The sequence below is a fragment of the Sarcophilus harrisii genome, chromosome 5 (assembly GCF_902635505.1).
Source record: "Sarcophilus harrisii chromosome 5, mSarHar1.11, whole genome shotgun sequence".
Classification (NCBI taxonomy): domain Eukaryota; kingdom Metazoa; phylum Chordata; class Mammalia; order Dasyuromorphia; family Dasyuridae; genus Sarcophilus; species Sarcophilus harrisii.
In genome coordinates this window covers 69,182,053-69,254,141 of record NC_045430.1, presented here as the reverse complement: position 1 = coordinate 69,254,141, position 72,089 = coordinate 69,182,053, and the positions used below count along the sequence as shown (strand labels likewise).

General features: G+C 35.6%; 1 protein-coding gene across 1 annotated transcript; it reads right to left on the bottom strand.

Moving 5' to 3' along the window:
- Window positions 1-18,768: 18,768 nt before the first annotated feature.
- Window positions 18,769-68,371, bottom strand: BEST3 (bestrophin 3). Its single transcript, XM_031940677.1, has 9 exons — window positions 68,202-68,371; window positions 64,283-64,377; window positions 63,606-63,839; window positions 54,546-54,700; window positions 52,544-52,621; window positions 52,307-52,459; window positions 47,449-47,529; window positions 46,260-46,411; window positions 18,769-20,522 (listed from the first exon to the last, which is right to left on the bottom strand). Exons 1-9 carry the CDS (start codon window positions 68,351-68,353, stop codon window positions 19,589-19,591), a joined length of 2,034 nt encoding a protein of 677 aa, XP_031796537.1. The 5' UTR covers window positions 68,354-68,371; the 3' UTR covers window positions 18,769-19,588.
- Window positions 68,372-72,089: the final 3,718 nt, after the last annotated feature.

The following is a 72,089-nucleotide window of genomic DNA, read 5'->3' as shown; positions in this document are numbered from 1 at the left end:
AGAGAGAGAGAGAGAGAGAGAGAGAGAGAGAGAGAGAGAAGAGAAGAGAAGAGAAGAGAAGAGAAGAGAAGAGAAGAGAAGAGAAGAGAAGAGAAGAGAAGAGGGAAAAGGAGAGGAAGAGAGGAAAGAAGAGGGAGAAGAAGAGAGGGAGGGAGAGAAAATTGTAAAGTTTTTTTAAATATGGTATAATAGAAAAACAACTGGATTTGAAGCCAGTAAACCTAGAGTCTAATTCTATCTATCACTAATTAGGGTGAACAAGTCCTTAACCTCTCAGGGCTTCCATTTTCTTACCTATGAAATAAAAGAATTGTATTAAATAAAGTCTAAAGTTCTTAATCTGGGATCCATGAACTTAAAAAAATATTTTGATAGTTGTATTTCAATATAATTGCCTTTCTTTACAATCTGATGCATTTTATTTTATCCACACTTTGATGGCATGCATAAAACACTTATTTATAAACATCCTTCTAGAGACATGCATGCACACACACTGGTCTTAATTCATCTGGTTTCTTTTAAAAGCAACAACAATCTTTGTTTACCAGATTTCCCCACTGCTGATGCAAGAATCTTCTGCTTGGTCTATTCTACCATCTGGAGTTGCTATTTGGTATTGCTCTCCCAAGAGACAATTTCTTTTCTACTCTTTTCCTTTCCCCTCTTTCCCCCCTTCTCTATATTCTGTAATTATTGTAGTTATTCAGAATTAATTGTGATCAACTCTTAGTGTTCCAAAGAACATCAGGCCATTTTATTCTCCACTATCTTTTGAAGTCTAAGTTCAAATTCATTGTTTCCATCTCCCTATCTCTTCTTCTTGGCCTTTGCTGTTCCTTTTGCCTTCATTCTTTTCCAATATCAGGGTCTTTTCCAATAAATCCCGTCCTCTCATTATGTGGCCAAAGTATTTAAGCTTCAGCTTTAGTATTCGAATAACCTCAATTAACTTAAGTATTGACTGATATAATCTCCTTGCAGTCCAAAGGATTCTCAAAAGTCTTCTCCAACACCACAATTCAAAATTCAGCTTTCCTTATAGTCCAATTCTTACAACCATACATTACTAATGGAAAAACCATAGCTTAGACTATATGATCTTTGGTGGCAAGGTGATGTCTCTGCTTTTTAAGATGCTGTCCAGATTTGCCCTAATTTTCCTTCCAAGGAACAAGCATCTTTTAATTTCATAGTTACAGTTACCATCTGCAGTGATCTTGGAGCCAAAGAACAATAAATCTGACATGGCTTCCATTTCTTCTCCCTCTATTTGCCAGGAAGTAATGAAACCAGTTGCCAAAATATTGGGGTTGTTTTTTTATGTTAACCTTCATGCCAGCTTTTTCATTCTTCTCTTTCACTTTCATCAAGAGGCTTCTTAATTCTTCTTCCCTTTCTATAATATGTTAACTATCATAATAGGTTATGATAGTTAACATATAGAAAGGGAAGAAGAATTATAATCTTAATACCTTATAAGTTGCTTGAAGGTAAGGGCCATCTTCTTTGGCTTCCTATCTCCCAATGTAAGAACAATACCTTGCCCAGAAGGCTTATTGAATAGGACCACACAGTCTTAGAATGTCAAGAGTTTAAGAGTCCTTAGCCCTTAGTGATAATTCAATCCAACTTGCATGCTATATTTTAAATTTTTATTTAGATATTTTGTTTTTAGATTGTTTCCAAAACTAACTTTTCTTCAGCTATCTAAAGACCCATGTGTTATAACAAAAAAAAAAAAAAAAAAAAAAAAGAGGAAAAAAGGCAGTTCACTAAAGCTAAACACTAAATTAGAATGGTTTTAAAACCAATCAATATGTTTATTTGAATCTGACAGCACAGGGAGTGTTCCACACCCAGGGTCTTCCACCTCTGCAAAGATGCATTCTCCTATCTAATCCTATAGTCAATTATAATTCATTATAATTACACAAGGAATAGTTCTAATTATTTTTATTCTTTCCACTTACATTATTGCAGTAATTATTTCCTGAGGCTGCTTTCTTTGGATCAGTTTATATAATTCTTCCCAAATCTTCTCTGTGTTCATCATTTCTTACAGGACAGTAATATTCCATTACCTTTACAAACCATAATCTATTTAGTCATTCCCCATCTATTTTATTTCTTTATTTTCTTAATTTCTTTATTGCTTTATTTGGGACAGTTATTTCTGCCTTTTATTTGGCCATCTTCCTTGTGCTAACAATGAAGAAGTTGAGACCCAGAAAAGTTTTTTCAAAGAGGATATTATTTACAATATTTAAATTAGAATTGGATATATATTAAGCATGAAAATGGATTTCCAGAAAACTATGTAACATCTTTTACAGCATTATAGAATCATAGATTTTTGAAAGAGATAGGAAGAGTTTGACTAGGATCTCTGGGTTTTTGTTGTTGTTGTTTTGTTTTTGCTGAGGCAATTGAGGTTAAGTGACTTGCCCAGGGTCACAGCTAGGAAATATTAAGTGTCTGAGACCAGATTTGAGTTCAGGTCCTCCTGACTTCAGGACTGGTGCTCTGATCTCTGGTTTTATAGATAGTTTTTGGTGCATTCCTTTTGTCATACATGTCCTCCGTGAAGGACGGAAGTGATTTAATTATTGCTGGACCTCTCATTAGCGTCTAGTATCATGCTCTTAATAAATGTTTGTTGAATGGATGAATGGATAAATAGATGAACAGACGTTTGTGAGGCATCTGTGGTATGGTGGAAATGAAGTTAGAGGACATGACTTTGCCCCTTGCTTCCTGGTTGAACTTGGTCTCTGAACCACTGTGTTCTTATCTATACAACGAGGGAATTAAAATAAAGGATGAATAAAATTTCTTCTAACTTTATGTGACTCTTTATGGTTACACAGCACTTTCATCTCCCCTAGTACTTTAGGAATTATGTCCATTTTACAGATGGGGAAACTGAGGCTCAGAGAGGCTTAAGTGATTCATTCACAGTGTCTCTACTACTTAATATCAGAGCCAGGATTCTCCAAGATCTGCCTTTTTTCCTAGGCCACCACACTTCCTTTGATGCTGCATAATTACTTCCCTAGAGGTCCAGCCATAATGATAACAGATCCATATGGGACATTGCCTAGAAGTGTCTGAGAATGTGGGGAAGAGTCAAAAGTGCCAGCTAATCACAAATCAGACTTTTAAAGGGTTGTTAGAATCCTTGAGCATCCATCCTAGCGGAATTCCATAAATAGATCAGGCAGTCTGGTAGAACAGTGATTCTACTCTTTAAAGCTGTGGGTACTTGAGAATGAGAGGGTAACATTAAATTTCAGCTCAAGAACACAAAGGACTCTTAACAAGTCAGTTATTCTGTGTAAAATGTTTCTTTTTCTGGGAAGTCAAATATTGTAAAGTTGGCCTGGATTTTTGCCATGCTTTTTAGTGTATGGCACAGCAACACAATACAGTGTTCTCCAACCCTGTGGTCAATGTTTTGTATGTATGTATGTATGTATGTATCCTTGTTGCAGACGTGTGTGGGTGTGCATTCACACAGAGGCACTAAAGCACTCTAGTAATGCTGAGTTAGGTATACTAATCATAACAATATGATGAAAATTTTTGTGAAATGTGGTGAAATTTTTTGTGAAAATACAGATAAAGCTTTACCCTGAGGAAAGGGACCTCAGAAGCCATCTAGTCTAATCTCCTAGTAAATGAGAGAATATTTGTAATTTTACACTGTGCTTGGCATATAGGTAATGCTTAATAAATGTTTGTTTCCTTCTTCTGTTTATCCCCTATCCCATTTTACAGATGAGGAAACTGAGGTCCAAAGAATTTACTTTCTCACATCACATCTGTTTGGCATCCAAAGCCCTTTTTAAGAAGGTTTCCCCTATCTTTCCAGTCTTCTTACACCCTACCCCTCGCCCCATCTTCATATCCATATAGTCTTTGATCTAGTGATACTGTTGTTTTTGTTTCTCAGACAATACTCCATCTTCCAACTCCCTGGTTGTCCCTCATGTTTGGGATGCTTTTTCTCCTCATCTCTGCCTCCTGGCTTTTCAAATCCCATCTTCTACTGAAAGTCTTGCTTAAACATTTCTTAAGGCAGTTGCCTTGGTTCCCAATTATTTCGTTTATAATTTTGCTTGTTTTCTCCTCCATTAGACTGTGAGCTTCTTGAGAGTAGACTGATATTTGCCTTTCTTTGTAACCTCAGCACAGCACTCGATACATAGCAGATACTTAGTAAATTTTTATTAAAAGACTAACAGATAGATACTATGACTCCAGATTCAGTTCTTTTCCCACTCCGTCACATTACCAATCTATACCAGATTCCTTTTACAGATTAGGGAACAAAAATGAAATCAAAAAATGTGCCCACGGTCACACAAAAATTAATTACCAGAGCTGGGTTTTGATTAAACATCTTCTGAGATGCCAGATTTAGAGTTCTTTTTTTTACTATACTATGCTGCTCACTTCCCCCCTTTTTCATTATTTAATATTTTATTTTTTCCCAGTTACATGTAAAACAATTTTTAACATTTGTTTTTAAAATGTTGAGTTCTAGATTCTCTTCTTTCCTCCCTTACCACCCCACCTCTATTGAGAAAGCACAAATGAAACATTTCCATAAAAGTTATGTTGTGAGAGAAAACATAAATTTCTTCTACCCCACAAAAAACCCCTCAAGAAAAAAAAAATGAAGGGAAAAAAGTATACTTCAATCTGTATTTAAACACAAGCAGTTAATCTCTGGATATGGATAGCATTTTTCATCATAAGTTCTTCAAAGTTATCTTGGATCATTGTATTGCTGGGAATATCAAGTCATTCACAGCTGTGAACATCTTATTGCTAAAAATAATATTGCTATTACTTTGTACACTTCCTTTCCCTTTGCATGAGTTCATGAAAGTATTTCCAGGTTTTCCTGACAGCACTCTGCTTATCATTTTTTATAACACAAGAGTATTCCATCATAATCACATATCACTACTTTAACATGTTTAACATGTATGAGACTGTTTGATTCACTCCCCTCTATTTCCCCTCTTCCCTTTCACTGTAAAAGCTTTTTCTTACTCTTTTATGGCAAATAATTTATGCCATTCCACCTCTCCCTTTGTCTTTCTCCCAGAACAGTCTTCTCTCACCCCTTAATTTTATCTTTTTTTAGATATCTTCCCTTCATATTCAATTAACACCTGTGCTCTCTGTTTATATATACTCCTTTTAACTGCCCTAATAATGAGAAAATTCTTATGAATTACAAGTATCATCTTACTATATAGGAATATAAACAGATTAACCTTATTAAGTTCCTTATTTCCCTTTCCTGATTATGCCATTTTGCTTCTCTTTATGAAAGTCAAATTTTCTATTTAGCTCTGATCTTTTAGTCAGGATTACTTGAAAATCCTGTATTTCATTGAATATCCACCTCTCTTCCAAAAAGATTATACTGTTTTGCTGAGTAGGTGATTCTTGGTTGTAATCCTAACTTCTTTGCTCTCTGGAACATCATATTCCAAACCCTTCAGTCTTTTAATGTAGAAGCTGCCAAAACTTGTATTATCCTTAATGCAACTCCATGAAATTTGAATTGTCTCTATTTGGCTACTTCCAATATTTTCTCCTAGGCCTGGTACTTCTGGAATTTTGCTATAATATTCCTGGGTGTTTTCATCTTGGGATCTCATTCAGGAGGAGATCAGTGGATTCTTTTAATTTCTATTTTGCCCTCTGATTCTAGAACATCAAAACAGTTTTCCTTGATAATTTCTTGAAAAATGATGTCTAGACTCTTTTTTTTTTTATCATGGTTTTGAGGTTGACCAATAATTTTAACATTATTTCTCCTAGATTTATTGACCAGGTCAGTTGTCTTTCCAATGAACTATTTCACATCGGTTTCTAATTTTTTTCATTTTTTGGTTTTGTTCATTGGTTTTTAATTTCTCATAAAGTCATTAACTTCCATTTGCTCAATTCTAATTTTTAAGGAATTATTTTCCTCAGAGAGCTTTTCTACCTTTTTTTCCATTTGGCCAATTTTACTTTTTAAAGGCATTCTTCTCATTGGTTTTTTGTACTTCCTTTTGCATCACTCTTATTTCTCTTTCCAACTTTTCCTCTATCTCTCTTACTTGATTTTCAAAATTCCCTTTGAGTTTTTCCATGGCCCAAGAATAATTCTTATATTTTTGGAAGCTTTGGATGTCAGAACTTTGATTTATCTTCTTCTGAGTGTGTATTTTGACCTTTCTTATTACCATAGTAACTTTCTATGGTCAGAATTGTTTTTTGTTGTTTGCTCATTTTGTTTGCTCATTTTCCCCCTCAATCCCCTTTGACTGTTTTAATCCTTTGTTAAAGTAGGGGTCTGCTTTTAAGATGGAAGATGCATTGTCTCAAGCTTCAGAGATTTTGTGCAGCTGTTTTCAGAGATCCTTCTAAGGATCTGTATATTTTCAGTTCTTCCAAGGTGTTTACTCCTCTCCTGTCCTATACTCTGGTTTGGGAGTGACCAAAAGCACTCTTTTCTGCCCTGAAACTGTGAGGAGGGTCCCCACTCCACTATGGCTGTAAGTTCTAGTGTATCAGTGCTCCTCCTTGATCTGGGACTGTGAGCCAGCACTACAAGTCAGATCTGAGCAAAGCAACAGAGTTAACCCTCAATGCTAGCAAAGAGACCTTATAATTTGTTTCTGACCAGCTATTCGACCCCCTTACTGTCTGTGGGCTGAAGCCTCCAGAAACCGCTGCTGCTGGTGCTGTTCCTGCCACTGCCAACGCCAATGCTGATTATTCAGTGGTTGCCAAAGTCCAATCCTGGTTTGTTGGGGCTGGTTCTATGCTGGCCTGGCCTGACCCCACTATACTCCACTCTTATCCTGGTGCAACAGACCTTTCCTGCTACCCTTCTAGTTGTCTTTGGCTGGGAAAATATTTCACCCTGTCCTTTTGTGGGTTCTGTTGCTTCAGAAATTGTTTTATTGCATTTTTTAAAGTATTTGGAGGAGTTTGGGGAGAGAGCTCAGGTGAATCTTTTACTCTGCCTTCTTGGCTCTGTAGCTTCCATGCTTCTCAGTTTTGTCTTATTGTTTAACACATAGTACTATTCCATGCATATAACTATCACAGTAATTCTATGAAGTAGCAGGAGCACAATATAGTTAGAAGTAAAGTACTCAAAGGACCTGAATTTGAATTCTGGATCTACCATATACTACCTGTATAATCTTAGGGAAGTCACTTGACCTTGGAAGCTCCAGTTTCTCTATCTGTAAAATGAAGGGGTTGTATTATATGACTTCTGAGGCTCCATGTAGCTCAAAATCAATGGTCCTAGTATATATCTTATCATTCTTATTTTACAGCTGAGGCATTTGAGAGCTTAGAGACTTTCCAAATATCATATAACTTGTTAGTGGCAGACCTGGGACTCAAATAGAGAATTATTAATCAATTTCAGGTCTCTTTTTTTCCCTCTCTTACATTGTCTTTAATTATTGGAAGGTTTGAAACCAAGAAAGCCTAATGTTACACATAAACTCTCCAAGTCCCTTTCAAAATTCACTTACCTGACCACCTTACACCATCAGAAATGACAAGTGCTGGAGAAGATAAGGGAAAAATAGATACATTAATGAATTGCTAGTGGAATACTGAACTGGTCTGATTATTCTGAGAGATATTTTGGAACGGTGCCCAAAGGGCTATAGTGTACATACACTTTGACCCAGAAATACCACTTGTAAGTTTGTATCCCAGAGAGTATAGAAAAAGAAAAAGAACCACACAAAATATATGCACAAAAATATTTATAGAAGATCTTTTGTGGTAGCAAAGAATTGGAAATCAAGAGAATGCTCATCAGTTAAAGAATAGTTAAATGTTGTGGCAAATGGTTGAGATAGAGTACTACTGTGGATAAAAAAATGACAAGGAGATTGGTTTCTAAAAAACATAGTAAGACCCATATGAACTGATGCAAAGTGAAGTGAAAAGAACGAGATCATTTTAACAGCCATGTTGTAATGATGATCAGCTATGAATGACTTAGCTACTTTGAGTAATACAATGATTCAAGATAATTTCAAAAAAACCCATGATGAAAAAATAATCTTTACCTCCAGGAGAGAACTAATGAATTATTGAATGCATATAATTTTCTCACTTTATTTTTCTTGCTTTTAAAAAATATGACTAATATGGTCATATGCTTTACATGATTGCATGTATATAGTTGATATAATGCTTACCTTCTCAGTGGGTGAGGGAAGGGTGGGAGGGAAAGAAAAAGTTTGGAACTCAAAATTTAAAAAGAAAAGAATTTTTACTATATTGTATACTATATATAGAAGACTACTTGTCTTCTAGGGGAGGGTGTAGGGGAAGGAAGGGGAAATTGGAACACAAGGTTTTACAAGAGCTAATGTTGAAGAATTGTCCACACATATGTTTTGAAAAATAAAAATCTTTAATTAAAAAAAGAAAAAAATCTTTAAAATAAATAACAAATTAAAATATAAAAAATAATCACTAACCTGGAAATGATGCTGAGCTTCTTGTTTATGATTAGCCTTGCTAAAACCAAAGCTAACTCTCAGAATTTATGTGTTTCTTCTCTCCTTGATTTTTTTCTCTTGATTTTTATTTGATTTAATATTATTTCCCTATAACTAAATGTCTTTCTTGACATTGGAAAGACTTGATTCAAATCCTGGCTTTGATAGGACAATGGATTGAGATCAGGAAGGGGCTTCAGGACCATCTAGAATAGGGAACCACCTTTTTTTTGGTGTGTGTGACATGGATCTCTTTGGCAATCTTGAGAAGCTTATGGACCCTTTCTCAGAATAATACTTTTAAATGAATAAAATAAAATAGGAAAAAATTATAAAGAAAATCAACTATATTGAAATACGCTTATCAAAATACTTTTTTAAAGAAATATAAATTCATAGATCTCTGAAATTTAATGGTTCATCGACCCCAAGTCAATAACTCCTGATTTATATAATTCAATATCCTCATTTTATAAATGAAAAACTGAGGAATGTCAAAGGAATTTGCCTAAAGTTCCAAAGGTCACAAACATTATAGGTAGAACTGGAACTGACCTCTCCTGACTACAGAAGCCATATTCTTTTCACTGGATTCTATTGCTTCTAATATCCCTAATATATTATTTGTATGACCAAGGGCTAGTCACTCAATTTCTCTGTGAGTTGCCAATCTGGGTAAGTAAATTTTATGTCATTTTATGTCAAGATTCTCTACAACAGTGAAATTGATAGTCTGGGCTACCCCCTCACCAAATAACCCAAACAAACAAATAAATAGAAGAATGAATAAATAAATAAAGTATTGAGTAGGATTTGTATTATAGGGTTTGTTTGGGTTTTTTTTTTTTTTTTTGACATTTCTTTCCTTTTGGTCTTTCCATATTTCTACTTTACTACATAGATAAGTCTAAAGGCAAAACAGTCATTTTTGATATTTTTTTAAATAAAATTATGAATTCCAAATCTTCTCTCTACCTCTCTTCCCTCCTCTCTCCCTAATATGGTAAGAAATTTGATTATATATTTTCAATCATGTAAAACATATCCATATTAGTCAAAACCTAGTCATTTTTGGACAAAAATCCTTTAAAAATATTGTTTTATTTTATTTTTAATGGTATAAAAATCTTCTTGCTCTTTAGGTGTTAGTGGTCTTTTTTTTTCTCCTTTCAGTGATTTGCCCTTTTCCTAAATATATGAAAATATCTCTTTTAATTACACATTGCTTCTTCTCCCGACTCTATCTTTTAACGTTTTACTAATAAGCCTTTCTGTCCGCAGATGCCAACTTGAGTGATTGATGCCTTTCAAGGCTGATGGATGGGGACAGCAGGAGGATTTCAGTCTGTCCATGCCAGGGGCAACAATTTAGACAAGACTGAAATCATTCATGGCAGCTGCAGCTAATTCAAGAGACTTGCCAAGCCAGAAGGGCTCTGTGGTTACTCCATTAGAGTGACACAGCAATATCACCCTGTATTCCCAATGTCCTGGAAGCTGAGTAGCATCTCTGTTCACTGCAAGGTTTTGCAGAAGGTTGTCTCGTCAAAACTCCTTAGTTCTCGAACAGATAACTGTGATGGTTTAATAGTGAAGCACCATGGATTGTATGGACCTTTGGTGAGCCTAAAATGCAGCCTAAGAGGATGATTGGGAGATCAGTAGTTCTCACAGGTGCCTGTGCAGGACTTCCCAAGATCCAAAATGGTAGAAAAGTTCTTTTTTTTTTTTATTTTTTTAAATTAAAATTAAAATTTTTTCATTTTTTTGGTAGCTAAGTTTTTACAGGAGCTAAGGGCACAATGACCTCTTTGCTTTACCTCTTCTTCATTTAAAAGGCATTTTTCTCTTTAATCATGACTCCATGACTTAACTTGTTCCTTCTACCTTGACCTCAACAGAACCTCTCTTTCAGCCTCAAGATACCTGTGAAGGTGCTAATTAAAGGGATTAGACTATTTCACAGTTAAGAGGCAATGTGGCACTCTGCATAGAGAGCTGGACTCAGGAGTCCAGAGGACTTGGGGTCAAATGATTCCTCTGACACATGCTAATTGTGTGAACCAGAGCATGTTTCCTGCCCTCTCTAACCTTAATTCTTTTTTTTTTTTTTAATTTTTTAAATAGCTTTTTATGCATGGGTAATTTTACAGCATTGACAATTGTCAAACCTTTTGAATTTTTCCCCTCCTTCCCCTCCACTGTCTCCCCTAGATGGCAAGATGGCCAATACGTTTCTAACCTTAATTCTTTTGGCCAGTTAAATTACATGCCCGGACCAAAGTAGATGACAGTAAGCTCTTTTGACATAACTCGTTTTATGGAATAGATAAGACTTTGCAATTGAATAGATGAAATAACATTTAGTCCAGTTGCACTGAAAATTCTTGTTTGATTACTTTTTCATTTATGTCTATGAACTCTTTTGGGGTTTTCTTGGCAAAGATACTGGAGTAGCTTGCCATTTACTTCTCTATTTTATAGATGAGGAAACTGAGGCAAACAGGATTAATTAGTTCCTCCAGTGTCAAATAACTAGTGTTTTGCCAAACTTGAATTCAGGAAATGATACCACCCAGCAGCTCATAAAAATATAGCATAAATTAAAATTTTGTCTATATGTGGGTGTAAACAACTTTTTCTGTGTCATTTCCTGGCCTTCGTTTCTCCCATACTCTCCCAAAATTTCCATTTAATTTTTTCTGCTGACCTGTGATATATTGAAACCCGAAGGGAAAAATCATAATGTGGAAGGTATAACTGTGTGTGTATACATATAATTATTATTATTATTAAGTTCATAGATCCCATGCTAAGAAGCCTTTTCTAACTAGTTAACATTTCTTTCAGTTATGAATTGAGGACATGATTCTGAGAGGAGCCACAGACTTCACCAGGCTTTCAGAGGGTTCTAAACTGCTAAAAAAAAAAAAAAAAAAAAAAAAAAAAAGGTTAAAAATCTATACTCAAAACTAAGGCCATTTTAGTGACTATCATCTTGCCCAGTGTTTGTAGATACTAGGAAAATAGCTTCTAACCATGAGACCAGGACTAGGAAATCATTGGGAATTTTTTTTTTTATTTAAATACTTTCCTAGTTGGGAGCTTAAGCTCATCTTTTCCTCAATTTGGACAATTCTCAAATATAATACAGTTCGGAGAGTTATGAACTCCTGCTTTTCACTTTTACTTAGCATTGTGCTTGACATTGGGATATTTCGTTCCCCATCTATCCTCCCAAACACTAATCATTCTCTTCAACCATAGTCCTGGATATTTAGTTTGCCTCAGTTTCTACCATCCTTAATCACTGGGTGCAGACTTAGTCAAACTGAGACCTGTTGAAGACCTTAACTTAAAAAGGTCAAGGTCTCCCCCTGCCTCCAGGGACATCTTCAGTCATATTGATCCATATCTGGCCATTGGATCCAGACAGCTCTGGAGGGGAAAGTGAGGTAGAAGACCCTGCACAGCCCTCCCTCACTGAAATCCAGCTCACTTGCATGTCACAGCATCACCTCCCTGAAGTCATGGTTCCCTTGGAGAAAGAAGGATGAACAATATCATTTCCTAGGAGAAATCCATATTTATAATCCATAGTTATAATCCATAGTTACCAGTTATTGTACTTTAGGCAAATCATTACTATTCTGAACTTCATACCTGAATGAGTCATTTAACAAGGAGCTTCCACCTTCCAATTTTATATTTATGATCCTTTGATCTTAACCTGTAAAATGGGCATAGTAACAACAGTTGCAGCTGCTTCACAAGATCATTGTCATGATCAAGTGCTTCATTAGCTGAAAAACTAATATGAATGTGGAATATCTTCTCCTCCTCCTCTTCCTCCTCCTTCTTCTTCCTCCTCCTCCTCTTTTTTCTTCATCACCATCATCATTTCTCCACCCCACCCACCCCCACTCCAGCTTCTTGCATTGACTTGCACCAATGTGGCGACTGACTTCCATTGGAAAAATGGAGCCATTTTCCACCCTAAGACATTTTCTTATAGTGACTTGCTTTTTGCACAGAAAACTTGGAATGATTATGTTGATAATACTAATACCTGCTAAAATGGCAGTATAGAATGCGCTAACATCAGAGTCATAATTAGGAAAATTTTCACCTGAGATAGAAATGATGATTGCAAAGGAGAAAAGTCTAATTACAGGCAGAGTCAGGTTAGGACATTATTACTGATCTAACACCTTCTCGGTTTCTTCTTTGGCAAAAGATATCAAATGTTTCACTGCTAAAGTATATGGTCTAAAGTGTACTTTTCTACAAAGAATATTTAGAGTATACATTATTAACCTTTTTGTTATCATGTATCCTTTTGGAAGTCTGATGAAGTCCATGGATCTCTTTTCAGAAATAATGTTTTTAAATGCACAAAATAAAATAGAGGATTACAAAGGAAACCAACTATATTAAAATACACATCAACATATTTTTAAAAAGAAGTGCATGGACTCTGGATCAATAACCTCTGGATTAGAATGTTCAGGATATCTTACTGGTGGGTTGTATTTAGTAACCAAAGGGAAGAATAAGTCTAAAGAAAAGACAGAAAGAGTTAGGGAAATGTTGGACTGAAGTAAGGAGATCAAAAGAATGGCCTTTCTCTCATTGAATGATGGAATGGTCAGGCCTTATGATGTTCCATTATTTTTTTTTCTGGGCTGCTAGCTACCCACTATCTTATATTGCTCTGGAATCTTCTATTGTATTGTATATATTTGTCAGCTCTCAGATAGACAGTTGACTTTAAAGGCAGGATGACCTGGTTTCATAATCCTGTCTCTGACATACACTAAATGTCTCTAAGCAAGTTACTTAATCTTTCATGGATCTATCACTCTTTAAGAGTGCAATGATTCAAGGCAATTTCAATAGACTTGTGATGTAAAGTGCCATCTGAATCCAAAGAAAGAACTATGGAGACTGAATGTGGATCAAAGCATAGTATTTTCATTTTTTGGTCGTTGTTGTTATTTGTTGCTTGGGGTTTTCTCCTTTCTCGTGGTTTTTTTTTTTTTTTTTCTTTTTGATCTTTTTTTTCCTCCACAGCATGGAGAATATATAAATAAGTTTAGAAGAATTGACCATGCTTGATCTATATCAGATTGCTTGATGCCTTGGGAGACGAGAGAGGGAAAAGGGGGAGAAAAAATTGGAACTCAAGTTTTACAAAGATGAATGTTAAAAACTATCTTTGCATGTATTTTGGAAAAATAAAATTCTATTCAAAAAATTTTAAAAGACTATAGGTTGTAAAGAAGATGCTGGCCTGAATTGTTAGAAGGAGTTTCTTCCCCTGGAAGGGTTTCATAAAAATAAAATCACAGATTCAATCTTTTGATTTTTAGGCATTTAATCAGCAACCTGAAGAGTAAGAAATGGTGGGGAAGAGAGGAGAAAACTGACATAACACTACATCTGCTGTACCTTTTTCTGCTTTCTAATCCTGCTCCCTTAGCTATAATACCTAAGAAGTATCTAAGTCTGCTCTTGCAATCTCTGCCAGTGATCTGATTTTATAAATTTTCTTGGCTTGTGGGTAACCTACTATAATGGGCTTTGAGAGGCCCTATTGCAACCTTTATTTAAATCATTATTGTTTTTATATAATTGGGATAAAGACACACTCTAGGGAAGCTTACAATGCAAATTTAATTATGTAAAAAGTAGGGTCATGAAAATAGAGGAGGGGAAAGTTCTGAGATAGGTAGACTACATTTTTACAAATGTCCTAAAGATTCAAGTTTACCAGAAATTCAGCATATGGAGAAATAAAAAACATTGTATGGGGAGGGTATCATTGCTCTTTTGACCTGGAGATTCTCCTCTTCCTATGGGAGAGAGCCTCACCTTCCTATGGGCTGCTGCCGTGAGGCCCTAGGATTTTGGCTCCCATGAGAAAATAAGGGAAGCCACAGAGCCAAATCTGATCACAAACATGTCCAATTTTCATCACATCATCCTGATTACTAATGTTCTTGTGTCTTAGTAAAGCACTTGAACACTATCATACATTTATTCATTATGGATTCTGAATCTGAGGTCCCCCTTGAGATTGATTTATGCACCCATACCAACCACTTTATTCTAAAATGAATTATTTCTATAAAAGTAAGTAATACCAGTTTTGTTTATTTGGTCCAAAACAAGGCATACATTTATCAGATATTCAGCAGCAGTTTGAATGCTGTCATTTCTTGACACAAGTTAATTGTATGTGCTTAAGAGGCATTATTCTATTCCTTCCCATCGAATATTTACTATAATTTCAGACAACTGTATCTCAATGACATTTCAAACATCATCCAGATGACGGTTTCTAGGAGTCCTGTAATTGGTAATCTTCAAGGATCCAGGTTCTCTGGCTCATGATTTTGAGTCTTAAAATGTGTCATGACAGCAACTATAATATGATAAAGAGGAAGAAATTCTCTATCACAGCTTGCATATGTACCATGACTACAAATAGAATTTAGTTATTTGTCTATTTTATTTTTTCCAGTCTTCCCATATTGCTATCCTTAACTCATATAAGGGCTTTAATTATTTTCCTTCAACTTGCCAGGGGACTGTTGGCCATAAAAAAACATAGGATAGATGGGAAAATTCCCACAGAAGTTGCTATCAACCAACCAGTTCCATTCATGCTAAAGGACCTGTTTTTCTGGTCAATAAATTTCAGCTTTCCCTCCTTACTGATTTGTACATCCTCTCCCTAGAATCTAGAGGATCTTGCAATGAGAGAGCAATCTGATATTCATGATTTGATCTGTCATGTCTTCAGTGGCCATACCAGTGGACTAGTAGATGCTTTCCAATATAGCTTCACTTAGAGTTCAGGGAACTAACAAAGATGGGAAAGAAATAGCTGGAAGACTTTTAAATGAATAAAATTTTTTTTTAAATCCTTGCCAGTCTTAAGTGTAATGCATTGGTATCTAACCTTATGTCCTGTATAAGAGATCAACAAAGATTTACTAATAATGTTCAATAAAGATTTACTGTCGATGAGAGTGATTCTGACAAAGGGAGGAATAGTTGGAATCTGATCATTATTTAGCTTTCTTAAAGGCATATTTTATTATTTCTAATTATCTGAGGAGTAAGGTGTTGTGAGATTAGGTGTTCAAATAAACCAATATAAATATCTCTAGACAAATTGATGGTGATAACAACATTAAAATTTTATCATGGTGTATCCCCATTGAGGGGCTGATTCAAGTAATGGGACATAGAAAGAAGTTGAGTTGGATGAGTGGAAGCAGAGTTGTAACTAGGGTGGAACAACTTGGACTAGACTTCAAAGTGCTAAAATTTAGAGGGTGCCAAGGTGTACTTTTTCGCTCAAGCAGTAGCTGCATTGCCTTTCTCTATATGGTATTATTCCTTACCTCCCTTAAAGATGAATTCCCAATCTCCCTCCTTTAGGTACAAAAATCTTTTGTATGAATAGTCCCATGTTATTAAAGATCTGGATTTCTGTGATGAATGATAGAAGTGGTGAAAAACAGTAATAATAAGTCAAATGCAAGAAGCTGAAAAGGAAAAATGAAATGCCAAAAGAAAAAATGAACTTCAGAACTCAGAAGTTTACAAATACTCGTTAAGAAAATTGGAAAAGACTTCTGAATAAAGTGTTTCTAAGACTGAAAAATGAGAAGGTTTAAAGGACAAAGGAGATACCATATCTGGAGTTGCAACTTTTTCCAGAGGGTATCAAAAACAAAATTATATGGTGACCACTGAAGGAATGTATTTTGATGGTGACCAAATTTTAGGGGAAAAATGTGAAGGAGGGGACAATTTGTCTGGAGGATGAAGAAAAGAGAGAAAATAAAAATATTGAAAAGAAAGTATCTTATTCCAAAATTAAAATGCAAAGGTATTTTTCTAATGACTCAGGTTGTGTTTCTATTAATCTATTTTTAATGAAAAATTAAATTCAGGATTCAGGAATAGAATAAATGGTATCACACCTCGTGGAATTCTGGCTTCACAACTTCCAATGCAAGGCTAACTAGCACCAGTCACTGGACTTGAAAGTGTAATAGGATGTGCCAAATAGACCTCACCAAATTCTTTTGTTTGGGCACAAAGTCAACATGGGGAACACAGCTGAGTTTTTAGAGCTGGTCAGATTCCAAGCACTCAAGTGCTTGTATAAGTACTCAAAGGGTTGAAGTTTCCAGAGCTCTGGAAATACATAATAAGATACTGGGGCTAAAAAGAAGACAATGAAAAACCAGCTAAATGTTTGAAATGGAGAAGGACCCCATATCAACTGAGACAGCCATTATTCTCAGGTTTCTCTAGTCTTTGACAAATGAAAAACTAAATTCTGAGATGAAGTTTCCTATGGTTAAATGGACTCAGAATCTGCCTCATCCTGTCTTCAGAAAAAGGAAAAAATGAAAGGCTGATGTGGGAGACCATTTCTGAAAAAAGGCTGACATATTTTCTATCAACTTTGATACAAGAAAATTTGAAATGCATTTTTCTGTGAGTGCAGATGCAGAAGAAAAAGAAGAAAACAGAGGTGAAAATGAAGCAGGTATTAGGCACTAAGAAGGTTATAAGATAAGAGGATAATAGGTCTAGACATGGAAAGAACCTTAGAGGTCATCTAGTTTGATACACAAATTATACAGATAAAAAAACAGAGGTCACAAGATGTTAAGTGCTTTGCTCCAGATCACACAGGTAGCTTCTTCACAAACTGTGATGGTTCCATTTAGGTGTCATCTTGGGGCACCTAGGTAGTGTGATGGATAGAATATTGGGCCTGGAGTCAGGAAAACCTGAGTTCAAATCCAGCTACTTGCTAGCTTTGTGACCCTGAGCAAATCACTTAGTCCTGTCCACCTTAATTTCTTCATCTGTAAAATGAGCTAGAGAAGGAAAAGACACTTTTTATTCTAGTTCTTTGCCAAGAAAACCCCAAACAGGGGTACAAAGAGGAAGATATAACTGAAATGGCTGAGTAAATATCATTTTTGGCCTAAATAACTATATTTTAAAACAGACTATTGGATTTGGAGTCAGAATGCCTGGCTTTGAATCCTAGAGAATTTTAGCTATGCTACTCTCTTGTGTGGTCCTACAGGGAGGCTCTACCTCTCTGTGCTAATATAATCACCAAAAAGTGCTGATAGTGGACGATAGAATCAGGCTCAGTAAAAGCAGTAAGTGGTCCCATGTAACCGGATGACTGGGAATCCTATTCTAAATTCTGGAGAAAAATATGTCCCCAAAATATAGGGTTTTTCCCTCATGGTTCCTGAAAAAGAAGGTTTTAATTGATGCTAGCTTCCTTTTAGCATTTAAGACCAAAGACTAGAACCAATAAGAAATTGTGTAGTATATAAGTAGATAGTAGCTGGCCACTGATTTCTACATCTCTGTCTTGGAATTGGGAGGTGGGGGAAATTAGACTTGCGAAATTAGATTATACAGCAACGAGGCTGTTACTTATTAATACTATTATAAAGCAGCATAGTGTAATGTTTAATTTAATGTAATGCAACTTTTTGATGTTCAAGGCTATAAAGGATGCTCACATGCACTGATAAAGAAGGAGTTTCCTCTGATTTGCTGCATTTGTAGGAGTTTCTTCATTTGGGAGAAAGAATTCTTCATTCTTCATTTCTTCTTATACCACTGGCTGTATTAGGAAAGGAAGTTTTCTCACATCAGAGTTCCTTTTCACACTGATTACATTGTAAGAAGTTCACTACTGAAATCAAAGGTCCAGTCTCTATTACATTTGTTGTAATTAGTACCCTTAACAACACAATAGAAGAGAGACAGTTTTGGCCAGCTATGAAGCCAGGAAGATCTGAATTCCAGTCCCATCTGTGTGATCCTGGGCAAGTGACTTAAGGTCTCAGGGATCTTTAAGAATATAAATTGAAAAGTAGGTGCTAAGTTGCACCAATAGATAAAATTTTCTCATCTGGAAATCACAGGTACAAGCCTTTTTCTCCTAATTCCTAAGAACATTATAAGTAACAGAATGAAATAAATAATACCAAAATGTGAAAGAAAATGGATCAAGCAGAGGGTGGATTTAAAGTTCCTTAGATCCAGAGAGAAGATCATGATTATAAAACAACAAGGCAGAGTGGAATAAAAAGATAAGAGAGTAAAAGTTGAAAAACAAAAAGATCTCAAAACAGAGAAGGAAATTGAAGGGAAAAAAATCGCTAGAAATGCATTTTTCTTTGAGTGCAGATGCAGAAGAAAACAGATGAACAGTGAATCAGATACTAAACAGTAAGAAGATTATAGATAAGAGGATAATAGATTTAGAAATGGAAAGAACCTTAGGGATCATCTAGTTTGACACACAAATTATACAGATAAGGAAACAGAGGCCATAAGATTAAGTGCTTTGCTTCAGGTCACACAGGTAGCTTCTTTACAGACTCTGATGATTCCATTTAGGTGTAATTTATTATTTTGGGACAGCTAGGAGACAATGTGGGTGAGATAAGAGCAAAACTTAATAAAGTACAAGATGGTCTGGTTAGATTGATAGCACCTCCTATACCCAAAGCCATGGTAGGGAGGGATCTTGAGAAGTTAATCTACTTTCCTGTCTTTTTGAGGGGCAGTAGAAAGCCAATGAAAGGACATGACAAAGAAAAGAAGGATGGCAAGTGTTTTGTTTGGACAGATTCTTTGGTTAGAAAGCTTTGATACTGAACCCTGGGTAACTTTTATGGAAACAATTCTGTGATGAATAATATTTGTTTTTGGTTAAAATGCTAGTATTTCCAGCAGTTGGTGCAGTACCTAGTACACAACAGGAACTTAATAGATGGTTCTTGATTGATTTCTCTTATTTTCTTCTTCTTCAGAAAATCTGATTCCCCCCCTCCCCCACTTCCCAAAGTTTTAATAGATCTTAAGACTTCCTGATTTTAACGATTATCTTTTTTTTTTTTTTTTTTTTTTTAACGATCTGTAGGTTGACCTTTTAAATTTAGGGACAACTATTTAAGGATCTTAAACTAGAACCAGATCCCAGAACTTTTGGGCATTTCTTTTGGTGATGCTTCAGGTTGTTCATTATTGAAGTCTGTGATATCTGTTTCTTTGGTGTCCAGATGTTCTAATAAATAATGAACATCTGGTTGAGTCTGAGGGGCGGCCACAAAGTTAATTCCACTGGACTGCGAAGATGTTTCTGTGTCTATTAAAAGAACAGTTTCAGGGGCTTCGGACTGAGGCTCCGGACTTAGTCCTGAGAGGGAGACCTGACTAGACTCCAGAAATCCTGGGAGGCTCCATCTCTTTGGGTACTTGTCATCCGCACTGCTCTCAAAAGCAAATTCAAGAATCTGGGCTTCAGTTTCAGGCGAAATGACCTGTGTTGGTTGGGAAGGGGGCGGGCTGGAATCGCGGGCATCAGGCGGCTGTTCGGTTCTACTCGGCCGTTCTTCTGAAAGCAACGAGTCGGAGATGGATAGCTGCGGGCTCTGCTGGCAGCTGTCCACCGACGTGGGCGTCGGAACATCCGGAGAAGTGATTAAGACTTCTGGGACCTGAAGGGTCGTTTTGGTGGGAGAGGGGCTGACGCTGGATTGTGGGGTCAGGCTTCTTAATGTGCTCGTCCGACTGGTTTCCCTAATCACAGACAGGTCCCCCATGCTGGAGTGCTGCGGGCTGCTGTCACCACGGTTCAGGTTCTTCTTGGTCCGAGTGGCGCGGGGGCGGTTTCTGGGAGGGATGTCCAGCAGGCCGCTGACGTGGCTGAGGTCGCTCGTCGGGAAGAACATGGAGCTGTCGCTGGCCTGCCTCCCATAACTCCGTCTCACTGGGCTCGTGGGGTGTTCGTGGACACTCAGGAAACGTTTGACTCTCCTTATCACTGAGCGCCTCGGCCCGTGTTTCTCCTCATCCCATACCCATTCTTCCCCACCAGGCAAGTAGGACCCAGACAGCCTGAAACATATAATGAGAGAGCATTAGTAAGATTTTTCAATAGGGTAGCTCTGAAGGCAGGATCAATCAATCAATCACAGTTTCAAGTTGCCTTCTACTTACCAGACAATGTGCTAGGAACTAGTAGAAAGATTGCGTTCTGGGCACTGAATCAGAAAGGCTTCAAAAGCCACTTTAGAAATCATTAGCTTTGTTATTGTGGGCAAGTCAATTATTTAATCTCTCAGGGCCTCAGTTTCCCCATCTGTAAAATAACTCAATGACTTTTTTTTTGTTTTACAGTAGCTTTTTCTTTTTCCAAATACATGCAAAAGATAGTTTTCAACATTCATCTTTGCAAAACCTCTGTGTTCCAAATTTTTCTCCTTTTCTCAGCCCTCCTTGCCTCCTCAGCAAATAATCCACTATTGGTTAAACATGTGCAATTCTTATTTCCATAATTCCTTAATTCCAAAATTATAATATTTTCATGTTCATCATGCTGTGAAAGAAAAATCAGATCAAAAAAGGGGGGAAAACAGGAGAAATAAACAAAAAAATAAGCAAACACTACCAAGAAAAGATGAAAAATACTATGCTTTTATCCTCATTCAGTCTCTATAATTCTCTCTTTGCATGTGGATTGCTCTTTCCCTCATAAGTCTATTGGGACTCAATGACTTCAAAGATCTTTTCCAGCTCTAAATCTATCATCCTATGTAATGGTCTCTACTTTCAAAAATTTAGCATCCTGCCAAAGAGAACAAACAACATGTTTACTTACATGTGTATGTGCAAAGTACAGTTACCTTTCCATATGTGCAGCCTGCAAACTGGAAAATCTGCATAAACTTTTTTGGCCTTCCCTTTGTACCAGAGAAAAAGTATGAATTATTATGGTATTAAAAGATAAAATATGTTGATATTATGCAATACCATACATATATCTTCTGCATTTCTGAGTTTCTAAACTTTTTCTGTGTCATCTACTGAACTTTGCATGTTGTCTGTGACTTCCACAAAACTCCCCAAAAATTCCTATTTAATTTCTTATGCCAACACACAATATATCAAAACCAAGAGGAAGAAAGTCACAATGTGGAAGGGATAACTGTATATGTAAAATAAAAGTAATTTTAGGGATAAAACATTAACATTTGAGGGGAACAGAAAAAGCTAAAAGCAGGAAAGATTCTAAGAGGGAGAATGGGGTGGGAGAGGGAAAATATTCTAGGCATGGAGGTATTTATGGAACACCTATTATATGCTAGCATCTGGGCATAAAAGCTAGCACTTACATAGAATTTTAAGACTTACAAAGTGCTTTACAAATATTATCACTAATATTTTATTCTCCGAACAACCCTGGGAGATAGATGCTCTTACTATTAGCCCTATTTTACAGATTTAGTTACAGGTTAGAAATAAATTAATGAATTGGGGTGTTTTTCCTAAAGTGATAATATTAACTTAGGAAATGTTGACTTTAAGTGTTTAGGAAGAAACAGCATTTATTCCACTTCCTCTATTATCTACCAACTGATAATATGTTTCCAACACTTCTCAATCAACCAAAAGGAAAGAGATTCAAAAAAATAAATCTCCTTAAAGATAGCCTTGGATTTGTGCACTACAATTGAATCGAACAAGATATTCATCAAAATAAGGAATTCCCTGTGTGTGTGTTTATGTATATATATATGTACAGGGAATTTTTCTTAGTGAATGATGTAGTGGGATTATATTCCTCAAAATCCCCACAATCCGTTAAATATTTCAAATCCCTGTCTGCTCACTAAGAGAGAACCTAGTATTATAGAAAGAGAATTGAGAGAATTTGGTTCAAATTTCAGCTCTGACATGATCTTTCTGGGTCTTAGTTTCTTTACCTATAAAGAGATAGAATAATATACAAGTATTACTATAACTGCCTGTCTCATGAGGTCATTATGAGGAAGTGTTTAGGAAGAGAATGAGAACAATGAGCTATTTGTAACCACAGATAAAAGCTGAAATAAAACCAGATCAGAATTATAAATGTTTGAGTTAAAAGGGATTGCTGGTGGGCTAAGCTATATCATCGTTTCTATAATATCTTAATACCTCTGTGCCCCAGTTTCTTCATCTGTAAAGTGAGATTGGGCTTAATGGCATCTGAGGTCACTTCCAGCTTTTATTTATTCCATCCCTTCTTCAGATTAAAAAAATTGTTTCATTAGTTTGTGTTTTGTTTTTGTTTTTAAACATAACAATATCTGGTTTTACTTTCACAGTGAAAGTGAAATTTAGCCAAATTATTTCTCTATTGCCTTTTTCTTATAATCTTGATAAGGAATTCATAATTTCTTCTGCTTTATTCAAGGCTCATGTTGAAACCATGTTGGCTCTTCTAGGAAGAACTGGAAATGAAGATTATTAAGTAGTTACATTCTAATAGCTGAACTATCATCAGCTATGATCAGTATTTAGAAGTACACGTAGAAAAAAATTATATTTGTCATGGGAGAAAAAAAGAAAAAAGGTAGGATGGGGGAAATGCCATTTTTCTGTAGTTATGAGTAAAAGACTAGCAATTGGAATGATCAGTTAGCTAAATCCCGAGTGATGTCCTTTTATAGAGATGCTTGGGGTTAAGGTGGAGAGTTGGCTACTGTCCTAGAAATCCAGCCCTGAGCCCCATTGGGCCAGGGAGAGCTGCACACTGGCAGGATCCTGTTACATCAGGCTATAGAAACATGACTCATGATTGAGTGCCTGTCACACTGGTCTAAGTTGTGTGAGGTCAGCTTCTGGGTCATGCTTGACAGGGATTCATTTACCAACAGACGAAACAAGATGAGATAAGGTCAATAGATCAGTAAGATTCTCTACTATTTGCCTTGAGACTCAGGTCAAGTTGGAGATCTCTATCATTTCCTATTTATCCTGGAAATGATAGAATCTGGTGGACTCTATAGAACTAGAATCTACAGTTTCCCCAAAATGCAATCTCCAAGTCTATATAAAAATGTAATTTACATTATATGTTTACATATATTAATTATATCTGAATATATCTCATAATGTAGGGGGAAGAATATTGGAGTCCTAAATTCAAATGTGACTTAATACATTTATTTGTCTCATGACCTAAGCAAAATCAGTTAACCTGCATGTAAAATGAGAGGGTTGGAAGAGGTGACTTCTCAGATCAGTTAAGATCTATGATATAGCTGGATCCTTTGTATTTGAATTCACACCATTTGAAGTTATTGTTACGTAAAATATGGTAATTGGTTCTTTTGTCCAGTTTTTCAGTTGGGCCCAACTCTTCATAACCCCATTTTGGATTTTCTTGGCAAAGATACTGAAATGTTCTGTCATTTCCTTCTCTTTTTCATTTTACAAATGAGGAACTGAGGCAGACAGGGTGACTCGACCAGATTCAAACAGTTAGTAAATGTCATTACTCAGACTTCAGGCCCAGAGCTATACCCACTACACCACCTAGCAGTCTTATAGTTATGTAAAATACAGTAATTAGTTCTTCTGTTATTCTGTTATTTCAGTTGTGATTCACTCTCCAAGACCCCATCTGAAGTTTTCTTAGCAAAGCTATTAGTTTGCCATTTCTTCCTCTTATTCTTTTATAGACAAGGAAACTGAGGCAGACAGGGTTAAGTGACTTGCCCATATTCAAACAGTTAATAAATATCTGAGGTTGATTTGAATTAGGAAGATGAGTCTTCCTAACTTTAGTCTCTATCTACTGTACCACTTACCTGCCCATTCTAGCCCAGTGGAAATATGCAGTATGAATTTGAATAATGTAACCACTTCATTATTTGCACTAATTGAGACCTGATTGTATTACGCAGGATTTACAAAAAAAGTAAAGAATGCCTTTATAGATAATTTTCTTTATTCAAAAAGATACATAATATGTGGTAGTGGAAAGAATCCTGACTGACACATACTGGTTGACTGAGCAAGCATTAAACCTCTCAATGTACAGAACTACTCTCTAAAGATCATATTTGTTACCGCTTTGTATGTGTAAAAAAAGTTTTCACATTCCAGATATTTCCACCATACAATAAAAAATTACATATATGTTTACATATATACATACATGGGTATATTTTGTATGTATATGTATTTATACATATACATGTGTGTGTATTTATATATACATAAAGTTTTATATAGTTATATTACATTGATATATAAACATATAATATGAATGCATATACATATATATGTACATGGGTACATACATAAATGTGTATATACACATTTATTTATGTAGATACTTACAGAGAGAAAGGTAGTTTTCTTGTGAAAAAACTCTCTCTACTAAAGCAAACAACCTATGTCTTAGAGACTTGTTTGAATAAGGATCTTAAGAACTTAAGTGACTTACTCAGAGTCAGGATGCAAGATAAGATTTAGAAGTCTTCCTGATTCCAATGCCATTTCTTTTTTCCCTCCATCCTATAGTTATATGCCTTTCCTGATCCCAAACTGTATCCTTACTGAATTTCCTTTCCCTGTTATGGCTAAGTAAGTATATTTCAGATAGTCTAAGTATGTCTCATTTCATTCCAGTCCCAAACCTGGACCACTGAACTGGGCTGAGTCAAGGCTGGCCCACAACTCAGGATCTCTGACTTCAATTCCAGTGTACTTTCCTTTACACACTGCCCTTTCTCATCTTTCTCAGGACATAGCCAGAAAAAACAAATGTTGGCTTTACTCTGTTATAAACCATGGTCATTACGCCAGGCAGAAGAGATAAACACATGTCCCCTGAGAACAGAAGTTTCTGTTTCTTTAATCTATAACTGGGGCTCCAGGTGGTACTTGCCTGTCACTTTTGGCCTAGGAATAGTTTAGTTTTTAGTAGATTATGCAAATCATTAAAAAAACAGAGCCTGATAAAACAACCCCCCAGAGAGTCTGTTCTGACTATTCCTCCCCTTCTCCCAAATCTCAGAAGGGATAAAGAGGACCAGGAAAGGTCCTAGCAATGCAGAGCAGCCAAGAGACAGGATAGTGATGGTGCCCTATATGTCATCAGAAGAGCATGATTGATGGTGATGATGAGTTGGAGAACCATTGAAAAAAGCACACCCCTGGATATTGGTTCCCCCTTGACACCAAAGTCCAGGTAGCCCTGTCCTAATTATGTTATGTATGATCACAGCAGCCAACTTCACCTCCTAGACTAAATAAGGTATCTTATCATCATCTTTAGCCTTCAGTGCAGTCTTGATGTGTGTCTCTATAACACTTCCACAGTGGCCTTTTGTTGGGGCTACAGAGTCACCAAGTCAATATTTTGTTTACTGATTGAAGTTTATCATCATAAATGGATTTGGAGAAAAGTTCTAAGTAATGGGATACACATTGCCCCTGAACAACATGAAAAAAAATATCTTTCTTTACTATTATCCCAATCTAAACATAATAATACTAGCTAGCATTCACATAGTATTTTAAGGTTTGTAAAAATGCATTATCCCATTTGATATTCCCTGAGGGAATATTGATATGTTCCTGGGGGGCAGGTGGTATTATTTTCCCCATTTTACAGATGAACAAACTGAGGCAGGCAGAAATTAAGTGACTTGCGTAGATTCACATACCTACTATCTGATTTGAATTCGGGTTTTAAATCCTATCTACTGTACCACTTAGATCTGCCTTCACCTTTTTTTTTTTTTTTAATGATCCCTTGTTTAAAAAAATAAAATTTTGCTGTTGAAAGTTCTGACTAGAGATTCAATAAATATTTGTAAAATATTGATGAATGATGTCAAAAACTAATAAATTAATTTTTAAAAATCTTTAAAAGTATTGTTGAATGGTAAACATAGTGCAGATATAGAGACTGAAAGACGAGGAATTATTTTAATTAGACACAGAACAAAAGAAAGAAAAAGAAGGTTTCTGCTGTTAACTTGAGACTCTTCCCACTTTCCAATTTCCCAGGGAGTGTTTCATATCCACTAATGTTGGGTGCTGGGAAGGGGATCCCTCTTGAGCTGTATATTCACAGTTGGACATCCACAGAGAAGAAGAGGAAGGAAGGATGCTCTCAGTTGGATTACATTTTATTCATCTGCTTTCAGAACAAATTGTGGCAACCTTTTCCAGTTGGTGAAGCCAATTGGAATTGGTTTACTCTCACTTTCCCTAGAATATTGCTTACCTAGAGGATTTGGCTCTCTACCACTCTGGGATTAAATCCAAGGTGTTAACTTGAAAATCACAGAAAAATTCAAATGGGGAGAACTTGAAGGACTAAGAAAGGTAGGATGTTCACCCAAATCTCTCTTTTACTCTGTCTAATCGTTGATTCCAATCTTCATCAGTGTTTGTTAACTTCTCATTTCCTAATCTGTAAGACAGATCTCTTTCATATTGAGCAAGCCATTGATCTGATTAGATCTGGTTAGAAGAAAATTTTAGATCTTTTTTTTTTAATTGTCTGGATTTTTAGAGGTCTTGAGAAGGGTGCCCTGAAGAATGATGAAGTTGGGTTGTTATTAAAAGAAATTTAGATTTGAAAGCAACTTTTAAAAAATATATTAGGTTGTAGCTTTTTAGAAAATCAATAGAACTCTAAGTGATTCATAAAGACTAAGCCAAGAAACCAGAATCAGTGGGCAATGGGAATTTGAAAGTAAACCAATAAATTTATGAGTTTACGGGGTGTTTTCCCTAAATGTATTTGTGTATTTGAGGGAAATAGATTTGTAGGGTCTTCTAAGAATACATTTTAAGAATCATTATCTCCTTTCCAACGTGGGACTCATTCTAATGGAAAACTGTCAACAATTTGTTGGCAAGAAAACAGAACTTCTGAGATCTTTTATAGTGATCAATGCTAGTTTTTTAATGAATTGTAACAGATATTGCCAAGATAATGGAGATTTCAACCCACTTTGTTGTTAGGGCAGCGGGAGTCAGGAAGACTCCTCTTCATGAGTTCAAATTTGACCTCAGACACTTAACTGTATGATCTTGGTCAAGATACTTAACCTCATTTGCCTCAATTTCCTCATATGTAAAATGAGTCAGAGAAGGAAATGGCAAGCCATCTGTATCTTTGCCAAGAAAATCCCAAATGGGATAACAAAGAGTCAGATACAACTGAACAACATATCATATATTGCAAGATAATAGCAATTTCAACTGATTTAGAATTTGATAAGTTAAAAATTGATGTCAAATGGGGAAAATTCGTTAAAAATGACTCTCCCTATTTATGAATGAAATCGAAAACTTAATAGTAGAACAAAAATAATCCTGTAAAATTAATTAAAATAAAAACTCACTTCCTCAGAATTAAGAACTGACTAAAATAATATATTTTAAACAAATTTCATTTTAAAACACCAATTTTTAATATAGCCTCTTCCAAAATCTAGCTGTCCTGGTGTCAATGTAGCTTTTGTGACCCAAATCATCTGGATCTTAGTTTCAGAGATAGTAAGTGATTTATTTATCTCTATGGTATTGTTTAAAGAAGGATCCTTATTGTTACAAACGTCTTTTGATCTGGAAGAGAACCATGACATCAGAGACTTGATGCCATGACATGCAAATGAAGTGGATTTAAGTGAGGAAGGACTGGCTGTATGACCATTGGCAAGTCATTTAACTGTGTTTTCATCAGTTTCCTCATCTGTAAAATGAGCCAGAGAAGGAAATGGTGAACCACTCCAATATCCTTGCTGAGAAAACCCCAAGTGGGGATTACTAAGAGTTGGACATGACTAAAACTACTGAAAAATAACAACAATAGAGGAATAGAGTAGAAATAGAGGGAAAGTAATGTAATTATCTTTCAGATTAGTAGAGTATCATTTCATGTATTAAGAAATGCAACATGCATTACTGGAGATCAGATTGGTGATATAGTAGATAGAACATGGGACCTGGAGTTAGAAAGACCTGAATTTAAATCCTACTTTGACATTTGCTACTCTGTGATCCTGGGCTATGGGACCAATGTCTTCCTCAGTTTTCTCAAATGGAAAATGAAGATATAATTGTGTGAGTTGTTGTGAGGATCCAATGAGATGAAATTTGTAAATTACTTTGCAAACCTTCAAATGCTATATAGAATTATTACTGTATGATATATACATATATGATATATGTTCCTAATTTGACTTTAATTAAAATTTTCAGACAAGTATTTTCTGAACATTTAGTTTTGTGTGTGTGTGTGTGTGTGTGTGTGGTGTGTGTGTGTGTGTGTGTGTGTGGGTATGCACAAATACATTTCCTGGGGCTAGAAGCAACAATAGCACTACTAACTCATCACTAAAAGACACTGAGATCAGTCTGAGGTTTGGCTGAACTGACCTTACTCTTACTTGATAGGATGAGAGACTTTGCTAGCAGATCTTTATTATTTCGAGTCCTATGCATGTGGAAACTGCTTCTCTAGCCCTTGCAAGCCCATAAGAGTTCCTATATTTCCTAAAGCAGACGTCATTTTAATCTATTTTTATCATCATGATCAGGCTTAATACTGATTAAAACAGGATTATAGGATTTTAAAGCTAGGGGACCTAGATGTCAGTTGTCTGACCTCATTTTACTGATGAGGAAACTGAGGACTAGTGATGAGAAGTGACTTACTCACAATGGTAATTATGTATAAAATGTGAAAGTACAAAAATTAAACAATTCTTTTAATTGTTTTATTTTTTCCAATTTAAAATGATGTTTAAAAGTGATAAAATCAAATAATCTAGGGCCATCTTAGTAGAGAAAAAGAGTTTTGGCCAACAATAAGGAATACAGTGGTTTCCATATAGTTATGATAGATTTTTTTTTAGATTGCTAATAAATCAATATAATATGAGACAAAGTATCATAGCTTAGGGTACTGAATAGAGTCTTAAAGTTAGGAAATCTTGGATTCAAATGTTATTTCACATACTTATTAGTTTAATAGTTTCTAATCTATAAAATTGGGTGGTGCTGGTGTTGGGCTTGGTAGCCTTTCTGGGGGCTATTTCTGCTAGCTATGAATTTAATAGGCTATGACCTCTTAGTTAAAGAAAAAAATTGTCTGAGAATTTATTAAGGCAGAAAGAGCCAGAGTATAATGTTTCTATGTTGGCAAAGCAACAATTTTCTCCTAAGTGGCTTTAATACAGTAGGATTTGACTGGTCATGTTTATACTTAACATTATTTATGATGTGAAGTTTAAAGCAGAACATGGTAGGATGAGAAATAGATGGTGTGACAAAAAGAGTCATTTATGAAGAGTTAAAAATCTTGAGTTTGGATCTCACTTTTTCTATTGACAGTGAATCACAAACTCTCTCTGGACCTCAGTTTCCCTATCTGTAAAATGAGAGGGCTAGACTAGATGATATATGGGGGATTGTAAATTGTGCGAGTCAATACTCAGTCAATTTTTCCCTCTTCCTGCTCTCTCATCCCACTTCTTCAAGACTAAATATGTCTTCTTAGAATTTTAGTAGTCTGGAATATATTTGCATTTTGAATTTTCATTTTTTTCAAAGTATCAAGCCAAAAATACACAATATATATGTACACACATACACATACACATACACATACACACATATGCCTATGTCTCAATTTTACAGTTTTGTTAACCTAACCCTTTGCTTCTGCCATCCTCCCACTTGGAATGGTTTCCCTCCTTTCTAGTGAGTCAATAAACACTTACTCTGTGCTGATCATTGTGCTAAGTGCCGGTAGCTATATCAGATTTTTCTTCAAAGACTGTCCTAAACTGAGTGGATGCCCATCAGTTGGAGAATGGCTGAATAAATTGTGGTATATGAATATTATGGAATATTATTGTTCTATAAGAAATGACCGACAGGATGATTTCAGAAAGGCCTGGAGACACTTACACGAACTGATGCTGAGAGAAATGAGCAGGACCAGGAGATCATTATATACTTCAACAACAATACTATATGATGACCAGTTCTGATGGACCTGGCCATCCTCAGCAATGAGATCAACCAAATCATTTCCAATGGAGCAGTAATGAACTGAACCAGCCAGAGAAAGAACTCTGGGTGATGACTAAAACCCATTACATTGAATTCCCAATCCCTATATTTTTGCCCACCTGCATTTTTGATTTCCTTCACAAGCTAATTGTACAATATTTCAGAGTCTGATTCTTTTTGTACAGCAAAATAACGTTTTGGTCATGTATACTTATTGTGTATCTAATTTATATTTTAATATATTTAACATCTACTGGTCATCCTGCCATCTGGGGGAGGAGGTGGGGGGGGGGTAAGAGGTGAAAAATTGGAACAAAAGGTTTGGCAATTGTTAATGCTGTAAAGTTACCCATACATATAACTTGTAAATAAAAGGCTATTAAATTAAAAAAAAAAAAAAGACTGTCCTAGTCCTCCTTAACCAGCCCAGCCCTTAGTAAGGCTGCCATCTTTGATACTCCTGTTTAGCATTTATTCAATGCAATTCAATCCAACAAGGATTTATTAAGAAGCTAATGTATATAATGTACTGGGAGGACAGTACCTGACAGCTGTATACTACTTGGAGGAAGCTAAGTGGCACAGTGGAGGGAGTGCCAGGTCCAGAGTCAGGAAGACCAGAATTCAAATCTAACCTCAGACACTTACTTGCTGTGTGATCCTGGGCAAATCATTTAACCCTGCTTACTTTAATCTATGGGAAAAGGAAATGGCAAAAAATTCCAGTATCTTTGCCAAAAAAAACAACAACAACAAAAAAAACAAAAACAAAAAAGAAACAAAAAATAATGCCATGGACAATTCTGGTGTGCTATGGTACATCTATTATTTACTATACTAAAAAATAAAAATCAAGTATCACAAAGAATTAAATATGACTGAACAACAATAAAATATACCACTATGGAGTTTACAAAGGCTTTTATCTCATTAAACCTCCCAACAACCCTGCAAGGTAGTTACGGTAGACATTGTTATCCCCATTTTACAAATAAGAAAGTAGAAGTTCAGAGACATTAAAGAACTGATCCATGGTCACATGACTAATGAGTAACAGAGCAAGGTTCTCAGTTTAGGTAAGTCTTCCTGACCCCAGGTCACTCTGATCATGTTGTCTCTCTAGCATTGTTGGCACCTGTTGCCTTGCATTATTCATTTACCTTTTATATTTCTGTCCTATTCTAGATATCAAATTCTTTGGGTATAGAGACCTACCTACTTTTATAATTTATCTTCAATGCTTAGCATAGTATCTTGCATGTAATATCTATTTATTAAGCGATTAATGACATTGAAATGTGAACTCGCTTGGAAGATTACTGTTAAATGCACAGTTATATTCAAATATATTCGCGAAGATGCACTTACTCATTTACTCAAGACCAACAATGACCTTAGTCAAGTTAGAAAACTTTATTCACATGATTAACTTTACCAAAATGGAGGCAGCTAGATGGCTCAACAGATAGAGTGCTGAACTTGGAATTAGGGAGATTTGAGTTCAAATCTGGATTCACTCCTAAACTATATGACTTCATGTAAATCATGTACATCATAAGTTATGTAAATCACTTAATCTCTGTGTAATTAATCCATTGGAGAAGGAAGTGGTAAATCATTCCAGTATCTTGACCAAGAAAACCCCATATAGGATTTTGAAGAGTTGGATACAACTAAAATAAGTGAATTATCAGTAACAAAGTTTTCTATTACTTTAATTGTTCTTCCAGTAGGTTGTTAACTCCTGACTATTCTATCACAATCACAATGAATGTTATTTCAATCAAAGCTTCCTAAGAAATACTTTATTCCACGATTCCTTGAGCTATAATAACAGTTCTTCAAATTGCCATGTAAATGCATAAAATATGAACTTCTCATCATAGGATGTATTCAAGAAGAGCTGAATGATAAACTCTAGGAATTAGTAGAGGGGATTTCCTCAGATGACTGTTAAGGTCCCTTTCAGTGATAAGAGTTTGTGATTTCATGAAAATTCAGAACATTTAGAAGATAATTTTAATGGAGATGTAAATGTAAATTTTTAAGCATATTTACATCTTAAGTAATGTTTTAATGATTTTTTAAAAAAAACTATATCTATAAAGAGAGAAAATCCTGAGTTGAGAAATGACCTGTGTTTCTCCTTACTGTATACTAGGTATGATCTTACCACCTTAACTTTGTCACCATTGATGGAGGAGTAAATCATGGTCATTTTGCCCTTTAGTTCTTGTTTTTGACATTGCACAAAATTGGAAAATTTTTTACTTAAGTGTCAAGGAGCAAGCTGTTTTTTACATCTCTGGGTTTCAGTTTCCTAATCTGTCAAATGAAGGGTCTGGATTAGATGCTTTTAAAGTCCCTTTCCAACTCTAGCTCTATGATCTTAGAACTCAATGATTAGTTTGTCATTGAGAGCTCCTCCACATTTTGAGCTTTCATCTGAGGAATTATATTACCTTATGCTACAAGAAGTAATAGATGTGAAATCAGAAAGATCTGGATTCAAATCCTGCAACACATGAGCTATATCACAATGACCACATCACAACCTCAGACAGTTCTCCAAGACTTCAGTGAGGTATGTTGTCTCTCCACCTCATGAGACTTATTTACTATACTTAAAAAAAACCGAAAAATCAAAACAAGGGAGAAATTTCATTTTATTGCATCTGACTATAAAGAAGTTGAGACTAGAATTATGAATGATTCTTTCCAAAGATGCTTCTCTTGTCTCTCTTTCAGAAATCATATCCTATTCAACTATAAACAGAATATGGATAGATATATGTAGTATTTGTAATATTAAAAAAGAGGATAAAGACTGAGGAGCAATAGAGACCTTGAGATTGGATTGTAAAAAAGGCTAAAAATACTTATTTATATTCAGTTCCTTAGGATGTTCCTGTAGATAGCTGCTTTGTATTTAGTTGTTTTCATGTTGTCTCTCCCACTGTCAGTCCCAGGGCAGGCACTGTCTTTTGTTTTTTTGTATCCCCAGCTCTTAGCTCAGTGCCTAGCACAGAGTAGGAACTTAATAAAGATTTATTGATATCATATGATCAGAAATAATTTTTTCTATTGAAAACAGAATATTTTGAAAAGATGCTCCAAGTCATTATTAATCAGAGAAATGCAAATTAAGACAACTCTAAGATACCACTACACACCTGTCAGATTGGCTAAGATGACAGGAAAAAACAACGATGATTGTTGGAGGGGATGCGGGAAAACTGGGACATTGATGCATTGTTGGTGGAGTTGTGAACGAATCCAACCATTTTGGAGAGTAGTTTGGAACTATGCTCAAAAAGTTATCAAACTGTGTATACCCTTTGATCCAGCAGTGTTACTACTGGGATTATATCCCAAAGAGATTATAAAGAAGGGAAAGGGACCTGTATGTGCACGAATGTTTGTGGCAGCCCTTTTTGTAGTGGCTAAAAACTGGAAACTGAATGGATGTCCATCAGTTGGAGAATGGCTGAATAAATTGTGGTATATGAATATTATAGAATATTACTGTTCTGTAAGAAATGACCAACAGGATGATTTCAGAAAGGCCTGGAGAGACTTACACGAACTGATGCTGAGTGAAATGAGCAGGACCAGGAGATCATTATATACTTCAACAACAATACTAGATGATGACCAGTTCTGATGGACCAGGCCATCCTCAGCAACGAGATCAACCAAATCATTTCTAATGGAGCAGTAATGAACTGAACTAGCTACGCCCAGAAAAAGAACTCTGGGAGATGACTAAAAACCATTACATTGAATTCCCAATCCCTATATTTATGCACACCTGCATTTTTGATTTCCTTCACAAGCTAATTGTACAATAATTCAGAGTCTGATTCTTTTTGTACAGCAAAATAATGTTTTGGTCATGTATACTTATTGTGTATCTAAGTTATATTTTAATATATTTAACATCTACTGGTCACCCTGCCATCTGGGGGAGGGGGTGGGGGGGTAAGAGGTGAAAAATTGGAACAAGAGGTTTGGCAATTGTTAATGCTGTAAAGTTACCCATGTATATATCCTGTAAATAAAAGGCTATTAAATTTAAAAAAAAATAGAATTACAAAAAAAAAAATAAAAAAAAATTAAAAAAAAGAAAACAATATTTATTTTTCAAATACAAAATACAAGAGAAGCATAGAAAGGTAAACAAGGGGAAAATATATATTATTTAAAAGTTAAAATGTTTCCATCTCTAGATGGGAAAACAATGTTATAACTTTTTTTTTTTATTTAATAGCCTTTTATTTACAGGTTATATGTATGGGTAACTTTACAGCATTAACAATTGCCAAACCTCTTGTTCCAGTTTTTTACTTCTTACCCCCACCCCTTCCCCCAGATGGCAGGATGACCAGTAGATGTTAAATATATTAAAATATAAATTAAATACACAATAAGTATACATGACCAAACCGTTATTTTGCTGTACAAAAAGACTCAGACTCTGAAATATTGTACAATTAGCTTGTGAAGGAAATCAAAAATGCAGGTGTGCATAAATATAGGGATTGGGAATTCAATGTAATGGTTTTTAGTCATCTCCCAGAGTTCTTTCTCTGGGCGTAGCTGATTCAGTTCATTACTGCTCCATTGGAAATGATTTGGTTGATGATCAGAAATAATAATTGATTATTGATTAATTATTCCTCCCTATTAAGGGAAGAAAATGAAGTTTTGTGGTTATTTTTATTATAAAAATAAATTATAAGCATTTCTTCTCTAACTTAAACATTCTTATATAATTATCTTAAAAGAAGTTTTTATTTTGGTAAAAGACTACTTTATAATTATATTACATCACAGTTTAATAAAGTTTCTATTGATTAAAGCTTTATTAACATATGTACATACATATACATGTGTATATATATATATATATTTTTTTTTTTTGTTACACTGGGAATATTGTCACTGAGAATATCTTTGCTTTATTAACCAGTCATCAAAAAAAGTGCATTTATTTTATGTTGTGCTTTAAATATACATAGTATATTTCAATGGAACAAGATTATTTTGCTCCCAATGATTATTTTTAGGAATTCTGGCTAGACATGATATTGCATGTCTATAACAACTACTGGGGAGGGTGTTTACTGGCAAAACTTACACTTGCAAACCATGAACTATAGTAGATGAAGCTAATTTAGTGGGTATCTTCACTAAATTCAACATGAATATGATAAGTCTCTGGTTACTGAGGTGCCACTAAATTACTTGATCAGAGTGTTTAGAACCCAAAGTAGCCCTTGAATTTACAGCCTGGTTGAAATAGATAAAGCCAACTTAAAAGAGGGGGGGAGAAGGAAAGAAAAGAAAAAAAGATGTTTGGAATGAAGCTTAAGTAAAATTAATATTTTACAATTAGCAGTTATAATTTTAAAAAACAAAAGAAACGAGCCACTACAATTCTTCATCTTATTATAAGAGTTCCCATTATTCAATTTTATTATTTCCCTTCCTTGCAAAAATAATCATAGATAATAGAGCTTCTTCCTTTATCAGCCCCCACAAGAAATTTAGACTAATAACTAAATTTTTAGTTATTGGAATCATAAAAGAAAGGGAAAAAATGCCTTTGGAAGGGCAAGATCATTAGGACTTGTAAAAGTTTGGTGACTCATAGCACGGATGCTTTAGCAGCCTCCTCAGGTATCAGTAACATAGGTGACACACTTTTAGATTAGGTAGTACAAAAAAGATCTGTGTATTCAGTTAAAGATTAGAATATCCAACACACACATACATGTTGGAGAACTCATTTCAGGAGCAGTTATAGCATCTTTCTTTCCTAGGATTTTAAATCTTTTTAATGGGAAACAAGGCAATGGGGTGGATGGATGGATTATCTAAATGGATGGAAATGGACTATGACTTCTTTGTCTTTGATTTGCTCTATAGTATAGCATTAACTGTTGCTTTGAGGGACATTAGATTTTCTGGCTCATCTATTTTATTTTTCAAAGTCTGGAAAATGTGGGTGAATGACTAACTCCCATTGCTTCCCAAATAAGCACTTGGGAGTTCTTCAGGTTAGTAGACCTTGAAGAAAAGCATGTTCCTTCAAATCTGTGATTAAACCAGTGGCAGATTTCCTCTGATTCATTCCAATGTCTAGAACTTTTCCTACTTTTTTTCCCCCCAGCAAATTTTAATTGATTTTGTTTTCTGGGCTTTTCCTGGTAAAGGTTAGTGTACCAAATGTGGATATTTATAATTTATACTAAGAAAAACACTATTATTTTTAGAACTTTTCTTGCTAAGCATCTTAGCAGTGACATATGTTTTTGCTGTTTACAGACTTTTTTCTTCATTATGGTTCAAAATGTTTCCAACATTAAGCTAATGAAGAGATACCCCCAATTAACATAGCAGATCATGCATCGCCTAATCAGAAAATGATGCTAAAATGCTGAAGAGCCCAAACTAAATGTGTTTGAAGGAAAGGATTCCTGAGATAATAAAGAGGCAATGTGATCTGTAATAGTCTATAGGAGGCTGGACTTGTAATCAGGGGAGATCTGACTTTTAAATCCCATTTTATATGCTACCTATGTGATCTTTAATCTCTCTTAATCAATCAACAAGCATTTACTTGTATACATACAGAGATACAAGATACATGCAGAGTAAATGGAAAGATCCTTGAGGTAGCCAGGAGTACCAGCTGAGAAAGTCCTATAAAAGAGGCCATTTTTATGAGTCTGGAAGGAAGCCAGGAGTTCTAAGAGGTAGAATTAAGGAGGGAGAATTTTCCAAACATGAGTAAAACCTAATACAAAGGCATGGAGATGGGAGATGGAACATTTCCTGTGAAGAACAGTAAATTGGCCAATATGGTTGAATGGTAGAATGAATGGAGAAGAGTAATGTGTAAGGCAAGGGACCAGGTTGTAAAGAGCTTTAGATATTAAACAGAGGAGTTTATGTTTGATCCTGGAAGCAACAGGAAGGCATTGAAGTTTACTGAGAAGGATGGGTGATATGGTCAGGGTGTCCATTAGGAAAAAATTACAGACTGGAGTAGGGAGAGATGAGTTAGGGAAAACAATTAGAAGGGTAGCATAATAATCCAGTTGAGAAATGGTGATGTCCTGAATTAGGTGGTGGTTATATGAATAGAGAAAAGAGAGCTCAGATTAAAAAAAAAAGTTGTGAATAAAAAAATAGCAATATTTGGGACAAACAATTTGATTTTTTTCTTTCCTTTTTCTAATCAAATTAACTAAAGGTTTATCTATTTTGTTGGGTTTTTTTTTTTTTCATAAAACCAACTCTTAGTTTTATTTATTAATTCAATAGTTCATTTTCAATAGTTAATTCTTACTTTCAATTTTATTAATTTCAAATTTTTCAAAATTTTTATTTTCAAAATTTCAAATTTGGTATTTAATTGAGGGTTTTTAATTTGTTCTTTTTCTAGCTTTTTAAATTGTAAACCCAATTCACTGATCTTCTCTTTCTCTATTTTATGCAAGAAATATCTAGCGATATAAAATTTCCCCTTATAACTGCTTTGGCTACATCCCACAAATTCTGGTATGTTATCTCATTATTGTCATTCTCTTGGATGAAGTTATTGATTGTGTCTTTGATTTGTTGTTTCACCCATTCATTCTTTAGGATTAGATTATTTAGTTTCCAATTAATTTTTGGTCTATTTTCCCCTGGCCTTTTATTATATTATATTATATTTTATTATATTATATGTGATCTTTATTGCATCATGATCTGAAAAAAATAGCAATATCTGGAAACTGAGTGTATATGTGGGGTGAGTAAGAGTGGGAAGTCCAGGATGATACTGAGGTTGTGAACACAATTGATGGAAAAGGAGACTTATGATCTCCCTAATAATAGGAAAATTTTGAAGAGGTAGAGTTAATGACTTCTATTTTTGACATGTTGAATTTAAGATATGGATGGGACCTTCCGTTTGAAATGTCCAATAGGCAGATTGTGATATAGGACTAGAGCTCAATAGTCTGAGGCAATAAATATAGCTTTGTATATTTTTTGCTTAGAGATTATAAATTAAATCATAGAAGCTGCTGAGATCATCAAGTGAAAAAGTTTATAGGGGAAAAAGAAGAGGGTCCAGGACTGAGCTTTGGAAATATTTGTGATTAATAGACATGACATGTGAAAATTCTACAAAGAAGGAGATCTCAGACAGGCAGGAGGTGAAGCCAGTGAAATAAACATATAGAAGTGTCACAAAAATCCCAAGAGGAAAGAATATTTAGGAATAGAAGAAGTATTTAGGAGTAGGATACTGATTAACAGTATCAGATGATGCAGAGAGATCAAAACTGAAGACTGAGTTAAGGTTGTTAGCTTTGGCAAGAGATCATTGATAACTTTGGAGAGAGCAATTTCAATCAAATGTTGAGATCCGAATCCAGACTACAAGAAATTCGGAAGAATTGAGAAACGAGGAAGCAGAAACATTGAATGTAGATGGCTATTCATATATTAAGCTACTCCAAAGCAGGAAGTAGCAGCTTTCCCCTACATATATCTCTAAGTGAAAGTTGAATGATCTCTTGTTGGAGAGGTAGAAAAGAATGTTTTTTTTTTCAAGTAAAGAAGCATATGGCCCTTTCCAACTAAATATATTAAAAAAGTCTACTAAAAAAAAAAAAAGAATGTAGATGGCTATTTCAAGGAGCTTAGTTGAGAAGAGAAGAAAAGATATGGGGCAATTGATGGCAGAAATGGTAGGATTTGGAAAGAGTTTTTCAAGGATGGGGGAAACAGGTATGATTATGGCAATAAAAAAAGGGGGATATATAGCTATAGGGAGATAGAAAATTAGAAAGTTGGGATGGTAAAGGAGGCAAAGTGACAGAGAAGATGCTAAGGGATGTGAGCAAGGACATATATAGGACCATTTTTTAATCAGAGGCTGGAATGAAGGAGCTAGACAGGGATGCAGCCAGAACAATGTTAGAGCAGAAATGGGAAAATAGAGAGATTGTTGCAAATGGTTTCAAAATTTTGATGAAGTCTAAGGCAAAGTCCTCAGCTGAGAGCACTCAGGAGAAGGTGGTATGGAAATTTTAAGGAAACAAGAAAAGGTTTAAAATAGCTGATACAGTGAGTGGTATAGAGAATCAATGGGAGAAGAATAGAAGGATTGCCTTGTTTCACTGAGGTCCCAGTGAAGATTAGATAACATAAATTTGTAATCCATCCCTACGCATTTTAATGACGTCCTCCAGCTTGGTTTAATAGAACATGGATAGGACCAAAGGAGAAAGATGGTGGGAGCAATGCAGGCTTGAAGTTTGACAATAAGACAGGAGATTTAAGAGTGAGATGACATGGAGATGAACTGGTTCACCAAGAAGTCAAAGGAGGAGAGTGTAAGAAGAACAAGGATGATAGCTTGGGAAGCAATCAAGGAACCAGATCAATGTAACCAGAGCAGAGAAGGTACTGACTGAGGGATGAAGGCACTGGTCATGGTAAGGATGAACAATAGGTTTAAAGATAGACATAGGGGGAGAGAGAATGAAAAAAAAAAGATTGTTATTTCTTGAATATAGAAGTGAAACACTCGTAGGTAATGGCAAGATCAAAGATATGGATTCTGTGAACAGCTGTAGTGAAGAGGAGGAGGAGGTCTGTGAAATCAGTAGAATGAACAACTGGAAAGACCCTCAGTTTCTGAAAAAGCTATTCAGCCTCAGTTTCTTCATCTGTAAAAGGCGAAGTTTGTATTTAAGGACATCTAATGTCTTATTCTACTTGAAATCCATGATTTTAGGATGTGAGGAAATAAATACAAACTTATTATTTGATCCAGGTAAAATAGGAAGGATTTGAAAGATCCTAGTTGACTTGACTAATGTCTTAGGAGGTGGAGTTTATGGCATTTAAAGAGATTTACCAAGCACCTAAAAGATGCCAAATAGAAATGAATAATCTAATTTTTTTCCTGATCCAGAACTCTAATCTGTATGTTAAAATGATCAATATTACAACAGTTCAGCTTTTGATGAAAAGAGATAATAGCCAAAGAAATTTGGCTATCAACACTGGGATATCTCTTTTTCTTATTTCTGCTTACTTTCCCCCACCCAATTCAGAAATTCCCTAATCTTTTCTCCAATTAGAAATCAGGTTACTTAATTTTGTATCCTGGTTAATTGTTTTCTTTTAATTAATTGGTCTTATTTGATTAATCACTTTTAATGTATAAAAATCTAATTAAAAATATATTGAAAAAACCCTTTATGGAGGTCCATCTCTAGGCTGAGGTCTAATCCCAGTCTGTTATTTACTTGGCACACATTGGTTAATAAATCAATATCTCAGAAGCTCACATCTTTATCTCAGTCACTTCATCTTTTATACTCTATAACATCAAGATCCAATGGCAAGAAACTTTGAAAACTAAAGCTCAAATTTGGAACTATGCCCAAAGGGCCATCAAACAGTGAATACCCTTTGATCCAGCAGTGTTTCTACTGGGCCTGTATCCCAAAGAGATTTTAAAGAAGGGAAAGGGACCCACATGTGCAAAAAATATTTGTGGCAGCTCTTTTTGTAGTGGCAAGGAACTAGAAACAGAGTGGATGCCCTTTGGTTGGGGAATGGTTAAATAAGTTATGTAATATGACTGTTATGGAATATTATTGTTCTATAAGAAATGATCAGCAGGAGGATTTCAGAGAGGCCTGGAGAGACTTACATGAACTGATGCTGAGTGAAATGAGCAGGACCAGGAGATCGTTATACATGGCAACAACAAGACTATACCATAATCAGTTCTGATGGATTTGGCTCTCTTCAACAATGAGATGACTGAGACCAGTTCCAATGATCTTATGATGGAGAGAGCCATCTGTCTCCAGAGAAAGGATTGTGGGAACTGAGGGTGGATCATAACATAACATTTTCCCTCTTTTTGTTTTTATTTGCTTGCATTTTATTTTCTTTCTCATTTTTTTCCTTTTTGATTTGATTTTTCTTGTACATCAAGATAATTGTATAAATATGTATACAAATATTGGATTTAACTTATTTTTACCATGTTTAACAAATATTGGATTACTTTCCATCTAGGAGAGGGGGTGGGGGGAAGGCAGGGAAAAACTGGAACATAAAGTTTTGCAAGGGTTAATGTTGAAAAATTATCCATGCATATGTTTTGAAAATTAAAAAGCTTTAATTAAAAAAACTAAAGTTCAAAAGTAGCATCCCCTTCAGTACCAGGAAAATAAGCTAAACTGAGAGAAGGGAAGATTAAAAAGTCAGAACATCATAGGCTCATATATTTATAGCTGGAAGTGACTTCAGAAGCCATTTAGTCTAACCCTTTCACTTTCCAAATAAGGAAACTTCCAAAATCTTAAGTGATTTGCTGAATTTTCTGATTCCAAACCAGATCTCTCCCCACTGTATCTAAATCCCCCTAGTCTGCTTTAGTTGTTAAATTCTGCTGCTAAAGCAATCCAAGTGCTAGATTTATTTTAACTCTTCATTTATTCATAGCTAGAATGAGTAAGAGACCTAGCTTCTACCCTAGTTCCTTAATTCCATTTTTTATTTATAACTATCATTTTTCCATTCTAAATCTCTTCTCCACTGCCTGCAATTAATGACTCTTTTATTGTTGTTGTTGTTTTGGGGGGAGTAGGGGATGAGTATTGATAAGAGAATTTTATAAGAGATTAGAGAATTTAGAAAGGTCAAAATATAGTTTTAAAATTTTTTTTCACTTAAACTCAACAGGCAAGAAATACTTGACTGTATTTTAGCAATGAATATTTAGTTCTAGGTGCCGCTAGGTTGCATAGTGCTAGAGCAAAATCTCATCTTCCTGAGTTTAAATATGGCCTCAGACACTTACTAGCTGTGTGACCTTGATCATGTCACTTAACCCTATTTCACTCAGTTTCCCCATATGTAAAATAAGTTGGAGAAGGAAATGGCAAGCCACACCAGCGTCCCCACCAAGAAAACCTCAAAAGGGGTCACAAAGAATCAGATATAATAACAATAATTTAGTCCTCTGGATACATGTCACTGTAATGGCTTTGTTCCATAATACAGAGCAAAAGGGAATGCTGCTTCCAAGCTATGGAAATGACATGGTTCAAATTCTAACAGTCATTTATTATGTGAGTGACAACAGGCAAGTCAGTTAACTTCTTTGGGCATCAATTTCCCCTTCTATAAAATGAGAGTTGGACTAATTCTGTATCTAAGACCCTATGATCCTGTGGTATGTTGATTGTGGTGAGGAAAAGAATAGGAAGGATTTCTCAGGTGGCTATGGACTGGCTCCTTTTGGTCTTTATGGACAAACAAGCATTATCTTGCTTTTATAATTCCTGGGCTTTAAGAGTCATGGCTAAGAGTCAAATCTGATTCCTGAATAGAAAAGATGAAAGAAGTTTGATTTCTGAATTAAATAAGTCAGAGCCACAGACTACCTATAGGAAGAGCTTTTCCTTATGCAAAAATGAGCCAACAAATAATGGTCTGTTTGTTTTCAGTAAATGAAGTATGAAAGCTAAGCAATTATCATTTTTCTTTATATTGATATTATCATTATCATTTTTCTAATATATTGATAGATGTTGATAGATAGATAATATCTTGATAAATTGTTTGTATCCTGACTCTGTCACAAAATCAGGTACCACCAATGAAATATACTTGTTAATATTTAAATCGTTACCCTGAACCACTAATTTCAGTCAAATTCAATTTCATAAACCTCCCACTTCCAGCTTTTCTGGTGTCAGTCACTACCTCTTAAATCTATCACCATCATTGATGGAAATTCTCTTTCTCTGGATTGATAATTTTATTTTTGCTTTTATATAACAACCCTTCTGGTCTTCATTTTAGGAGTTTTGTTTCCTGTCCTATAGTTTCCAAAACTTTCCTGTTAATTCCATAACAAAAATATTTTTTATTTATGTTTCTTTCTGCACTCTCTTCATCTATAAAATGAGGGGTTTGAAATAGGTGATCTCCAAGGTCTTTCAGAGTTCTAACATTTTGTGATTCAGTACCTAGATGAATATCTCTTGCTTAGGGAGATGTGATTCAACTGAGTCTCTAAAAATCATGGAGACTGAAGTAGAAATCTGAATTAATAATGTTAAGTAGAGGAACATGGTGAAAGCACTAAGTAGAATAATGACAAGAGAGAATAAGAGAAAGAAAACACTTTGAACCACTATGAACCAACAATTGATCAAACACTGGAAATTTAGTACTCTGAAGTAATTACATGTAATGATCTAAGTATAGTAATAACAATGATTTGCATGCATCAGGAATACTAATAACTCTCTCCCTTTAGCTATATCCTCAGACATTTAGCATCAACTAGAGAAAAAAAATGAAATGCTTATAAGTCTCCCTATGTCTATATCTTGGAAGACAAAATGAGTCAATCAAAAAAAAAAAAAAAAAAAAACATTTTCAGCTACAAAATAAGGTTTCCAGATGGACCCAGAAATCTGTCGTCACAGAATGTATTACACAAGATTTAAAATAGCAAAATATAGGAATGAATAAATTACTCTTTAGGGAGATTCTAGAATGATAGGAAATAACAATGAAACTAGCTCTGGCCACCCTGAATTGGGCAAAAAGAGTTAGTCATTGAAAGGGAATATATAGTTTCAATTAAGTCTTGTCCAAATTTCATATACCTACCAGGACTTAGTACAATGCCCTTCAAACAACAGATATTTATAAATGTTTGCTAAATAGAAATGAAATATGCTTTCAAGTAGTAGCAGGGTGATTTGAGGGCCCCTGAGCAGGTTCCCTTGACCAAAATATCTCCCTCATTAGCTGTTACAGTGTCTTAAATTCTATCATTGGGGTTCATGTCCTCTGGATCTTGAAGGACTTCTGGTCTGTAAGAATCCCTTATTAGAATTCAAATATTCTCATTTTTAGTTAATAGTTAACTGAGGGCAAAGCCCTGAAGGAAAAGAGGAAAATAGATTAGGTTTCTTGTGGGGAAAGTAGTGGGGAACCAACAAAGCTAAATTCACCTATGAAGGTTGACCCAGAATAACAAGTATATACTAATAATAAACTCAAACTTAATTGTGAGTTTAAAAAAAATATCTCCTTGGGACATCAAAGAAGGTCAGAGACTGACTTTTGTAATCAGGGCTGATGCCTGAGATTTGAAAAGAATCTTTTGTTCTTTGCCCTGAGTCCTCCTCTGTTATCTTTCCTCTTCTAGAATGGAAGCTCCTTTAGGGCAGAGATCGGCTATGTCTCTGAGGGGTGGAGATTTCATATAACTTGGTGTAACATGTAATTACTGAGGAATCAGGGGAGGGACTTGTGTTTCAGAACAGGAAAATAAAATTCAAATGCTTTGAAACTGAAAAATTTCAAAGATGTTTCTACTCACCTAGTCACCCATTCTTGCCAGAATGCAAAATAAATCTTTCCTACATTCGAGAAAACAAATCTCCTTGGAACATCCCTCCTTCCTCACAATTTTCAAAAAGACTAATATTAAAGTGTTTTTTATACATTTAGCACTAACTATGCTTGCTTTATTTTACTTTCATTTAGTGTCACTAATTTCTTTGGGTCTCAGGTTACTTCAACATAAACTATATTGATATGACTGCAATAGATTCAAACTTCTCATGTTTTAAAAAGACAAAGGACTTTAGAGAAATTTATTCTGGCAAAACTTTCTGTCTCCTAGGATTATGTGAGCTCCCTATAGATCAGCAAGGCCATCAAAGAGCTTCTTTTGAATATCTTGAATGTCTAGAAGCTCATGTGGACACAAATTCATCACATTTTGAAAAATGGAAATATACAGCTATGCTTAAGAAGCCCACAGCAAGTAGACTCCTTATTTGATATTAAAACCAAAATAAAATACAAGTTAGCTTCAGGATCAAAAAAGCAACCAACATTATTGCTTTTCTTTCTACCCTTACCTACAACTTTGAAGCAAACAAAACTGAATAAGCTCCCAGTTTTGAGGATACATTTTTTTCTGGATAATCATAGAAACAGTTTCAAAGTGAGAAATAGCAACAACAGTAATAACATTTAGATAGCATCTTATGTGCGAGGCTCTGTGCTAAGCTCTTTACAAACAACATTTCATCTGATCTTCATAACTACTCGGAGATTATTATCGTCCCCATTGTAGAGCTGAGAAAACTGAGGCAGACAGCAGTTCATTGACTTGCCTAGAATCACACAGCTAGATAGTTTCTTTTTTTAAAAAATCTAAATAAATTTATTGATGACTTTTGGTTTTATTTCAGCTTCATTTCTGGATGATTTTCTGTCAATCTTGTGACTGAAACCTCCATGATGAACAAAAAAGAAAAACGTAATCTTTTACGTTTTATAAATTCCATTTACAAAAAAATGTAAGCTAATAAGTTTCTGGGTCAGTTAGGTGGCGCAGTGGATAGAGCACCAGCCCTGAAGTCAGGAGGACCTGAATTCAAATTTGACCTTAACACTTCCTAGCTGTGTGACCCTAGGAAAGTCACTTAACTCCAATTGCCTCAGCAAAAAAAAAAAAAAAAAAAAAAAAGTTATTAAAAAAAAAAGTTTTAATCATTTGAAACCAGGTCTTCCTCACTCCGGGCCCAGTGCTCTTATCTATTGTACAACAAAACTGCTTCTAGAAAACGAACAGCATTACAATCTGTTGAATTCTTACCCCTGCAAATTGCTCACAAAAGAAATGTTATTTACCCCATCTGAATCGTAGATCCCAGGAAAGAGGGAATGCAGTAGTCAGCTGCTGCCAGTGTGTAAGGGGGTTGTGCAGCTGAATCATCCCAGTAAATATCCTTCTTCATCTTGGGGAGACTCATATGCATTTCGTCCACAGCCAAAAGAGAGACCTAAGACCAGAGCCACAGTGTCAGACTAGGTCAGGTCCTAGGATCATAGAGTTTGAGTTGGAAGGGACTTTAGGGTGGTCATTTCACAGAGGGAGAAGCAGATGGAGAGAGGTCAAGTTACTTGTCCAAGGTCACGCAGGCTGCCAGGATTTGAATCCAGTTCTTTCTGACCCCAACCCCACACTCTTTCCATGTAGGATGAAGTTCCCACAGACTAGCTCTGCTCCACTGGAGTTGGGACTGTTCTAGTCCCCAGCTGGGCCTGGGATGAGGGTTCCAGGTGACCTTGGAGAAGCTGCTTACCTTCTTAGTGCTGCGTTTTGTGCTAAAGTAGACTAGTCTTGGACCTGGGCTGAAGGACGTGAGTGAGACAATGTGGTTCTCTCTAGGATGTTGGGGATCCTTTAAGGGAAGGCTCATACAAATGGGAGCGCTGAATGGGCTTTACTGGCCCAGGACCTGTGGGGGAAGAGGAAGCTGCTATAGAGTCTTTCTAGGAAGAAGACTTCCCTAGGCCGGGTCTGTGAAGGCCACAGCCCTTCCTCCCAGGTGAGAAGGGAAGGGACTGACCCACGGTCCCAGTGATCAGACATCTTTAAGATCTGGTCACTTGGGGTCCTAGGCCACCATGAGATGGACAGCCATTTATGGGATTGTTGGCCTGTGGGGTGGCCCTGGAGAAAGACTGAAGAATAAACCAGGAACTAGGCCCCGCTTCTCCACTGGAGGAGAGAGTAGGGCTCTGAAGGGCTGGTCAAACTTACAAAGAACACTTGGCGGAGCTAAGTATCCCTGCAACCCAGAGTCAGTCCTGAGGGAGAAAGGCAGGTACTCAGAGAGGGGTAATGAGCCTTGTCAAGTCATACAAGACGCAGGGAGCCAGCTTCCTCCTGCTCACCACATTCACAGGCACAGCTGCAGAGCCTTTAGTAATACTTCATTAATAATATTGATATTAATTAATTAATAATGATATATTGTCAGCAATTTATCACTCTAAATGTTTGTGAATCAGGTGGGAGAGAAAAGCTACTGACCTGTAAATTTCTATCTATACACCAGTTAGTTTCAAAGTCATCGTCATCTTCACCAAATGGGTTGATAAGTTGCTCTGCCACCTGAAATTAAGAACAAAGCCCGAATCAGGCCTGAGGTAATCCCTAAAAAACTAAGAAAAGCATGACACTTCTTTTAGTCCTCATCCTTTTGGGATCTATCATGGCCTAAAGCAAAGTCCAGAAAAGGGTTGTTTCTGCTGCTCCTGGCAGCAATGATCAAATCATCACATTTTTGGAGATTAATATTTTTTTAATTTTGAATTTAACAAATGCCAAATATAATAGGCATTTGCATTTACACAGCTAACATTTATAAAGCACTTTAAGGTTTACAAAGCACTTTAGAAATATTATGTCATTTAAATATTACAGTAACCCTGGGAAGTGGGTGCTCTTTTTCTCCTCATCTTATAGATGAAACACCTGAGGCAGACCCAAGATCACACAGCTAGTAAGTATCCAAGCCTGCATTTGAACTCAGGTCTTCCTGAACTCTTTCCACTGCCTTTTCTAGTCTCTCCTTTTTACTCCTTCTCTTCTCTTTCTCTGTCTCTCTCTCTCTGTCTTTCTCTCTATCTTTCTCTGTCTCTGTGTCTCTGTCTCTGTCTCTCCCTCTCTCTCTCCCTTTTTCTTCACTCTCTCTGTCTCTGTCTTTCTCTCTATCTTTCTCTGTCTCTGTGTCTCTGTCTCTGTCTCTCCCTCCCTCTCTCCTTTTTTCTTCCTCTCTTTCTCTCTGTCTCTCTCAGTGTCTGTCTGTCTTTCATATAAATGCACACATACACACAGAGTAAAACAGAAAAAATGCATGAAACTACAGAGATCTATTGTGTATGAATTGTTTTTCTTCTTAAGTATTTGATGATATCAGTCTATAGATTTCAGTGCTAGTTTGCTGGCCTTTTTTCTGATCTTCCTTTTATTTCTTTTTTCATGCCTTATATTCTCATGGAACATAAACAGATTGGTATTTTGAACTTTCAATTATCATTTTATTGAGGAAAACTTATGCTCATCTAAGAATAAGCCCTAGTCTTACATATTACTTTCCTTCATGCTACATAGTGCAACTATACTTGCTATCTCTACATACAATGCTCCACTTCCACATCCATACCTTTGCAACTGGATTGTCCCCTGTGACTGAAATGTTTTTTCTCCACATCTCCACTTCTTTAAATCTCTCTCTTTCTTCAAGATCCAACTTATGTGGTACTTATTTTAGGAGGTCTTTTTCTTTCTCCCCAGGTACTTATACTGTACCTTATCTTATGAGATTATCTCCCATCTATTTTTTAATGTATCTTATATATACCTGTTTCTGTAGGTGTTGTCTCTCTCTGTGTTGTCTCTTGTACCCACTGTCTCTTTCGTTAGAATTAAGCTCCTTATATATTTTTGGAAGCAATCAGGGTTGTACCTAGATCATGATAAGTAGTGAAAGTCCTTAGAGCTAATTTGTCAGGGCATTTAAAAAAATTTTTTTTATGTCTCCCATGATTAGCACAGTGACAAGATCATAGTAATTGCCTAATTAATGCTTCTTGGCTGATGGATTGGATGAACCATGACATTTAATAAGAAGGATAATAGAATTTAGCACTAAAAATGCCTTCGAGATCAGCCAGTCCAACTTTTTTTTAAAATATAAATCAAAGTGTGAAAAGCTAAATAATAACTAAATGTTTAAATTATAGTTCAGGACATTTGTAATAAAACAACTTTCAAAAGTTATAATTTTGCTTTCTTAATTACAAAAAATGAATGATAGATAATCACTGCTATTTTGGGGATTTATATATAAATATATACTGATACATACATGCATATGCATATACATATGTGTGTGTGTATGTGTGTGTAAAAGAGAGAGAGTCCAAATACTATCTCAGATCCTTACTAGCTGTGAGATCTTGTAAAAGTCATTTAACTTTTCTGTATTTTAATTTCCTCCTCTTTAAAATAAAAAATATGGACTCAGGTTCCTTCCAACTCTGAAGTTGATGATTTTGTGAAATGCATTCATTAAATGCACACAGATGTATACAAGTATGATTTTTTCAACTGGGTTGAGAGTTTTAATCACTGAAAGTAAAGGAAACACTGACATAGCTTTAACTTTGGTGGTCTATTGTAATGGAGGTGCAGTTAGATGGCACAATGGATGGAGTGCCAGGTCTGAAGTCAGGAAGTCAGGAATCTTCCCGAGTTCAAATCTGGCTTCAGACACTTAATAACTGTAACCAAAGGCAAGTCACTTAACCCTGTTTGCCTCCGTTTCCTCATCTGTAAAATGATCTGAAGAAGGAAATGGCAGTGTCTTTTCCCAGAAAATCCCAATTAAGATCATAAAGAGTCAGACACAAATAACTGAACAATAACATTATGATGGCATTTAGTCTTTTGGACGGCTGAGCTTTCAAAATCCAGCTTTAAAAAGGAAATATACAAGCCAGTACAGAAGGAGCTCTATTTTTTCAATATGTGCAACTCCCAGTTTAGAAAGTCCCTCTACATAGGAAGATTACAAGCCCTCTGTGATATAATGAATGAGTCTTAAATAATTGCTTCAGCCAGAGAGAGGTTAAATATTTCCTAAAGCCACAGAGCCAGGAAGCATCAAAGGTGGGAATTGAACTCTGATTTCTTGTTCAACACTTTGTCCCATATTCCCCCACAAGTCTCTCTGGGCTTATCACTACAGTGAATTTCAGATAACTTAATTTTGACATCATCTCAGGTTTCCCCATTACAGGACACCCTTTTAGATGTTCACATAGGAGAAATAATCCAACAGGAGAATCAGACCACTGATATTATGAAGTCAAAACAAACCTACTCTATGTCAATAATTGGGTCGAGCTCTGCCACTGTGGCAATTGTCCAGACATATTTTTAATTTCCCCAAATAAAGAATTAATATTGACTCTGACATTTCTTACCTTCATTCTGTTTTATGTCGTAGCATTTTTATTGTTTGAAAGCATGTCAAATGTAATGTTGTAGGGCAACCTCTACCCATAGTGTATGCTTAAAAACATTTGCTGTGTTATATGGTAATTACTTTTCACTGGGTAGAACAGAAATAAGATGATCATCTATAAATGTTTGGCATCTGATTTAGAGCTTAATTCCTTGCTGCTTATGGAATAGTGGAGCTGTTCCCAGTTCAAAGCTAACCTTTTACATTGAGGTCTTTGGCTATTAAGGCACAAAGACTCAATGTAAGTATATGCTTTAATAATATTATTGTAAACCCAATGGGAATATTCACCTAGTAAATCTTTTAAAATAGACATCAAAGAAGCATCCATTTTCATTTAAGTGCTTACTGTTCATAAGCTACCTTGGGCTATTGTCATATTGTTTTCAGCATGAGCTGCCAGTTTGCTCCCAGTTGCAAAATCCTAATGTCCCTGAATTATTTGTTCATAGGATTTAGAGTTGGAAGGGAGTCTAAGAGATCCTCATTTTAGAGATGAGACAGCTGAAGCCTAGAGAGATTAAATGATTTGCTCAACATTATTCAGATGTAGAGAGGAGTTAAATCTACTTCCTCTAACTCAAACCCAGTGTCCTTTGTAGTATTCCACACTGCTGGAGATAGGAACTGTTTCATGTTGTCTTTATATTTCCAGTCCCTAGCATATAATAGTCCCTTAATAAATGCTTATTGATTATTTTCCTAAAGAATGAACTTCATGGAGCAGCTAGGATAGAACACCAGCCCTCAAGTCAGGAGGACCTGACCTCAAATATGGTCTCAGATATTTAATACTTCCTAGCTGGGTGACCCTGGGCAAGTCACTTAACCCCAATTGCCTCAGCAAAAAAAAAAAAAAAAAAAAAAAAAAAATGAACTTCACATTCATTAATTGATAAATGACAAGAGGATATGAAAGGCTGTTTTTCAATGAAGAAATCAAAACAACACTCTAAATAATTATTGATTAGAGAAATGCAAATTAAGACAACTTGGAGATATCATCTCATACCTTTCAGGTTGGCTAATATAATAAACAGGAAAATGACAAATGTTGCAGAGGTTATAGGAAAATAGGTATGCTAATACACTGTTGGTGAAACTGTAAACTGATCCAATCATTTTGGAGAGCAATCTCCAAATTCCAAAGAGTCATAGAACTGTGAATACCCTTTGATATTCCTAGGTCTGTTTCCCAAGGTAATCAGGGGAAAAAAGAAAAGAACCTATATGTTCTAAAATATTTATAGCAGCTCCTTTTGTAGTATTAAGGAACTGGAAATTGAAAGGATGTCCCTCAGTTGGGGAATGGTTAAACAAATTGTGATACATGGTTGTGATAGAATACTTCTGTACTCTGTATTCTATTACGGTAAGAAATGATGAACCAGTTGATGTTAGAAAAACATGGAAAAATTTGCATAAAATAATAAAGATTTGAAATAAGCAATACCATGAGAATGTTGTATGTCGTTACTACATACTGTTTGAAAATACTGTCTGAAAAATAACTGAATAATTAAGTTATTCTGAGTATTATAAATGCTCAAAATAACTGTAGAGGTGCTAGGAAGGAAGAAGCTATCCACTTCCAGAGAAAGAATTGATAACTAGAAGAATGCATAGAATGCTTTTACATACATACAAACATACATATGTATATCTTTGTCAAATGATGCAGAGTGAGGATGTAGGGAAGGAGACAGTTCAGAATTTAAAATATAACAAAATTTGAAAAATTAAAGAGAATGAGCTTTTATGGAGTCAGTAAGGGCAGTTTGGTACATGGCACAGCTATAATCTTAGTTTCTCAGAAATTACAAACCAAACTCAGTGGCCGGGGCTTAAACTGATTACCTTGAGCCATCCTGCATAGAAGAAGAATTGTAAGAGGGTAAAGATTGGAATGTAGAGATCTAAGTCATGTCCCGCATAGCCTTTGGTGGGATCCAAAAATTGACGTCCAATCAAGCATGCGAAGAAGAAGGTATAGACAGCAAGAGTGACAACCTGCAATAAAGAGAAATCTCAGTGAGGGATAGAGCCAGGAGGGGGATATGGAAGCCCAAATAAGGTTTGTAAGCAATTCTCTACCTGGGTGTAGACGAGTGGAATTCCAACCCAGTCGTAGCCAAACAAGAGACTGCACCAGGATCGATACCGATTCATCTCCTAATTCAGAAACATACAGCTTTTGTGACTTGTTGAGATGACAGTGGGAAGGGTGGCAGTAGGGGTGCTAAAAATGGATGTGGGATGAACATAAACCAGGATTAAGAATGAAGACATGGCACTTACAAGCTAGATCTATATATATATATAACATATATAATATGTACATATATAAATATATATCCAATAAATTATATATATATATATCACATATATGATATATAATATATATGTATATTTTATATATATAATATATATAATTCATTAGATAAGTTTTCTTATAGAGTATATTAGGGGCTTCTAATAGCTAGCAAAAGGAATTTTTAAAATGCTTTGAGTCAGGCAATGCCATTGAAATAAAACATCACCTCCCAAGCTGATGGATTTGTAGGGCGTGACTAAATCTAATCTAAATAGGTAATTTTCAAGAAAAAACAGAGGTTCATGATTTTGTAGTTATGTCATCATCATTATCATAATTATGAATGCATAGAGTTTTAATATTTGTAAAGCATGTTACAAGTGTTATCTCATTGGAACCTCAAAGCAATCCTGAGGAGGCAAGCATTACTCAGAGGTATTTTACAGATGAGGAAACTGAGGTAAGAGAGCTCAACCCATGGTCATCAAAGTGAGTCTTGGAGTTAGGATCTGAACATAGGTCTCATCTGCTTCCAAGATCAATATTCTTTCTACCATAACATGCTGCCTTTCTCATATCATCTTTTATCCTTCATCAGTGTGGCAATATGTCTCAGTAGAAAAAGCAATGAATTTGGAGTCAGCGACTTGAATTCAAACTCTGGCTCTGATTCTAGTTGTATGTCTATGAGCAAATCTCTTGAGCTTGAGACTGCTTCTTCATCTGTAAAATGAAGAGAATGACAGTTAAATTAACTGCTTTACAGGGATATTGTAATGAAATTAACAAGTAAATGGGGAGAAAATTAAAAATTTTTAAAAAGGGAGGGGTCAGAGGAGTAAAGGAGCTTTAAATTCTAACTTTATTGCTTCCTTATTGATTAGATGATCAAGGGCTAGTGAATAACCTCCATGGGTTTCAAGTTCCTTGCCTAGAAAATGAGGATTGGGTTATATTATCTCTTAGGTTATTATCAATTTCATATATATGATCCTATAAGTCAAACTATGATTTTAAATGTTGATTAGAGGTCGCAATAGTTTTTTTTGTTTGGGTTTTTTTTTTTTTTTTTTTTACTGGACTTGTTATTTCCAATGGGAAACTCCCTCTACCAAAGCAAACTGACACTGGCTCTGCAACTTACAGTCTTAGAGAGTTGCTATGGGCACGCTAATGACTTGCCCAAAGTCACGCAGCCAGTATGTGTCAGATGTGGAACATAAACTCAGGTCTTCCTTATTCCAAGGCCAGCTCTTAACTGCTTTACCATTCTGCTCTTCTCTGGATGGAAAGATAAGGATTAAAAATTTAAATAAAGTCATTCTAAACATTTCAATAGGGAATTTTAGAAGATTGTAATTTGTTGTTAATTTTTTGGAAGAACTAACTACTTTTCTCCCAACAGAAAGAATGTATTACAGACAAGTAATATCCTCTTTTTTCATATTTGAAAATCATCATTTGATTTCAGTCTAGGTTGAGGACTCATGATCTGGCCCACTACAGTCCCTAATGAACTACTTTGACCTTGTCTATTTTGAGGATTCCCCAATAAAATGTTGTTTTTAAGCATTTTGAAGCAAACTCTAAGTTTTAAACTTGTTCTGGAATTAATCCAGAAGTTGCTTCGACACTTTTAGCCTCACCTAAGTCCAGACTCTTTAAGGGACATTATATTTCCTTGTCATGGAGCAAAATTACCAACCAATGTAATGGAGATGATGATTCTTTCTTCTTGTTCCATAACTTCTCGCTTTTGTCTTTAGCTCATGAAATACTTACAGTCATTAATGATTGTAGATCAACACTGTCTCTGATTCTTCCCTCTTTTCGGGCCTTAGATGCCAGATTTCCAAACCAGATGAATGGAACCCAGTATTTTAGATGGGGAGATTTAAGGTTATCAAATAATTTTCTTTCATCTGCAGTCATAAAACCTGGATAGAAAAGAAAGACATACTTTTTGTTTTCTTTCTTACTGTTTTCCTTTTTGATCTGATTTTTCTTGTGCAGCATGATAATTGTGGAATTATATATAGAAGAATTGCACATGTTTAACATGTATTGGATTACTTGCTGTCTAGAGGAGGGGTTAGGGAAAGGGAGGGAGAAAAAATTTGGAACACAAGGTTTTGCAGGGGTGAGTGTTGAAAACTATCTTTGCTTGTATTTTCAAAATAAAAAGCTATTATTTTTAGAAAGGAAAGATAATGAAGTATGCTACTTTCTATTCATTTTAATGAACTTTTTTTCCCCCAAACTTCTATGTTGGCATATTTAGAACTCCAAAAAGAAGTATAGGATAGGCTTTTAAGAAGTTACACTCTCCTTGGAGAGATTGGATTCTTACAACAGTATGAGCTCGCCTTGATGGCCACTGAGGTCATGTCCAGCTGAAATTCTATGATTTGGTGCTCATAATCAATAGCTCAGAACCTGGTGTCCCTGGTTCATAGTAGAAGCTGTTGACTAATTGGACCTCTTGCTGAAGTCATTTTGTACCACTAAATCTACTCATAAACTTTTAAGATCATGTAGTTGACATAATTTTGCCTTTGAGTTAGAGGCAATATGATGTAGTAAATAGAGACCTGGATAGGAAAATCTGCATTCAAATATGACCTCTGAGCCTGGACAAGTCCCTTAGTTTCTCAGTGTTCTGGGAAACTCTCTAAGTGCATTGTCAGAGGGGATTTCCTCATCTGGAAATTTCCTATATCAAAGAATTCACGGGTCCATGATCCATTCCCATTTTATCCCTGAGATATGATTTCTTCATTACTTTAAGGATCTCTTATTTTGTTGGTGTAGCTATGCCCTTTGTTAACGTAGATTGCATCCCCTCAATGATTTAGCTAACTGTCTCCATGATTCGTGAAAAATTCCTCATCTTGTGGCCAGTCTGGTGATGAACCATTCTGAAGTTAGAGTGACACACAACAGATGTATTCTCCTTCACTGGGCCCATACCCAAAACCCATTTAGTTTGGTAATATTGTTCTTGTTATTCACCACCCATTTTCAATTGTGTTCAACTCTTTGTGCTTACCTTTGACTTTTCTTGGCAGAAATACTGGAGTAGTTCACCATTTCCTTCTCCAGCTCATTTTACAGATGAGGAAACTGAGGCAAACAGGGTTAAATGACTTACTCAGGACCACATAGCTAATGAGTCCAGATTTGATTCAGGTCTACCTGACTCCAGGTCTGGCACTCTACTATCTACTGCATCACCTAGCTGTCCCTTGATAGTACTACCAGAGTATATACTTTGCTAATCTGGGCTTTGAGAAACAAAGGTTGCTTCCATAGTGGTATGAGATAAGATATAAGACATCAGAGTAGGACATTAGTGGACAGGGACATGCAATATCACTTCCAAAAATGACCATTCCCTTAGCTACAGGATGGTCTTAAAACCTAAAACAGCAGTAAGACTTTGGGGTCACCCTGTATAATTTTTGCCAGACTTTTTAGTTAGCTTAGAATAATTTTCTCTCACATCATTTCTTTTTCATATGTATGGGCCAGATGGATCTGGCATGTTATTTGCTAAGGTCTCAAGTAGTTAGTCAATGAGCAAATATCTATTAAGCATCTATTATTAGATGCCAAGTATTGTGCTAACCAGTGGGAATACTGGTTTTAAAAAAATGGCAAAAAAACAGCCCCACCCTCACAGAGCTTACATACTAATAAGGAAGTCGGCATGGAAATAATGATATATATATATGCAAGATTGGAGGCAATCTTAGACACAAGGCACAAGTGTTGAGAAAGACTAGAAAAAGTGTCTTGCAGAAGGCAAAATTTGAGCTAAGACTTGAATAAAACTGCTGTTTCTCCTAGTGCAATATAAGCTTTTTGAGGGCAGGGAACATATCATTTTTTTTCTTTGTAGCTCCAACTGCCTGGGATAGTGCTTGATAGATGATGGGTGTGTTTGTTGATGAACAATGTTTGATTAATTGGTTAATTGATATAGTCCTAGTTTGTGCCCTATTCCTGATGCTTCCATATGACCTAAAATAGAACCAACCATGTGAAGCTAATCAAGCATCAGCCCTTTGAAGTATCTCACTGAGTGCTATTAATTTAAAGCGAATTCATTTCTGTTGTCCTTCCCTCCAGACATGGGGCAATCTTGCCATCAGCCAGGTAATTATTCCATTCCACTCTGAAGCTTTTTATCTGTTCCTAAAGTCATTATGTGAGGCTTTCAGGGTAACTGACTCAGCTCTGGAAAGACACGCCAAGATAGGAACAGCTGGTATAGCTCTCCATGTACCACTGTACCCTTGAGCATCGAGCTCAGGGGTACAGAGAGTACCCTGTGATTCCACTGGAGGCTTCTTGCAAGAATGAGAGTGGCACAAAGCCTTAGCTGGGAAATAAATTTTCTAATTTTTTGGTAGGGGAGATTTAAATAACCTAATATTCCAGGAAGGCCCCCCACCCTACATTAAATTAGCTGCCTTGTCATATTTTTAAAATTTGGGATATTTACCTTCATAACCACTTAACAACTTCTCAGGGTTATAATTTTGGCTGGCTATTATCTGGCCACTGATATCAACAGAAACATTATTTATTTCCCAGAGATTTCAGTATCTAGGCCCTGCATGACTATTACCAAAGGGCATGGGATTAAATTTGAGGTGCCCAAGCAGGATTTGGATGCCCTGCCTGCACTTAGTTATTTACATGTTGTCTCTCCCATTAAAATGGGAGCTCCTTGAGGGCAAGAATTATTTTTTTTTTGCCTTCCTTCCCATCTCCACAGCTTAGTAAACTCATAATAAATGTTTGTTGAATGACTAACCAATGATTGATTTTTTTTTTTCTTTTCTAAATATATTGCCTTTTAAAACATTTTTCTACAGTTTTCCCTTCCACATACCCTTAAGGTGAGTAGTATAGCAGCACTACAGTTTGGAAAATTTGAGTACAATTTTTTTGACCCTCCCTTCATACCAGAGAAGTCTGTTTTTTTTCTTTTTCTTTTAAGGGATATTTACAATACATCATTGTAAAATGTGGGTTAAACTATTTAGTCATAGTCTTTGTATTATCTATATATATATGTATGTCATCTACAACTTCCACAAAACTCCCCCAAAATTCCCATTTAATTTTTATGCCATATATATATATATATATATATATATATATATATATATATATATGCCTTAATGGGGAAAGTTGTGATGTGGAAGAGATAGGATAACTGTACCATACATTCTATCTGGAGTTGTAACTAAGGATTATTTAACAAGCACAAAAGCCAGTTGTTTTGGGGGGAGTGGGGAATTGGAAATAGGAGGAATGGTGGAGGTATAGATCCCTGAAGAGCTGGCCTGTTAGGTGGAAGGAGAAGAACAGGCCCCAGAAGACATACCACAGTGACAAGGCATATTTATATGTGCATAAGGTATCCTCAGTGCATGTCTGAGGATACAAGCCTGGGGCCAGACAAAGATTTGGCTATTGCACCATCCATTGAATGCTTGAAGAAGATTGGGGTCAGATTTATCAAGGAAAAGAAGCAAATCTTCCCCTAATATCTGCACCCACCCCTTGTCATTGCCCTAAGGGAGATCCAAAGTCTCCTCACCCAAAATCTGATCCTATCCTGTCCCTCTTTACAGCCCCAAGCATTTAGAAGCATTCTCAAGGGGAAAGACTACAAATTAAATAATCTTAATTCTCCAGGAAATTATAAATTAACTTTCCCCTTGTTTTCCTAAAATTTAAGATATTTACCTTCATAACTAGTTAACAATAACAAAGAGAATAAAACCAATTATTCAATTTTGCCCAAAATGTCAAAAGATAGTATAGTCAAACTCGAGTTTCAGAAGTTTCATTGATCTGGCCAAATTTTGCAAGTTTTGCGAGTTTTTAGATTAATATCTATGTTTCTGTCTTACTAAGTAACTTAGAGAAGCATTTTTTCCATCTGAAAAGTACACAATTCTAAATAAAAATTCATGGTACAACCAGTAATAATCATGGAAAACTTAGATAAGAGCTGTCACTTTAAGAAGTTTCTGGGACTGAAGAGTGAGAACTTGGCTGGGGTCAGAATGGCTGGAATGCTTTGGTGCAAGTCTAAAGCACTTGGCCAGAGAATTTATACTGTAGTGTTTGCAAGCAAACAACCTTGTGCTAAGTAATCCTAACCAGAGGGAGCCTGATGCCATGGGAAGAACAGCAGACCAGGACTCAGAGGAGTCAGCTCTATTCTTGATGACCTGGATCACTTTGGACAAATCACTTAACATTTTTGGAGCCCAAAGCCCTCAACATGATTATGAGTAACATAGATCGGAGGATAGCTGACATGTTAGATGATAAGCAGGGGTCCTCAAACTATGGCCGCGGACCAGATGCAGCAGCTGAGGACAATTATCCCCTCACCCAGGGCTATGAAGTTTCTTTATTTAAAGGCCCACAAAATAAAGTTTTTGTTTTTACTATAGTCGGGCCCTCCAACAGTCTGAGGGACAGTGAACCCCTATTTTAAAAATTTGAGGATAGATAGAGTCATCATCTGTAGATAGAGTCATCATCAAAACAGATCTTTCCCCCATATGTATTTTATTTTATTTTGTACATGTTTATTAACTTTTTCAATAAAAATAAAAAGGAAATATCATCTTGTATTGCATTAAGATTATGGATTGAGAGTAATGGGATCACAGACTCCATCTATTTCAACCTCCTGACTATATAGTTGAGAAAATTAAAATCTAGAGAAAAAAAATTACCTGCCGAAGGTCACAACAGGTCAGAAGGGTATCATCAAGATTTAAGTCCAGGTTTTCTGACTCCAAATCCACCACTCTTTCCATTATACAACCTTCCAAAAGACTCATAGTTTTTATTACCAAGAGGTGATATTGGGAAGCTAGGTGATTCAGTGGATTGAGTGCTGGGCCTGGAGTTGGGAAAACTCATCTTCATGTGTTCAAATATGGCCTCAAACACTTACTAACTGTGTAACCCTTGGCAGGTCATGTAACAATTTGCCTCAGTTTCCCCATTTGAAAAAATGAGATCGAGAAGGAAATGGTAAACTATTCTAGTATCTTTACCAAGAAAATCCCAAATGGGGTCACAAAGAGTAGGACAAGAATGAAAAACAAGTTGACAAATCCCACTGCATTATTCAACAGTGGGTGCCACATTTCAGGAAGGACATTGATAAACAGGAAAGCATCCACAAGAAGGCTGCAAGGATGATGAAGGGCCTTTGAGCTCGTGTCCTATGAGAAATTATTCAAGCTAGGGATGTTTAATACAGAGAAGACTCAGGTGAGACATGATGACTGTCTAGACAGAGGGTGGGGAGTGAAGTCAAAAAGACTCCTCTTTATGAGTTCAAATCTGGACTCAGACATTTTCTAGCTGTGTGATCCTAAATACCTCACTTAGTCCTGTTTGCCTCAGTTTGCTCATCTGTAAAATAAACTAGAGAAGGAAATGGCAGACCCAAAGGTGGTCACAAAGAGTCAGACATGCCTGGAGCAACTGAACAACAAAACAACACGTGGAAGAGGGAGCGGCCTTGTTTTGCTTAGTCTTAAGAGCATAACCAGGAGCAATGGGTAGAAGAAGCAAAGAAACAGATTTAGGCTTGATTTAGAAATTTCTCAGATTAGATCTGTCCAAAAATGCATTGTGTTATCTCAGTAGGTAATGGGTTCCTCCTCATGGAAAGTCTTCAAGCAGAGGCTGAATGATTGCCTACCCTGTGTTGTAATGAAGATTGAGAAAATGGTCACTGAGTCTCCTTTTAATGCTAAAATTCTATGATTTTGTGATTTTTAAATAATCAGTAATTGAGTAAACATTAAGTAAAGTGCCAGATATGGCTTTAGGTTCTGGGAATACAAGTATAAAGAATTAAATAATCTCTACTTTCAATGAACTCACTTTATAGTAGAGAAGGTAGGAAATACTAGGTATTTGAGCAGTTTTAACCAGTGTATAAGTGCCCAGCCTTTAAAATAATTGAACATAAAATTGCATATTATATATACATATGTATATATATATACACACACACATATATACACACATATGTATACACATAAATAAATACACACTAGAGATTAAACTAAAAAGTTTTACTTACTACATGAATCCACAACATAGCTAGGTCTTCATGTTTATCACAAATATCATGCACATTTATCTTGTTATCTCCCAGACTAATGTTATTTATGTGATAATTTAGAGCTTGGAGTATCTCACATTATTACAAACCAATGACCTCTCTCACTTAGCATTATGTCTTTGGCCAGTTCCTTCATAGTACAAGATTATTCTTGTTTTCTTTATCCTTCATGCCAGACTTTCTCATCATATATGACTTCTCTAGGTAACAATATACCTTGAGACAAGAGATAGTGCTATTGGAGGAGGGTGGGCAGGTTCTTTGGGATTCTAGTTAGAATCTATCATATATTTCTCAATGATAAAATTTTTGCAGAAGAGATATAGATTGTCCTTGTCTCCTGTCCCCATCCCAAAGCCTTATTGAAACCCCTGTATCCCTTTTCTCATATTACTTATCAGTTCTCTCTGCCCACTATTGTGTCAGCAGCTGTGTCCCATATCTGAGAATCAGCCATGATATTTTACCCCATCCCTGAACTTCCTGTTCTACCCAGAGCCCTTGGCATAGAACTAGGACCAGTCTGGAGAGTCAAGGAGGCATGGGCCAAGTGGGAAAGCCAACATATGGGACACGAGTCTCTTTGAGCAGCCTCAGACCTCAGCTCCCTAGATGAGTCAGCTATCCTTACAGCTAGGTAAGGTAAGTGGTCCCACTATGAGTAGTAAATTCAGGGAGGTAGAAAGCCATTCCACCCTAAAAACAACAAAAATAACAAGACATTTTCCTGGGAAGTCATTTCTTCTCCCATTCTTTCTTCTCATGATGCTCAAAATTTCCTCCATATCATATAAAATTTTTCATTCCATAATAAGAATTGTCTTAGAATGTAAGTGTCATTGGATATCACTTGAGCAGGTAAGATTTTAATTGAAATGCATTAATAGGGCAAATAACATTGATTATCAATTAAGGAAGAAACAAAGAGAAAAACATTAAGAGCCTTGTTAGTGGAGGAGTTGATGGAAAACAGAAAGAGGGTTGTGTAAATAAAACTTCATTTATTTGATAATTTTGTCTATGGTCTATATCTATGCCTAGAACTATTTCAAGGACACAATAAAGCATTTAATTATCAGTCATGATTTCATCTTTCCATGTAATAATAATAAAAATGAATGTAGCAGAATCTACTAACTTCCTCTGCTTGTCCTATTTCCTTTGATTCGAGATGGCACAAATCTAGCATAAGTCTGACAAAAGTCTGGCTCACTAAAGCAAGTTTTTGTATGTGTGTTCCTAAGTTTGGTTCTGTACCCTTGGCTATTTTCATGGGTTTCAGGTGGAAAAAAAGATATTTATCTATTCTCCACCTGGGTTTTCTTTCAAAATGACCTTGATTGATTTAGGTAACCCAGGTAATTTTAAAAATTCTAAGTTGCTGAGTGGTTGTTCATCTGCTTTGGTAGAGGGAATTTTCTCACTAGTATAATAATAGTAATTATTATTATGATTAGTTATATAATACTTGAAAGTTTACAGAGCATTTTACAAATATCTTATTTTATCCTTACAACAATCTTGGGAGGTGTTATTATTATCCCAATTTACATATGAGGAAAATGGGGCAGAAAGAGATTTTTTTAAAAAGTGATTTGGTCAAGGTCACACAGCTAGTCAGATTTGAACTTGGGTCTATCTATCCAGATTCCAAGTCCTTAAGCTGTCTCATAGGATTTACCTATGCCAAAGAAATCACAGGTCTTGTTTTGAAAAAATAGTTATTAATCTAATAAATAATCATGACTGATTCCAGGTTTTATCTTCTGTTCATTATATACCTATGAACTTTTCCAAGAAAGTACAAGATTTGGGAGAATCCATTTCCATGATTCAAATCCAGCCATTCACATTCCATCTAATTGTCCACACAACATGATTTTACAGTTTTCCCCCAAGATACTTTAATCTGATTCAGGTTGTACTCAAATGCTGTTGCTCTACCCTAGAACACTGAGAGCTTAAGAAACTTGCCCTGAGTCACAAAGTTAATATGTGTCGGAGCTAGAACATGAACTCAGTTTTCTTGACTCTGAGGCCCAATTCTCTGTCACTAAACCATGAAGTCATTAATAACACTATTAAGTAATGTAGTCAAGATAAATCACTGGACAACCAAGTTGACCCATTACTAACTGCTTTTTTGGTTCTGATAACTCAACCAGTTTCAAATTCACCTAAATATAGACTATTTCTCTCAAAGAAGACCCAGATTGCTATGAGCCCCCATAGAGTTTCAGCAAAAAAATTGAAATGCTGGTTTGGAAACAATGGCCTGACCCATCTATTGTATACAGAACCCTCATGATATTCATAATCTAGGAAAATAAATTCTTCTATTGATCATGACTCAAAATGTATATTTCCAAGAGAATAATGTTTTTAAATGAATAAACTAAAATACATGTTATTATAAAAATAACCAAATATATTGAAATAAAGATGCAATTTTTTTTCCTTATCCAACTTCATGGAGTTCTTGATATCTATCCATGGTGTCTATTCATCTTACCCCAGGTTAAGAACTGCTATAGAGACACCTAAATGCCACATATTATTAGAAAGATCAAACATAGAAAAGAATTTAAAAAGAAGCGGTCTCTAGGTTTTCATCAGAGGTGGGAAGGACTTCAAAAGGAAGAGAAATAAACTCGCAATACCTGCTTCTACCACATGGTCTATTGTTGGAAATCTTTTAAACACAGCCGTGCTCACTGAGCGGAAGATGAGCAAGGAAGTTAAATTGACATAGCGCATGAGTGTTCTTCTGAGTAAACGCCCATATTCATCTCTTCCATGAACGCTGCTGGAAATCAGGAACATCAGTCTGTCTGGCCATGGCAGATTGACAAACTGGTTCCACCACCGGTTCACCACCAGAGTTACATAAAACCCTAAAGAATAAGAGAGTTAAAATGATTTTTATTTCCTTAAAAATATAATTTACATGGATGCATTTTAGTGGAATTTGGCCCTTTTGGGGTAGAGAGATGTTACCCCACACCTTTATAATATTGCCCTATAGGAAATGTGAAATATATATTATGGCTGGTATCATGTGGAACCTGGTAAGTGGATATTAGACTTGAAATAATGACTGCAAAACAGACAGTTAGTGAACAGAAGGCCTTGAGATTAATACCTCAAACTTGTCCGATGTTAATTTAGCAAAAGCATCTTTGAAGGCGAAATTCTTATGCATGATGGTAACTTCTTATTGCAAGCAGTTGCTTTTTGGACATGCCCCTCAGCTTGGTAACACTTCCATGCACAGTCATCTGTGTCATCCTAATGGAGACAGCTGGGTGGCTTCATTCTGCATGTAACCTATACTTACCAAGCACAAAGGTTACTGGAATTTGTTCAGCATATCTGTCACAGTAAATTGATAATTTTTCAAAGTAACGTTTTTGGGCTCCTGTAAGTAACAATCTGGAGCAAAAATAAAATGCACATCCCTTTATGATATTGTACTTTTGCACCTGCTCTGCATGTGATATTAAGTGCAAACAACTAAGCAAAAGAAAAATAATTTTTTGGCAGCAACCAGGAGCAAAGAAAGGAAATGTATCTGAGCTGACAAGTGGGTCTTTAAACATTGTAATTGCTTAATATTTCAAGCAGTAAAATTGTTACATTTATAAAAGATTACTGATTGTTAAATATAGGGTTTTAATAAACCCTTGATTAAAAAAAACCCAAAACCTTCTGTTTTGATTACTTTTTTAATGGCTCCAACTAATAAAGGTTGATGTATTAACTTTAAAATCAGGCAATTCTTTCTCAGTTCACTAGGGATACTTGTACATGAATGAAATGGTTTATACCTATTAAAGTGAATTCGGAATTATTTATTCTAAAGTTAAATTTTATTTTGGATATCTCCAAAAAGCAGATAAAAAATTAGGAAAAAACTGGTATTTTTAGATGCATGAAGATCAATTGAAAATGATATACTGTAGCTTCGATCCAATTTAGAGTGTTATTTTTCTGAGCATATTCTCTCTTAATTCTCTTAATTTAGCTTAATTGTTAAACCAACATTTATGTAAATGCTCATTAGTGCTATTCCCATATGGGGACAGAATGTAGGTTTCATTCTGAAAGAAAATTGAATTCTAGAAAGATTTATTTGTGAACATATTTTAGCCTCCCCTTTTAAAGTATAAGCTCCTTAGGGGTAGCTAGTTAGTTGTAATGGATGGAGCACCAGCCCTGAAGTTGGGAGGACCTGAGTTCAAATTTGACCCCAAGACACAACACTTCCTGGTTGTGTGACCCATGGTAAGTCACTTAACCCCAATTGCCTCAGTATAAACAAAGTATAAGCTCCTTGAAGTGGGAGCTGGGTCCCATTCATTTTTGTGCTTTTCTTAGTAACCTTAGTAGATACTGCTTTGCCCATAGCAGATATATAGTAAAATTTGAAATAACTTTAATCGGTTTAACATAGATTATAAAATAAACACCAATATATACAAAGGGTAATCTACAGAAGTCAAGCTACATTAATGAAGAAAAATTCACAAGAGGACATAATTAAGAAGCTGTAAAGATTCAGTTTAAGATAATGGAAATCTGTAAACTGGGCAAAGGATACAGGAACCACTTTGGAGGACCAGAGGAAAAGAGGCAATAATTAGTGGCCAATAAGCGAACTGAGAAATGAGGTCATAAAAAGAAGAGAGAACTGGGAAGTTTGACCTCAGATAAAGAAGAACTTTGAGATATATAGACTGTTTTTACAAAGTCATTCAGAAAGACTAATCACTTAAGCCAAAGATTATAATCAGATTGATTCTGTGCTACTTTGGCTTATTTATGTATGGAAAGAGCCAAAGATGGTTTAGAAATGGTTTGTCAATGTATCTATCTATCTATCTATCTATCTATCATCTATCATTCCATCAATCATCTATCTATCCAGCCATCCATTCATTTATGTGTAGTTTAGCATAGGACTGAATGACAGAGATTCAAAAAATATAACTGAAAAGGTCTTCAGAGTCTATCTAGTCCTGTCTGAATTAAGGGAAAAAAAAAGATCAAATCTATAAAGTATGATTTTGTTTACAAATCGTTCTTTTGCCAAGTATAGTTATTTGCTCATTTTAGGTAATTTTTTAATAATTTTTTTAAGCTAGGGTCTTAGTAATGAGTAAATAAGAACTTGCTTAATACTTTGTACAGCTTTTGAATTATCAAATCTGAAGACATATTCAGACAGCATTTTCAAGCTTTCTCACTTACTATGTAATTTTGAGTAAGTTATTTCATACATTTTACCTGTTTTCTCACTTATAAAATGAATGAGGTTGGATAGGAAGAGCTCTAAATTCCTTTCCAACTCTAAAATTTCATGATTTGATGACTCCAAAAATTTAAACAGAATACTAAATCATGAATTTTCTAATTTTTCTTTGCTGTTGTAGACATTAGCTATCTTTAGAAAGAACATATTTATATACAAATATTGGGGAGGCTGGATAACCTCAGTGGACAGAGTATCAAGTAGGAAAATCAGGAAGACCTGAATCCAAATTTGACCTCAACTAGTTAACTAGCAGTGTCATTCTGGGCAAGTCACACTTAATCTCCATTTGCCTCAGTTCTTTCATCTCTAAAACGGGAATAATAATAGTACTTACCTCCAAGGATTGTTGTGAGGATCAAAGAAAATAATATGGGTAAAGCACTTAGCACAGTGCCTGGTACATAGTAAGCATTGTATAAATATTAGCTATAATTGTTTAATATAATTCTCTGGGATGTGTTAAGTATTGGAGTTAAGCCCCCTTTGGGAGCAAAAGCTGTTTTAAGCTTTTAAAAGGAATGTCATTATCATTAACACCAGCAGCAAATTCATGTTAATGAAAACAAATCAGTATGACAATTCTTCTGGACTGGTTTCTTGTTTTTTCAGCATTCTGAAAGTTCAGTTTATGACACACACAAATCATCAAAATACTATTTTGTAAAATATGATGTAAAAAAGTTGCAAATTTTAAGAAACCTTTTCCTCTAAAATATAAATCACATTTTGTCAGATATACATGTGGTAAAATGTCTCCTCCTATCTTTGACCGAAAATATTAGCTAAAAGTTAAATCTACATGTCTTTCTGAGTAGAGAGCCCTTGGTGATTCTAAAGAGAATTCCATTAAATAAGAATTTGTCTATCTGCATAGAGAGAAAGAATGAAGAACAGACTGTAAAGCAATGAAAACATGGAATCATAGAATGTCATTTCTGAAAGAAATCTTATTGGCCACCTACGACAATCCACATCTGAAAAATAATCCCTTATATCATATAGCTGGTAAGTGGCCATGTAGCCTTAGCTTGAAGTCTCTAATAAGAGCAAATCCATTACTTTCCAAGGTAGCCCATTGCACTCTTGGACACCTCTAATTGCTTGGAAGTTTTTCCTTAAATTTGTCTCTTTGCAACTTTTACCTATTGGTCCAATTTCTTTCCTTTAGAGACAAGGAAAACCAGGCTAATCCTTTACATTGGCCTTTCAAATATTTGAAGATAGTTATTATATCCCCCTGGGTCTTCTCCAAGCAAACATATCCTTTTCTTTCAAGAGATCTTGATAGGACATGAACTGAAGACCTTTCACCGCCTTGTATTTTCAAGACATAGCCCTCATAAACCATGAACTGTATTATTTTATTTCTCTATTAAGAAATGTATAACAAACCAATACTAACCTCTTGAATACATATCTCCACAGTAGTTTGATTGAAAACAAGCAAAGCTCCTTTTAAAAAACGGTTACATTTCAGCCAGACTCTATTTTTCAGCAATAGGTAGGGCACTTGACTATTTAATGTTTTTGGAAAGCTGCATCTGTTGTGAACTTAAAGATTACTTGCCTGGATAAGGATTTCAGTCTTAAGCCTCTTGCTACTGAACAAAGAATGCTATCATTCGGTTACATTTTTGAATATGGTAAAGACTTAAAATTATCAACTAATTATCCAGCCGATAATAGAACTATCTGGACATGATGGTTAGCATATACTTAACATTCTAAACAGTGTTAGGGATCAGTTCAAATAACTTGACTGGAGGAAGAGAGGATATAAAAAGAACACATGCAAAAAGGCAAGTCATATATACATATATATATATATATATATAAAGCAAAATCAATCAGCAGCCAAAGGGCTCCAATTATTGAGACTCTATACCTTTGTATCATAGTGAATTACTGTATAAGGAAGCATGCAAAAATGTCTTTAAAGTACCTGTACATCATACTTATTGCCGTGTAAAGAATAGCAAAGGCAATAAATTCCCTGTAAAGCAGTTTGTAGATGCTGCCTCTCCACTTGAGGAGTAATCTATGAAATCCAAAAAAAGTAGCATTTGCTACCTTACTGGAATAAGTGACAGTCATCTTCTGATTAATGAGTTTCTGGAAAAGCAAAAAGAAAAAAACACTAGTTACAAAAAATGTGGCAGCTAAGGCATTTGTTTTATCTTAAGGGAAATCCAAGCCATTAGGCAAACATTCTTGATCCATGAGATATGAAGATTAAGGAATGCTCAGATAAATGTTATCATTTCAACAGAATTCTTAAATGTTTTTTAAAATGATAAATTTAGTGAGCATCAATATGCAAACATTTAAAACCCAACAAGAAAACAGAGAAGTAGCAAAGTAAAGTCAATGGAGCATTGGGCTTGGAATCAGGAAGGCTTGGATTTGAATCTTGTTTTCAGCATTTATTAGCTATGTGATCCTCCTGGTCAAATCACTGAACCTGAATATGCCTCAATTTTCTGATATTTAAAATGAAAAGGTGGGATTTGATGGCTTCTAATGTCCTTTTAAGCCCTAAATCTATGATTCTGTGATTTTATAACATGAAATGACAAAAACTCCCACTACTTATGAGATTTAAAAACTGAATATTATCTTTATTTTCCCCCCTGAGGGCAATTGGGTTAAGTGACTTGCCCAGAGTCACACAGCTAGGAAGTGTTAAGTGTCTGAGGGCAGATTTGAACTCAGGTCCTCCTGACTTCAGAGCTGATGCTCTATCCACTGCACCACCTAGCTGCCCCTGAATATTATCTTTAACAAGAAAATAATTAGCCTAGGGGTAGCTAGATGGCACAGTGGATAGCGTGCCAGATCTGGAGTCGAAGACTCCTCTTCATGAGTCCAAATCTGACCTTGGATACTTACTAGCTATGTAACCCTGGGCAAGTCACTTAACCTTGTTGCCTTAATTTCCTCATCTATAAAATGAACTGGAGAAGGAAATGGCAAATCATTCCAGCATTTTGTGTGTGTGTGTGCGTGTATATATATTTTTTTAACATTTTGTTTATTTTTTATAAAGCTTTTTAATTTCAAAACACATGCATAGAGTTTCGACATTTACTCTTGCAAAACTTTGTGTTCCAAATTTTCCCCCTTCCTTCCCCCCAAGTAATACAATACATGTATAATTCTTCTGTACATATTTCCACAATTATCATGCTGCACAAGAAAAATCAGATCAAAAAGGAAACAAATGAGAAAGAAAACAAAATGCAAGCAAACTAATCCCAAAAATCCATCAAAATCCCTACACCCAATATTGGACAATTCTATGAATATTTAGAAGATATAATGTTAATATTAGTAACATGAACATATTCTCCTTGCATAAATGTAAACTCAGCTCAGAACAACCATTACTACTTAACCAAACAAATAGTCATACCCACACACTAACAATAACAGCAACAAAGTGAAAATACTATGTTGTGATCCAGTCAGTCTCCACAGTCTCTCTCTGGATGCAGATGACTCTCTCCATCACAAGGCCATTGGAACTCTCCCGAATCACCTCCTGGTTGGAAAGAGCCATGTCCATCAGATTTGATCATCGTATAATCTTGTTGTTGCCACGTACAATGATCTCCTGGTTCTGCTCATTTCACTTAGCATCAGTTCATGTAAATCTCTCCACGCCTTTCTGAAATCATCCTGCTGGTCATTTCTTATAGAACTATTGTTCTTATAGAACTATTGCTCTAGTATTTTTGTCAAAAAACAAAACCCAAATGGGATCACAAAGAGACAGATACAACTTTTAATGATTGAACAACAATAGCTAAACTATCCTGGCTGTTTCTGACAGGATTGGTGTGAGAGCAATCGATTCCAAATGATGGGAATTGAGGGAGATGCTAAATGACAAGATTTGTGTACGTCCCAAATGTTGGGCTCAGTCACTTGAAAAATTCACAATGGTCATTCTCTTTGGCAAAAGGTACATTTATTTATGAGAAGAGGTTACAGACAAAATGAGGAGATATATTAGAAACCAGGAATGGTAAATATGAAGTGGTATCAGGAGAGTATATAGTTAGCAAGGAAAGGGGTTTTAATAATTAACAATGGAAAAGACAAGTTCTAGTGTCTTGAACTCACTAGTGGAACTCACTAGTTAACATTCTAAACAATGTTAGGGATCAGTTCAAATAACTTGACTGGAGGAAGAGAGGATATAAAAAGAACACATGCAAAAAGGCAAGTTATATATATATATATATATAAAGCAAAATCAATCAGCAGCCAAAGGGCTCCAATTATTGAGACTCTATACCTTTGTATCATAGTGAATTACTGTATAAGGAAGCATGCAAAAATATCTTTAAAGTACCTGTACATCATACTTATTGCCGTGTAAAGAATAGCAAAGGCAATAAATTCCCTGTAAAGCAGTTAGTGGAACTAACTAGTTCCACTAGTTAGTGGAACTAACACAATTACCCAGAAAAAAGAAAATACTCCATGAGGTGGGAATATGCCATTTACTGGCAGGCTCAATCCATAGAAGATTACCTATAATTAGCTAACTGTAATAAGGAGAAATACACCATAAAGCATGCTGAGAGGATGAGAGAAAAGACACCATGAGACAAGGCTGTGGCTGCTTAACCCAAAAGGGATTCAGCAAAAATGGCGTGGGCCATGGAAAGATTTATAGGGGAAATTTAACCTTGGGGATCTGACATAATTTGGCTTTCTAATTGGATACAGTAAGATGGGGTTACATAAGACCTCCACAGGAGATAGACTTGCAAGGTTAAACTGATCCCCATCAGTGCCCTTCCCTGCTTGCCTCAGGGAGTAATCTTATCAGAACTTCAGGCTCTCTCTGCCAATCCCACCTAGTGACTTAGGATCTTATCAATTTCTATGTCCTTTTCTGAGTTTTTTCTTCTCATGTATTTTTCCAGGTTTTGATACTGTTTTTATTTTTTGTAGATATTATGTTTATCCGTATTTTAGTACTGCTTCATCCTCCCAACAGAACCTTAGGCACTCTTTTTTTTTTAACAACAATTTTTCTACAAATTTTTAAAATGAAGAGTAGAAAAGACTCCTTGGAATCAGTTGTATTAAAGATGTCAGTTTTCTCAAAGCCTTTCAAAGCTTTGTGTCTAATATGCACAGAATTATTTATTAGTTATGTTAGCATATTTTATTGAAGGAAACAGGTGACATTATAAGCAGTCTCAGGTGGGTTTCTATATGAAGACACTACCCTCTATCATATTTTCTTAATGCCATGGGAAAGTTGAGCAGACTGGACACATTATGTTCATTTGAAAGTTCAAGAATGAATACTCAATATTTATGGCCAAAGTATTATTCCAATTCAATTTATCTATCTGTGATTTGAGTTGTGCATGTGAAATACACAGGTAAAATTAAGTCACTTGTAAGAAAATTATGCATTTTTGCCTTGAAATTAGAAGGAAAAATGCAAGGGATTTGTGAGAATTCCACATGCAGATTTCTTTCTTGATTGTTTAATTTGGCTCTGAGTATTTGGGACTTACCTGTCTGGCAAGATCTCACTGGCAAGAGCTTATATAAGAAGATGTAACTGACCTGCCCTCTTGAAAACTTAAAAATGCAATTTGGATCATGGGATTATAGATTTAGAGCTAGGTTATCATTTAGAAGTGGGTCACCACTTTGTTTTACAGAGTTGGTAACTGAGGCCCACAAAGGTTGAAAATACTGACTACAAATCACTATTAATCAGAGAAATGCAAATTAAGACAACTCTGAGATACCACTACACACCCGTCAGATTGGCTAAGATGACAGGAAAAAATAATGA

What these genes read in the sequence shown, in the direction of transcription:
- BEST3 (XM_031940677.1), bottom strand. Translation starts at nt 68,353, where the DNA reads ATGACTGTCACTTATTCCAGTAAGGTAGCAAATGCTACTTTTTTTGGA. An exon ending in TCCAGTAACCTTTGTGCTTG is followed by an intron (nt 63,840 to 64,282) that starts GTAAGTATAGGT and finishes CTTATTCTTTAG; the next exon opens with GGTTTTATGTAACTCTGGTG. An exon ending in GGATCTACGATTCAGATGGG is followed by an intron (nt 20,523 to 46,259) that starts GTAAATAACATT and finishes TATATGTTTCAG; the next exon opens with GCTGTCTGGGTCCTACTTGC.